The sequence below is a fragment of the Heterodontus francisci genome, unplaced genomic scaffold, assembly GCF_036365525.1.
Source record: "Heterodontus francisci isolate sHetFra1 unplaced genomic scaffold, sHetFra1.hap1 HAP1_SCAFFOLD_1473, whole genome shotgun sequence".
NCBI classification, from domain to species: Eukaryota; Metazoa; Chordata; class Chondrichthyes; order Heterodontiformes; family Heterodontidae; genus Heterodontus; species Heterodontus francisci.
Window position 1 is genome coordinate 5,311 of NW_027140885.1, and position 69,985 is coordinate 75,295.

At 51.3% G+C, this 69,985-nt stretch overlaps 4 protein-coding genes across 4 annotated transcripts; 2 read left to right on the forward strand and 2 right to left on the reverse strand.

Annotated features, from left to right (window-relative positions):
• Positions 1-18,934: 18,934 nt before the first annotated feature.
• On the forward strand, positions 18,935-23,724 carry LOC137361327 (adenylate cyclase type 6-like; the record flags this gene model as incomplete). Its single annotated transcript, XM_068026228.1, is given in 5 exon segments — positions 18,935-19,078; positions 19,331-19,594; positions 20,215-20,427; positions 20,993-21,118; positions 23,310-23,724. Coding segments are annotated over 5 exon segments (876 nt in total), but the record flags the coding sequence as incomplete, so codon positions are not given.
• A 7,513-nt stretch (positions 23,725-31,237) lies between these two features.
• On the reverse strand, positions 31,238-41,321 carry LOC137361325 (uncharacterized). The gene is made up of 6 exons (XM_068026225.1): positions 41,165-41,321; positions 40,906-41,070; positions 36,329-36,454; positions 36,069-36,194; positions 34,439-34,583; positions 31,238-31,445 (listed from the first exon to the last, which is right to left on the reverse strand). Exons 1-6 carry the CDS (start codon positions 41,319-41,321, stop codon positions 31,397-31,399), a joined length of 768 nt encoding a protein of 255 aa, XP_067882326.1. The 3' UTR covers positions 31,238-31,396.
• Positions 41,273-46,182, forward strand: cldn12 (claudin 12). Its single transcript, XM_068026229.1, has 2 exons — positions 41,273-41,373; positions 44,112-46,182. Exon 2 carries the CDS (start codon positions 44,141-44,143, stop codon positions 44,879-44,881), a length of 741 nt encoding a protein of 246 aa, XP_067882330.1. The 5' UTR covers positions 41,273-41,373; positions 44,112-44,140; the 3' UTR covers positions 44,882-46,182.
• A 286-nt stretch (positions 46,183-46,468) lies between these two features.
• Positions 46,469-58,820, reverse strand: LOC137361326 (cyclin-T1-like; the record flags this gene model as incomplete). Its single annotated transcript, XM_068026226.1, has 7 exons — positions 46,469-48,731; positions 49,802-49,902; positions 50,968-51,131; positions 51,891-51,936; positions 52,027-52,083; positions 54,235-54,312; positions 58,734-58,820. Coding segments are annotated over 7 exons (1,643 nt in total), but the record flags the coding sequence as incomplete, so codon positions are not given.
• Positions 58,821-69,985: the final 11,165 nt, after the last annotated feature.

Here is a 69,985-nt window from a genome sequence, read left to right on the forward strand (position 1 = left end):
TTATAACTAAGATTCTATATTGGGGGGTGTGTGTGTGTGTCTATTATAACTAAGATTCTATATTGGGGGGTGTGTGTGTGTCTATTATAACTAAGATTCTATATTGGGGGTGTGTGTGTGTGTCTATTATAACTAAGATTCTATATTGGGGGGTGTGTGTGTGTCTATTATAACTAAGATTCTATATTTGGGGTGTGTGTGTGTGTCTATTATAACTAAGATTCTATATTGGGGGGTGTGTGTGTGTGTCTATTATAACTAAGATTCTATATTGGGGGTGTGTGTGTGTGTCTATTATAACTAAGATTCTATATTGGGGGTGTGTGTGTGTGTCTATTATAACTAAGATTCTATATTGGGGGTGTGTGTGTGTGTCTATTATAACTAAGATTCTATATTGGGGGTGTGTGTGTGTGTCTATTATAACTAAGATTCTATATTGGGGGGTGTGTGTGTGTCTATTATAACTAAGATTCTATATTGGGGGTGTGTGTGTGTGTCTATTATAACTAAGATTCTATATTGGGGGGTGTGTGTGTGTGTCTATTATAACTAAGATTCTATATTGGGGGGTGTGTGTGTGTCTATTATAACTAAGATTCTATATTGGGGGGTGTGTGTGTGTCTATTATAACTAAGATTCTATATTGGGGGTGTGTGTGTGTGTCTATTATAACTAAGATTCTATATTGGGGGTGTGTGTGTGTGTCTATTATAACTAAGATTCTATATTGGGGGTGTGTGTGTGTGTCTATTATAACTAAGATTCTATATTGGGGGTGTGTGTGTGTGTCTATTATAACTAAGATTCTATATTGGGGGGTGTGTGTGTGTCTATTATAACTAAGATTCTATATTGGGGGGTGTGTGTGTGTGTCTATTATAACTAAGATTCTATATTTGGGGGTGTGTGTGTGTCTATTATAACTAAGATTCTATATTGGGGGTGTGTGTGTGTGTCTATTATAACTAAGATTCTATATTTGGGGGTGTGTGTGTGTGTCTATTATAACTAAGATTCTATATTGGGGGTGTGTGTGTGTGTCTATTATAACTAAGATTCTATATTGGGGGTGTGTGTGTGTGTCTATTATAACTAAGATTCTATATTGGGGGTGTGTGTGTGTGTCTATTATAACTAAGATTCTATATTTGGGGGTGTGTGTGTGTGTCTATTATAACTAAGATTCTATATTGGGGGTGTGTGTGTGTGTCTATTATAACTAAGATTCTATATTGGGGGTGTGTGTGTGTGTCTATTATAACTAAGATTCTATATTTGGGGGGTGTGTGTGTGTCTATTATAACTAAGATTCTATATTGGGGGTGTGTGTGTGTGTCTATTATAACTAAGATTCTATATTTGGGGGTGTGTGTGTGTGTCTATTATAACTAAGATTCTATATTGGGGGGTGTGTGTGTGTGTCTATTATAACTAAGATTCTATATTGGGGGTGTGTGTGTGTGTCTATTATAACTAAGATTCTATATTGGGGGTGTGTGTGTGTGTCTATTATAACTAAGATTCTATATTGGGGGGTGTGTGTGTGTCTATTATAACTAAGATTCTATATTGGGGGTGTGTGTGTGTGTCTATTATAACTAAGATTCTATATTGGGGGGTGTGTGTGTGTCTATTATAACTAAGATTCTATATTGGGGGTGTGTGTGTGTCTATTATAACTAAGATTCTATATTGGGGGGTGTGTGTGTGTGTCTATTATAACTAAGATTCTATATTGGGGGTGTGTGTGTGTGTCTATTATAACTAAGATTCTATATTTGGGGGGTGTGTGTGTGTCTATTATAACTAAGATTCTATATTGGGGGTGTGTGTGTGTGTCTATTATAACTAAGATTCTATATTGGGGGGTGTGTGTGTGTCTATTATAACTAAGATTCTATATTGGGGGTGTGTGTGTGTGTCTATTATAACTAAGATTCTATATTGGGGGTGTGTGTGTGTGTCTATTATAACTAAGATTCTATATTGGGGGGTGTGTGTGTGTGTCTATTATAACTAAGATTCTATATTGGGGGTGTGTGTGTGTGTCTATTATAACTAAGATTCTATATTTGGGGGTGTGTGTGTGTGTCTATTATAACTAAGATTCTATATTGGGGGTGTGTGTGTGTGTCTATTATAACTAAGATTCTATATTGGGGGTGTGTGTGTGTGTCTATTATAACTAAGATTCTATATTTGGGGGTGTGTGTGTGTGTCTATTATAACTAAGATTCTATATTTGGGGGTGTGTGTGTGTGTCTATTATAACTAAGATTCTATATTGGGGGGTGTGTGTGTGTGTCTATTATAACTAAGATTCTATATTGGGGGTGTGTGTGTGTGTCTATTATAACTAAGATTCTATATTTGGGGGGTGTGTGTGTGTGTCTATTATAACTAAGATTCTATATTGGGGGTGTGTGTGTGTGTCTATTATAACTAAGATTCTATATTTGGGGGTGTGTGTGTGTGTCTATTATAACTAAGATTCTATATTGGGGGGTGTGTGTGTGTCTATTATAACTAAGATTCTATATTGGGGGTGTGTGTGTGTGTCTATTATAACTAAGATTCTATATTGGGGGTGTGTGTGTGTGTCTATTATAACTAAGATTCTATATTGGGGGTGTGTGTGTGTGTCTATTATAACTAAGATTCTATATTGGGGGGTGTGTGTGTGTCTATTATAACTAAGATTCTATATTGGGGGGTGTGTGTGTGTGTCTATTATAACTAAGATTCTATATTGGGGGGTGTGTGTGTGTGTCTATTATAACTAAGATTCTATATTTGGGGGTGTGTGTGTGTGTCTATTATAACTAAGATTCTATATTGGGGGTGTGTGTGTGTGTCTATTATAACTAAGATTCTATATTGGGGGGTGTGTGTGTGTGTCTATTATAACTAAGATTCTATATTGGGGGTGTGTGTGTGTCTATTATAACTAAGATTCTATATTGGGGGGTGTGTGTGTGTGTCTATTATAACTAAGATTCTATATTTGGGGGTGTGTGTGTGTGTCTATTATAACTAAGATTCTATATTGGGGGGTGTGTGTGTGTGTCTATTATAACTAAGATTCTATATTGGGGGGTGTGTGTGTGTGTCTATTATAACTAAGATTCTATATTGGGGGGTGTGTGTGTGTGTCTATTATAACTAAGATTCTATATTTGGGGGTGTGTGTGTGTGTCTATTATAACTAAGATTCTATATTGGGGGGTGTGTGTGTGTGTCTATTATAACTAAGATTCTATATTGGGGGGTGTGTGTGTGTGTCTATTATAACTAAGATTCTATATTGGGGGGTGTGTGTGTGTGTCTATTATAACTAAGATTCTATATTTGGGGGTGTGTGTGTGTGTCTATTATAACTAAGATTCTATATTGGGGGGTGTGTGTGTGTGTCTATTATAACTAAGATTCTATATTGGGGGTGTGTGTGTGTGTCTATTATAACTAAGATTCTATATTGGGGGGTGTGTGTGTGTCTATTATAACTAAGATTCTATATTGGGGGGTGTGTGTGTGTGTCTATTATAACTAAGATTCTATATTTGGGGGGTGTGTGTGTGTCTATTATAACTAAGATTCTATATTGGGGGGTGTGTGTGTGTGTCTATTATAACTAAGATTCTATATTGGGGGGTGTGTGTGTGTGTCTATTATAACTAAGATTCTATATTTGGGGGTGTGTGTGTGTGTCTATTATAACTAAGATTCTATATTGGGGGTGTGTGTGTGTGTCTATTATAACTAAGATTCTATATTTGGGGGTGTGTGTGTGTGTCTATTATAACTAAGATTCTATATTGGGGGGTGTGTGTGTGTGTCTATTATAACTAAGATTCTATATTGGGGGGTGTGTGTGTGTCTATTATAACTAAGATTCTATATTGGGGGTGTGTGTGTGTGTCTATTATAACTAAGATTCTATATTTGGGGGTGTGTGTGTGTCTATTATAACTAAGATTCTATATTGGGGGTGTGTGTGTGTGTCTATTATAACTAAGATTCTATATTTGGGGGTGTGTGTGTGTGTCTATTATAACTAAGATTCTATATTGGGGGTGTGTGTGTGTGTCTATTATAACTAAGATTCTATATTTGGGGGGTGTGTGTGTGTCTATTATAACTAAGATTCTATATTGGGGGTGTGTGTGTGTGTCTATTATAACTAAGATTCTATATTGGGGGTGTGTGTGTGTGTCTATTATAACTAAGATTCTATATTGGGGGTGTGTGTGTGTGTCTATTATAACTAAGATTCTATATTGGGGGTGTGTGTGTGTGTCTATTATAACTAAGATTCTATATTGGGGGGTGTGTGTGTGTGTCTATTATAACTAAGATTCTATATTTGGGGGGTGTGTGTGTGTCTATTATAACTAAGATTCTATATTGGGGGGTGTGTGTGTGTGTCTATTATAACTAAGATTCTATATTGGGGGGTGTGTGTGTGTGTCTATTATAACTAAGATTCTATATTTGGGGGTGTGTGTGTGTGTCTATTATAACTAAGATTCTATATTGGGGGGTGTGTGTGTGTGTCTATTATAACTAAGATTCTATATTGGGGGTGTGTGTGTGTGTCTATTATAACTAAGATTCTATATTGGGGGGTGTGTGTGTGTGTCTATTATAACTAAGATTCTATATTGGGGGTGTGTGTGTGTGTCTATTATAACTAAGATTCTATATTTGGGGGTGTGTGTGTGTGTCTATTATAACTAAGATTCTATATTGGGGGGTGTGTGTGTGTGTCTATTATAACTAAGATTCTATATTGGGGGGTGTGTGTGTGTGTCTATTATAACTAAGATTCTATATTGGGGGGTGTGTGTGTGTGTCTATTATAACTAAGATTCTATATTGGGGGGTGTGTGTGTGTCTATTATAACTAAGATTCTATATTGGGGGGTGTGTGTGTGTGTCTATTATAACTAAGATTCTATATTGGGGGGTGTGTGTGTGTGTCTATTATAACTAAGATTCTATATTGGGGGGTGTGTGTGTGTCTATTATAACTAAGATTCTATATTGGGGGGTGTGTGTGTGTGTCTATTATAACTAAGATTCTATATTTGGGGGTGTGTGTGTGTCTATTATAACTAAGATTCTATATTGGGGGGTGTGTGTGTGTGTCTATTATAACTAAGATTCTATATTGGGGGGTGTGTGTGTGTCTATTATAACTAAGATTCTATATTGGGGGTGTGTGTGTGTGTCTATTATAACTAAGATTCTATATTGGGGGTGTGTGTGTGTGTCTATTATAACTAAGATTCTATATTGGGGGGTGTGTGTGTGTGTCTATTATAACTAAGATTCTATATTGGGGGTGTGTGTGTGTGTCTATTATAACTAAGATTCTATATTGGGGGTGTGTGTGTGTGTCTATTATAACTAAGATTCTATATTGGGGGTGTGTGTGTGTGTCTATTATAACTAAGATTCTATATTGGGGGTGTGTGTGTGTGTCTATTATAACTAAGATTCTATATTGGGGGGTGTGTGTGTGTGTCTATTATAACTAAGATTCTATATTGGGGGGTGTGTGTGTGTGTCTATTATAACTAAGATTCTATATTGGGGGTGTGTGTGTGTGTCTATTATAACTAAGATTCTATATTGGGGGGTGTGTGTGTGTGTCTATTATAACTAAGATTCTATATTGGGGGTGTGTGTGTGTGTCTATTATAACTAAGATTCTATATTGGGGGGTGTGTGTGTGTGTCTATTATAACTAAGATTCTATATTGGGGGGTGTGTGTGTGTGTCTATTATAACTAAGATTCTATATTGGGGGGTGTGTGTGTGTCTATTATAACTAAGATTCTATATTGGGGGTGTGTGTGTGTGTCTATTATAACTAAGATTCTATATTGGGGGGTGTGTGTGTGTGTCTATTATAACTAAGATTCTATATTGGGGGTGTGTGTGTGTGTCTATTATAACTAAGATTCTATATTGGGGGGTGTGTGTGTGTCTATTATAACTAAGATTCTATATTGGGGGGTGTGTGTGTGTGTCTATTATAACTAAGATTCTATATTGGGGGTGTGTGTGTGTGTCTATTATAACTAAGATTCTATATTGGGGGTGTGTGTGTGTGTCTATTATAACTAAGATTCTATATTGGGGGGTGTGTGTGTGTCTATTATAACTAAGATTCTATATTGGGGGTGTGTGTGTGTGTCTATTATAACTAAGATTCTATATTGGGGGGTGTGTGTGTGTGTCTATTATAACTAAGATTCTATATTGGGGGGTGTGTGTGTGTGTCTATTATAACTAAGATTCTATATTGGGGGGTGTGTGTGTGTCTATTATAACTAAGATTCTATATTGGGGGTGTGTGTGTGTGTCTATTATAACTAAGATTCTATATTGGGGGGTGTGTGTGTGTCTATTATAACTAAGATTCTATATTGGGGGTGTGTGTGTGTGTCTATTATAACTAAGATTCTATATTTGGGGGTGTGTGTGTGTGTCTATTATAACTAAGATTCTATATTGGGGGGTGTGTGTGTGTGTCTATTATAACTAAGATTCTATATTGGGGGTGTGTGTGTGTGTCTATTATAACTAAGATTCTATATTTGGGGGGTGTGTGTGTGTGTCTATTATAACTAAGATTCTATATTGGGGGGTGTGTGTGTGTGTCTATTATAACTAAGATTCTATATTGGGGGGTGTGTGTGTGTGTCTATTATAACTAAGATTCTATATTGGGGGTGTGTGTGTGTGTCTATTATAACTAAGATTCTATATTTGGGGGGTGTGTGTGTGTGTCTATTATAACTAAGATTCTATATTGGGGGTGTGTGTGTGTGTCTATTATAACTAAGATTCTATATTGGGGGGTGTGTGTGTGTCTATTATAACTAAGATTCTATATTTGGGGGGTGTGTGTGTGTCTATTATAACTAAGATTCTATATTGGGGGTGTGTGTGTGTGTCTATTATAACTAAGATTCTATATTTGGGGTGTGTGTGTGTGTCTATTATAACTAAGATTCTATATTGGGGGTGTGTGTGTGTGTCTATTATAACTAAGATTCTATATTTGGGGGTGTGTGTGTGTGTCTATTATAACTAAGATTCTATATTGGGGGTGTGTGTGTGTGTCTATTATAACTAAGATTCTATATTGGGGGGTGTGTGTGTGTGTCTATTATAACTAAGATTCTATATTGGGGGGTGTGTGTGTGTCTATTATAACTAAGATTCTATATTGGGGTGTGTGTGTGTGTCTATTATAACTAAGATTCTATATTGGGGGTGTGTGTGTGTGTCTATTATAACTAAGATTCTATATTGGGGGTGTGTGTGTGTGTCTATTATAACTAAGATTCTATATTGGGGGGTGTGTGTGTGTGTCTATTATAACTAAGATTCTATATTGGGGGTGTGTGTGTGTCTATTATAACTAAGATTCTATATTGGGGGTGTGTGTGTGTGTCTATTATAACTAAGATTCTATATTGGGGGGTGTGTGTGTGTCTATTATAACTAAGATTCTATATTGGGGGGTGTGTGTGTGTGTCTATTATAACTAAGATTCTATATTTGGGGGTGTGTGTGTGTGTCTATTATAACTAAGATTCTATATTGGGGGTGTGTGTGTGTGTCTATTATAACTAAGATTCTATATTTGGGGGGTGTGTGTGTGTGTCTATTATAACTAAGATTCTATATTGGGGGTGTGTGTGTGTGTCTATTATAACTAAGATTCTATATTGGGGGTGTGTGTGTGTGTCTATTATAACTAAGATTCTATATTGGGGGTGTGTGTGTGTGTCTATTATAACTAAGATTCTATATTGGGGGTGTGTGTGTGTGTCTATTATAACTAAGATTCTATATTGGGGGTGTGTGTGTGTGTCTATTATAACTAAGATTCTATATTGGGGGGTGTGTGTGTGTCTATTATAACTAAGATTCTATATTTGGGGGGTGTGTGTGTGTCTATTATAACTAAGATTCTATATTGGGGGTGTGTGTGTGTGTCTATTATAACTAAGATTCTATATTTGGGGGGTGTGTGTGTGTCTATTATAACTAAGATTCTATATTGGGGGTGTGTGTGTGTGTCTATTATAACTAAGATTCTATATTGGGGGTGTGTGTGTGTGTCTATTATAACTAAGATTCTATATTGGGGGTGTGTGTGTGTGTCTATTATAACTAAGATTCTATATTGGGGGGTGTGTGTGTGTGTCTATTATAACTAAGATTCTATATTGGGGGGTGTGTGTGTGTGTCTATTATAACTAAGATTCTATATTGGGGGTGTGTGTGTGTGTCTATTATAACTAAGATTCTATATTGGGGGTGTGTGTGTGTGTCTATTATAACTAAGATTCTATATTGGGGGTGTGTGTGTGTGTCTATTATAACTAAGATTCTATATTGGGGGTGTGTGTGTGTGTCTATTATAACTAAGATTCTATATTGGGGGTGTGTGTGTGTGTCTATTATAACTAAGATTCTATATTGGGGGGTGTGTGTGTGTCTATTATAACTAAGATTCTATATTTGGGGGGTGTGTGTGTGTCTATTATAACTAAGATTCTATATTGGGGGGTGTGTGTGTGTGTCTATTATAACTAAGATTCTATATTTGGGGGGTGTGTGTGTGTCTATTATAACTAAGATTCTATATTGGGGGTGTGTGTGTGTGTCTATTATAACTAAGATTCTATATTGGGGGTGTGTGTGTGTGTCTATTATAACTAAGATTCTATATTGGGGGTGTGTGTGTGTGTCTATTATAACTAAGATTCTATATTGGGGGTGTGTGTGTGTCTATTATAACTAAGATTCTATATTGGGGGTGTGTGTGTGTGTCTATTATAACTAAGATTCTATATTTGGGGGTGTGTGTGTGTCTATTATAACTAAGATTCTATATTGGGGGGTGTGTGTGTGTCTATTATAACTAAGATTCTATATTGGGGGTGTGTGTGTGTGTCTATTATAACTAAGATTCTATATTGGGGGGTGTGTGTGTGTGTCTATTATAACTAAGATTCTATATTGGGGGGTGTGTGTGTGTCTATTATAACTAAGATTCTATATTGGGGGGTGTGTGTGTGTGTCTATTATAACTAAGATTCTATATTGGGGGTGTGTGTGTGTGTCTATTATAACTAAGATTCTATATTGGGGGGTGTGTGTGTGTGTCTATTATAACTAAGATTCTATATTGGGGGTGTGTGTGTGTGTCTATTATAACTAAGATTCTATATTTGGGGGTGTGTGTTGTGTCTATTATAACTAAGATTCTATATTGGGGGGTGTGTGTGTGTGTCTATTATAACTAAGATTCTATATTGGGGGTGTGTGTGTGTGTCTATTATAACTAAGATTCTATATTGGGGGGTGTGTGTGTGTCTATTATAACTAAGATTCTATATTGGGGGGTGTGTGTGTGTGTCTATTATAACTAAGATTCTATATTGGGGGGTGTGTGTGTGTCTATTATAACTAAGATTCTATATTGGGGGTGTGTGTGTGTGTCTATTATAACTAAGATTCTATATTGGGGTGTGTGTGTCTATTATAACTAAGATTCTATATTGGGGGTGTGTGTGTGTCTATTATAACTAAGATTCTATATTGGGGGTGTGTGTGTGTGTCTATTATAACTAAGATTCTATATTGGGGGTGTGTGTGTGTGTCTATTATAACTAAGATTCTATATTGGGGGTGTGTGTGTGTCTATTATAACTAAGATTCTATATTGGGGGTGTGTGTGTGTGTCTATTATAACTAAGATTCTATATTGGGGTGTGTGTGTGTGTCTATTATAACTAAGATTCTATATTGGGGGGTGTGTGTGTGTGTCTATTATAACTAAGATTCTATATTGGGGGGTGTGTGTGTGTCTATTATAACTAAGATTCTATATTTGGGGGTGTGTGTGTGTGTCTATTATAACTAAGATTCTATATTGGGGGGTGTGTGTGTGTCTATTATAACTAAGATTCTATATTTGGGGTGTGTGTGTGTGTCTATTATAACTAAGATTCTATATTGGGGGTGTGTGTGTGTGTCTATTATAACTAAGATTCTATATTGGGGGTGTGTGTGTGTCTATTATAACTAAGATTCTATATTGGGGGGTGTGTGTGTGTGTCTATTATAACTAAGATTCTATATTTGGGGGTGTGTGTGTGTCTATTATAACTAAGATTCTATATTGGGGGGTGTGTGTGTGTGTCTATTATAACTAAGATTCTATATTGGGGGTGTGTGTGTGTCTATTATAACTAAGATTCTATATTGGGGGGTGTGTGTGTGTCTATTATAACTAAGATTCTATATTTGGGGGTGTGTGTGTGTCTATTATAACTAAGATTCTATATTGGGGGGTGTGTGTGTGTCTATTATAACTAAGATTCTATATTGGGGGTGTGTGTGTGTGTCTATTATAACTAAGATTCTATATTGTCTATTATAACTAAGATTCTATATTTGGGGGGTGTGTGTGTGTGTCTATTATAACTAAGATTCTATATTGGGGGTGTGTGTGTGTGTCTATTATAACTAAGATTCTATATTTGGGGGGTGTGTGTGTGTGTCTATTATAACTAAGATTCTATATTTGGGGGTGTGTGTGTGTGTCTATTATAACTAAGATTCTATATTGGGGGGTGTGTGTGTGTGTCTATTATAACTAAGATTCTATATTGGGGTGTGTGTGTGTCTATTATAACTAAGATTCTATATTGGGTGTGTGTGTGTGTCTATTATAACTAAGATTCTATATTGGGGGTGTGTGTGTGTCTATTATAACTGAGATTCTATATTGGGGGTGTGTGTGTGTCTATTATAACTGAGATTCTATATTGAGAGTGTGTGTGTCGTATTATAACTGAAGATTCTATTTGGGGGTGTGTGTGTCTATTATAACTGAGATTCTATATTGAGAGTGTGTGTGTCTATTATAACTGAGATTCTATATTTGGGGTGTGTGTCTATTATAACTGAGATTCTATATTGAGAGTGTGTGTGTCTATTATAACTAAGATTCTATATTGGGGGGTGTGTGTGTGTGTATTATAACTAAGATTCTATATTGAGAGTGTGTGTGTGTTATTATAACTGAGATTCTATATTGGGGGTGTGTGTCTATTATAACTGAGATTCTATATTGAGAGTGTGTGTGTCTATTATAACTAAGATTCTATATTGGGGGGTGTGTGTGTGTGTGCTATTATAACTAAGATTCTATATTGAGAGTGTGTGTGTGCTATTATAACTGAGATTCTATATTGGGGTGTGTGTCTATTATAACTGAGATTCTATATTGGAGTGTGTGTGTGTCTATTATAACTAAGATTCTATATTGGGGGGTGTGTGTGTGCTATTATAACTGAGATTCTATATTGAGAGTGTGTGTGTCTATTATAACTAAGATTCTATATTGAGAGTGTGTGTGTGTATTATAACTGAGATTCTATATTGGGGGTGTGTGTCTATTATAACTGAGATTCTATATTGAGAGTGTGTGTGTCTATTATAACTAAGATTCTATATTGGGGGGTGTGTGTGTGTGCTATTATAACTAAGATTCTATATTGAGAGTGTGTGTGTGTCTATTATAACTAAGATTCTATATTGGGGTGGTGTGTGTCTATTATAACTGAGATTCTATATTGAGAGTGTGTGTGTCTATTATAACTAAGATTCTATATTGGGGGTGTGTGTCTATTATAACTGAGATTCTATATGAGAGTGTGTGTGTCTATTATAACTAAGATTCATATTGGGGGTGTGTGTGTGTATTATAACTAAGATTCTATATTGAGGGTGTGTGTGTGTCTATTATAACTGAGATTCTATATTGAGAGTGTGTGTGTCTATTATAACTGAGATTCTATATTGAGAGTGTGTGTGTGCTATTATAACTGAGATTCTATATTGGGGGTGTGTGTCTATTATAACTGAGATTCTATATTGAGAGTGTGTGTGTCTATTAGACTGAGATTCTATATTGAGAGTGTGTGTGTCTATTATAACTGAGATTCTATATTGGGGGTGTGTGTGTGTATTATAACTAAGATTCTATATTGGGGGTGTGTGTGTGGTCTATTATAACTGAGATTCTATATTGAGAGTGTGTGTGTCTATTATAACAGAGATTCTATATTGAGAGTGTGTGTGTCTATTATAACTAGAGATTCTATATTGGGGTGTGTGTCTATTATAACTGAGATTCTATATTGAGAGTGTGTGTGTCTATTATAACTAAGATTCTATATTGGGGGTGTGTGTGTGTATTATAACTAAGATTCTATATTGGGGGTGTGTGTGTGTCTATTATAACTGAGATTCTATATTGAGAGTGTGTGTGTCTATTATAACTGAGATTCTATATTGAGAGTGTGTGTGTGTATTATAACTGAGATTCTATATTGGGGGTGTGTGTCTATTATAACTGAGATTCTATATTGAGAGTGTGTGTGTCTATTATAACTGAGATTCTATATTGGGGGTGTGTGTCTATTATAACTGAGATTCTATATTGAGAGTGTGTGTGTCTATTATAACTAAGATTCTATATTGAGGAGTGTGTGTGTCTATTATAACTGAGATTCTATATTGGGGGTGTGTGTCTATTATAACTGAGATTCTATATTGAGAGTGTGTGTGCTATTATAACTAAGATTCTATATTGGGGGTGTGTGTGTGTCTATTATAACTGAGATTCTATATTGAGAGTGTGTGTGTCTATTATAACTGAGATTCTATATTGAGAGTGTGTGTGTCTATTATAACTGAGATTCTATATTGGGGGTGTGTGTCTATTATAACTGAGATTCTATATTGAGAGTGTGTGTGTCTATTATAACTAAGATTCTATATTGGGGGTGTGTGTGTGTATTATAACTAAGATTCTATATTGGGGGTGTGTGTGTGTCTATTATAACTGAGATTCTATATTGAGAGTGTGTGTGTCTATTATAACTGAGATTCTATATTGAGAGTGTGTGTGTGTATTATAACTGAGATTCTATATTGGGGGTGTGTGTCTATTATAACTGAGATTCTATATTGAGAGTGTGTGTGTCTATTATAACTAAGATTCTATATTGGGGGTGTGTGTGTGTCTATTATAACTGAGATTCTATATTGAGAGTGTGTGTGTCTATTATAACTGAGATTCTATATTGAGAGTGTGTGTGTCTATTATAACTGAGATTCTATATTGGGGGTGTGTGTCTATTATAACTGAGATTCTATATTGAGAGTGTGTGTGTCTATTATAACTAAGATTCTATATTGGGGGTGTGTGTGTGTATTATAACTAAGATTCTATATTGGGGTGTGTGTGTGTCTATTATAACTGAGATTCTATATTGAGAGTGTGTGTGTCTATTATAACTGAGATTCTATATTGAGAGTGTGTGTGTGTTATTATAACTGAGATTCTATATTGGGGGTGTGTGTCTATTATAACTGAGATTCTATATTGAGAGTGTGTGTGTCTATTATAACTGAGATTCTATATTGAGAGTGTGTGTGTCTATTATAACTGAGATTCTATATTGGGGGTGTGTGTCTATTATAACTGAGATTCTATATTGAGAGTGTGTGTGTCTATTATAACTGAGATTCTATATTGAGAGTGTGTGTGTCTATTATAACTGAGATTCTATATTGGGGGTGTGTGTCTATTATAACTGAGATTCTATATGAGAGTGTGTGTGTCTATTATAACTGAGATTCTATATTGGGGGTGTGTGTCTATTATAACTGAGATTCTATATTGAGAGTGTGTGTGTCTATTATAACTGAGATTCTATATTGGGGGTGTGTGTCTATTATAACTGAGATTCTATATTGAGAGTGTGTGTGTGTCTATTATAACTGAGATTCTATATTGAGAGTGTGTGTGTCTATTATAACTGAGATTCTATATTGGGGGTGTGTGTCTATTATAACTGAGATTCTATATTGAGAGTGTGTGTGTCTATTATAACTGAGATTCTATATTGGGGGTGTGTGTCTATTATAACTGAGATTCTATATTGAGAGTGTGTGTGTCTATTATAACTGAGATTCTATATTGAGAGTGTGTGTGTCTATTATAACTGAGATTCTATATTGGGGGTGTGTGTCTATTATAACTGAGATTCTATATTGAGAGTGTGTGTGTCTATTATAACTGAGATTCTATATTGGGGTGTGTGTCTATTATAACTGAGATTCTATATTGAGAGTGTGTGTGTGTCTATTATAACTAAGATTCTATATTGGGGGGTGTGTGTGTGTCTATTATAACTAAGATTCTATATTGGGGGTGTGTGTGTGTGTATTATAACTGAGATTCTATATTGGGGGGTGTGTGTGTGTATTATAACTGAGATTCTATATTGGGGGTGTGTGTGTGTATTATAACTGAGATTCTATATTGGGGTGTGTGTGTGTATTATAACTGAGATTCTATATTGGGGGTGTGTGTGTGTATTATAACTGAGATTCTATATTGGGGTGTGTGTCTATTATAACTGAGATTCTATATTGGGGGTGTGTGTGTGTATTATAACTGAGATTCTATATTGGGGGTGTGTGTGTGTCTATTATAACTAAGATTCTATATTGGGGGGTGTGTGTGTGTCTATTATAACTAAGATTCTATATTGGGGGTGTGTGTGTGTGTATTATAACTGAGATTCTATATTGGGGGTGTGTGTCTATTATAACTGAGATTCTATATTGAGAGTGTGTGTCCATTATAAACTGAGATTCTATATTGGGGTGTGTGTGTGTATTATAACTGAGATTCTATATTGGGGGTGTGTGTGTGTATTATAACTGAGATTCTATATTGGGGGTGTGTGTGTGTATTATAACTGAGATTCTATATTGGGGGTGTGTGTCTATTATAACTGAGATTCTATATTGGGGTGTGTGTGTGTATTATAACTGAGATTCTATATTGGGGGTGTGTGTCTATTATAACTGAGATTCTATATTGGGGGTGTGTGTGTGTATTATAACTGAGATTCTATATTGGGGGTGTGTGTGTGTATTATAACTGAGATTCTATATTGGGGGTGTGTGTGTGTATTATAACTGAGATTCTATATTGGGGGTGTGTGTGTGTATTATAACTGAGATTCTATATTGAGAGTGTGTGTGTCTATTATAACTAAGATTCTATATTGAGAGTGTGTGTGTCTATTATAACTAAGATTCTATATTGAGAGTGTGTGTGTCTATTATAACTAAGATTCTATATTGGGGGTGTGTGTGTGTCTATTATAACTAAGATTCTATATTGGGGGTGTGTGTGTGTCTCATTATAACTAAGATTCTATATTGGGGGGGGGTGTGTGTGTGTCTATTATAACTAAGATTCTATATTGGGGGGTGTGTGTGTGTGTCTATTATAACTAAGATTCTATATTGGGGTGTGTGTGTGTCTATTATAACTAAGATTCTATATTGGGGGGGTGTGTGTGTGTCTATTATAACTAAGATTCTATATTGGGGGGGTGTGTGTGTGTGTATTATAACTGAGATTCTATATTGGGGGTGTGTGTCTATTATAACTGAGATTCTATATTGAGAGTGTGTGTCCATTATAACTGAGATTCTATATTGGGGGTGTGTGTGTGTATTATAACTGAGATTCTATATTGGGGGTGTGTGTGTGTATTATAACTGAGATTCTATATTGGGGTGATGTGTGTGTATTATAACTGAGATTCTATATTGGGGGTGTGTGTCTATTATAACTGAGATTCTATATTGGGGGTGTGTGTGTGTATTATAACTGAGATTCTATATTGGGGGTGTGTGTCTATTATAACTGAGATTCTATATTGGGGGTGTGTGTGTGTATTATAACTGAGATTCTATATTGGGGGTTTGTGTGGTGTGTATTATAACTGAGATTCTATATTGGGGTGTGTGTGTGTATTATAACTGAGATTCTATATTGGGGGTGTGTGTGTGTATTATAACTGAGATTCTATATTGAGAGTGTGTGTGTCTATTATAACTAAGATTCTATATTGAGAGTGTGTGTGTCTATTATAACTAAGATTCTATATTGAGAGTGTGTGTGTCTATTATAACTAAGATTCTATATTGGGGGGTGTGTGTCTATTATAACTGAGATTCTATATTGAGAGTGTGTGTGTCTATTATAACTGAGATTCTATATTGGGGGTGTGTGTGTGTATTATAACTGAGATTCTATATTGAGGGTGTGTGTGTGCTATTATAACTGAGATTCTATATTGAGAGTGTGTGTGTCTATTATAACTAAGATTCTATATTGAGAGTGTGTGTGTCTATTATAACTAAGATTCTATATTGAGAGTGTGTGTGTCTATTATAACTAAGATTCTATATTGGGGTGTGTGTCTATTATAACTGAGATTCTATATTGAGAGTGTGTGTGTCTATTATAACTAAGATTCTATATTGGGGGTGTGTGTGTGTGTATTATAACTGAGATTCTATATTGGGGGTGTGTGTCTATTATAACTGAGATTCTATATTGAGAGTGTGTGTGTCTATTATACTAAGATTCTATATTGGGGGGTGTGTGTGTGTGTGTCTATTATAACTAAGATTCTATATTGAGAGTGTGTGTGTGTATTATAACTGAGATTCTATATTGGGGGTGTGTGTGTCTATTATAACTGAGATTCTATATTGGGGTGTGTGTGTCGTATTATAACTGAGATTCATATTGGGGGTGTGTGTGTATTATAACTGAGATTCTATATTGGGGGTGTGTGTGTGTATTATAACTGAGATTCTATATTGGGGGTGTCGTGTGTGTATTATAACTGAGATTCTATATTGAGAGTGTGTGTGTGTATTATAACTGAGATTCTATATTTGGGGGTGTATGTGTCTATTATAACTGAGATTCTATATTGGGGGTGTGTGTGTGTATTATAACTGAGATTCTATATTGGGGGTGTGTGTGTGTATTATAACTGAGATTCTATATTGGGGGTGTGTGTGTGTATTATAACTGAGATTCTATATTGAGAGTGTGTGTGTGTATTATAACTGAGATTCTATATTGGGGGTGTGTGTGTGTATTATAACTGAGATTCTATATTGGGGGTGTGTGTGTGTATTATAACTGAGATTCTATATTGAGAGTGTGTGTGTGTATTATAACTGAGATTCTATATTGAGAGTGTGTGTGTGTATTATAACTGAGATTCTATATTGAGAGTGTGTGTGTGTATTATAACTGAGATTCTATATTGGGGGTGTGTGTGTGTATTATAACTGAGATTCTATATTGAGAGTGTGTGTGTGTATTATAACTGAGATTCTATATTGGGGGTGTGTGTCTATTATAACTGAGATTCTATATTGGGTGTGTGTGTCTATTATAACTGAGATTCTATATTGGGGGTGTGTGTGTGTATTATAACTGAGATTCTATATTGGGGGTGTGTGTGTGTATTATAACTGAGATTCTATATTGGGGGTGTGTGTGTGTATTATAACTGAGATTCTATATTGAGAGTGTGTGTGTGTATTATAACTGAGATTCTATATTGGGGGTGTGTGTGTGTATTATAACTGAGATTCTATATTGGGTGTGTGTGTCTATTATAACTGAGATTCTATATTGGGGGTGTGTGTGTCTATTATAACTGAGATTCTATATTGAGAGAGTGTGTGTGTATTATAACTGAGATTCTATATTGGGGGTGTGTGTGTGTATTATAACTAAGATTCTATATTGGGGGTGTGTGTGTGTATTATAACTGAGATTCTATATTGGGGGTGTGTGTGTGTATTATAACTGAGATTCTATATTGAGAGTGTGTGTGTGTATTATAACTGAGATTCTATATTGGGTGTGTGTGTCTATTATAACTGAGATTCTATATTGGGGGTGTGTGTGTCTATTATAACTGAGATTCTATATTGAGAGAGTGTGTGTGTATTATAACTGAGATTCTATATTGGGGGGGTGTGTGTGTATTATAACTAAGATTCTATATTGAGAGAGTGTGTGTGTATTATAACTGAGATTCTATATTGGGGGTGTGTGTGTGTATTATAACTAAGATTCTATATTGAGAGTGTGTGTGTGTATTATAACTGAGATTCTATATTGAGGGTGTGTGTGTCTATTATAACTAAGATTCTATATTGGGGGTGTGTGTGTGTATTATAACTGAGATTCTATATTGGGGGGTGTGTGTGTGTATTATAACTAAGATTCTATATTGAGAGAGTGTGTGTGTATTATAACTGAGATTCTATATTGAGGGTGTGTGTGTGTATTATAACTAAGATTCTATATTGAGAGTGTGTGTGTGTATTATAACTGAGATTCTATATTGAGAGTGTGTGTGTGTATTATAACTGAGATTCTATATTGGGGGTGTGTGTGTGTATTATAACTGAGATTCTATATTGAGTGTGTGTGTGTCTATTATAACTAAGATTCTATATTGGGTGTGTGTGTGTGTATTATAACTGAGATTCTATATTGGGGGTGTGTGTGTGTATTATAACTGAGATTCTATATTGGGGGTGTGTGTGTGTATTATAACTGAGATTCTATATTGGGGGTGTGTGTGTGTATTATAACTGAGATTCTATATTGAGGGTGTGTGTGTGTGTTATAACTGAGATTCTATATTGAGTGTGTGTGTGTGTATTATAACTGAGATTCTATATTGAGTGTGTGTGTGTATTATAACTAAGATTCTATATTGGGGTGTGTGTGTCTATTATAACTAAGATTCTATATTGGGTGTGTGTGTCTATTATAACTAAGATTCTATATTGGGTGTGTGTGTCTATTATAACTGAGATTCTATATTGAGGGTGTGTGTGTGTATTATAACTGATGGTCTATGCTGAGGGTGGGTGTCTCACAGAGTGTGTGTATTATATCTCTGATCCGCGATCTCCCTCTCGGACAGCTCGGAGATTCGCACCAAGGTCCCGCTGAAGTACGTGACTCCCGTTATCCTGCTGGTCTTCATTCTGGCTCTGTATCTGCACGCACAGCAAGTGGAGTCCACGGCTCGACTGGACTTTCTCTGGAAACTGCAGGTGGGGGAAATCTCTCTTTATATTCCCCCGGGAGAGTGGGTTTGGTGGGGGTGGGGGGAGCGGAGGCTGGGGATGGTGAAGAGGGGAGGATCACTTCCTACATGAGTGGAATTGTTGTGAGTGACCATACCCGGCTGATGTTTTAATCTGATCGCTGGCTGCTAAAGGGTTAGATTACGAGGGCAGCCTTTTGCACACCAGGCTTGTTCCACTTGGCTGGTAGAGTCCTATCGCTCTCTTTCATCCGTCCAGGCCACAGAGGAGAAGGAGGAGATGGAGGAACTCCAGGCTTACAATCGGCGGCTGCTTCACAACATCCTGCCCAAGGACGTGGCGGCCCACTTCCTCGCTCGCGAGCGTCGCAACGACGAGCTGTATTACCAGTCGTGCGAGTGCGTGGCAGTCATGTTCGCCTCCATCAGCAACTTCTCCGAGTTTTACGTGGAACTGGAGGCAAACAATGAGGGCGTGGAGTGTCTCCGACTGCTGAATGAAATCATCGCCGACTTCGACGAGGTGAGTAGATGGGTTCTGGGTACGTGGGCGCGGGAGTGAACGTCTGTGTGCATGTCTGTCTGTGTGGGAGGGGTTTGAAGGGAGAAAGGGGAGATGTCGGAGGGGTTTGGAGGGAGAGAGGGGAGATGTCGGAGGGGTTTGGAGGGAGAGGGGAGATGTCGGAGGGGTTTGGAGGGAGAGGGGAGATGTCGGAGGGGTTTGGAGGGAGAGGGGGAGATGTCGGAGGGGTTTGGAGGGAGAGAGGGGAGATGTCGGAGGGGTTTGGAGGGAGAGAGGGGGAGATGTGGGAGGGGTTTGGAGGGAGAGAGGGGAGATGTCGGAGGGGTTTGGAGGGAGAGAGGGGAGATGTCGGAGGGGTTTGGAGGGAGAGAGGGGGAGATGTCGGAGGGGTTTGGAGGGAGAGAGGGGAGATGTCGGAGGGGTTTGGAGGGAGAGAGGGGGAGATGTCGGAGGGGTTTGGAGGGAGAGAGGGGGAGATGTCGGAGGGGTTTGGAGGGAGAGAGGGGGAGATGTCGGAGGGGTTTGGAGGGAGAGAGGGGAGATGTCGGAGGGGTTTGGAGGGAGAGGGGGGATGTCTCTCGAGGCGGAGGGCGTTTAATTTGGTTGTCCTTTGCTGACAGATTATCAGCGAGGAGCAGTTCAGGCAGCTGGAGAAGATTAAAACTATCGGCAGTACCTACATGGCAGCCTCCGGTCTCAATGACTCCACGTATGACAAGGTTGGAAAGTCACACATCATGGCACTGGCAGACTATTCCACCCGGCTGATGGAGCAGATGAAATATATTAACGAGCACTCCTTCAACAACTTCCAAATGAAAATCGGTGAGTGAGTGCGTCAGGATCTTTGCACACGCTCAGACCCTCTCGCATGCACTCGCGCTCAAACTCTCTCTCTCTCACACTCACTCACTCACTCTCACACACACCTTCTCACTCGCGCACTGTCGGAGGGTCAGCACCGAGGGAGCGCCGCGCCGTCGGAGGGCTCGTCTGTCGCACGAGACGTTAAACTGAGGCCCCCGTCTGCTCCCTCAGTTGGATGTAAGAGACCCCACGGCCACAACTTTGATGACGAGCAGGCGGGAGCTCTCCCCGGTGTCCTGGGGCCGATATTTATCCCTCAACCAACATCACTGAAAAACAGATTTTCCACTCATTTATCAGATTGCGGTTTTGTGGGACCTTGCTGTGCGCAAGTTGGCTGCCACGTTTCGTACAGTACAACAGTGACCACACTTCAGAAAATGTCCTCCCATCGGCTGTGAGGTGCTTTGGGGCCTCCTGAGCTGGTGAAACCGCTGGAGGAACGCGAGTCCTTTCAGTTTTATCGTACATCCGAGCTCTGTAATCCTCGCTGAGGCACTCTCTCTGACTCATTCTCTCTTCTTCCCTCAGGATCTGAACATTGGGCCAGTGGTGGCCGGTGTAATCGGAGCTCGGAAACCTCAATATGATATCTGGGGGAACACTGTGAACGTGGCCAGTCGCATGGACAGTACAGGCATTCCCAACAAGATTCAGGTCAGAGCTTGCTGTCAATGTGTGTCGGAGAACAATACGCAGGCTGAGTGTGCATTACACACGGGGATACACAGGCTGGGTGTGCATTACACACGGGGATACGCAGGCTGGGTGTGCATTACACATGGGGATACGCAGGCTGGGTGTGCATTACACACGGGGATATGCAGGCTGGGTGTGCATTACACACGGGGATACGCAGGCTGGGTGTGCATTACACACGGGGATACGCAGGCCGGGTGTGCATTACACACGGGGATACACAGGCTGGTTGCGCATTACACACACAAATATGCAGGCTGGGTGTGTTTTACACATGGGAATACACAGGCTGGGTGTGCATTACACACGAGCATAAGCAGGCTGGGTGTGCATCATACACAAATATGCAGGCTGGGTGTGCGTGTTACGCACAAATATGCAGGCTGGGTGTGCGTGTTACACACAAATATGCAGGCTGGGTGTGTGTGTTACACACAAATATGCAGGCTGGGTGTGTGTGTTACACACAAATATGCAGGCTGGGTGTGTGTGTTACACACAAATGTGCAGGCTGGGTGTGTGTGTTACACACAAATATGCAGGCTGGGTGTGCGTGTTACACACAAATATGCAGGCTGGGTGTGCGTGTTACACACAAATGTGCAGGCTGGGTGTGTGTGTTACACACACAGATATGCAGGCTGGGTGTGTGTGTTACACACGGGAATCCACAGGCTGGGAGTGTGGTACACACAGCATTACACAGGAATACACAGTCTGGATGTGTGTTGCACACGAGGACATGCAGGCTGGGTGACAGGAACACATTACTGCACTGCCCATTGTACCAGGCACCTGGTGTTTGCTGTATCAAAACTCACTCCTATCTATTCTAATCCTGTTGGAACTGCCAGACAATTGAAGTTCAGTCTATCTAGATTGCATTCTACCCTCCTGGCAGTCCCATGATACGATGATAATGCAGTTATTGACTGATTAGAGTGATCGATCCCTTATTGATTCGTCAACAGCAAAGCGAGACGCGAGGCGAGGGAACCACCTCCCTACCTGCCCCTGATGATGCAGAATCCAAAGTTCCTCCCAAAACACTTAAGTGTCTTCCCGGATTGCTGACGCAGTGCGTCCAAAAGCGTCATTCTCTGAACGAAATCCCTCCAGTTTCAATGAATCAGTATTACCAGCTACTACCATCTCCCCGGGGAGCCCTGTTCCACCGACTGACCGCTCACTCGCTGAAATAATGAGAGTCAGGCCTCTTCAGGGGGTGATGTCAGGACGCACTTCTTCATACAAAGGGGAGTGGAAATCTGGAACTCTCTCTCCCAAAAAGCTGTCGCAGCCGGGAGTCAGTTGGAAATTTCTGAGATGGATAGATTTTTGTTGGGTAAAGGGTATTAAGGTTTACGAGACTAAGGTGGGTAAGATGGAGTTAAGATACAGATCAGCCTTGATCCGATTGAATAGCAGAACAGGCTCGTTGCGGCTGAATGGCTTCCTCCTGCTCTGTGTCAGCACTGACCCTCCGACAGTGCGGTGCTCCCTCAGCGCTGACCCTCTGACAGTGCGGTGCTCCCTCAGCGCTGACCCTCCGACAGTGCGGCGCTCCCTCAGCGCTGACCCTCCGACAGTGAGGCGCTCCCTCAGCGCTGACCCTCCGACAGCACGGCGCTTCCTCAGCGCTGACCCTCCGACAGCGCGGCGCTCCCTCAGCGCTGACCCTCCGACAGCACGGCGCTCCCTCAGCACTGACCCTGCGACAGCGCGGCGCTCCGTCAGCGCTGACCCTCAGACAGTGCGGCGCTCCCTCAGCGCTGACCCTCCAACAGCATGGCACTCCCTCAGTGCTGACCCTCCGACAGCGCGGCTCTCCCTCAGCACTGACCCTGCGACAGCGCGGCGCTCCCTCAGCGCTGACCCTGCGACAGCGCGGCGCTCCCTCAGCGCTGACCCTCCGACAGCGCGGCGCTCCCTCAGCACTGACCCTGCGACAGCGCGGCGCTCCCCTCAGCGCTGACCCTCCGACAGCGCGGCGCTCCCTCAGTAATGGCACTTGGGAGCGTCAGACCCAGATGCTAGTGCCCGGGGCGCTGGAGCGGAGCCTCGAACCCACCAGCGTCCCGAGAGGTGAAGGAGAGGTACGGCCGGTGCACCATCACTAATAATTGCCTCTCCGTCTCTCTCTTTCCAGGTGACGGGGGACATGCAGCAAGTCCTGGCTGCCAAGGGTTACTGCCTACAGTGCCGTGGGCTTGTCAAGGTAAAAGGCAAAGGGGAGATGATGACCTATTTCCTGACCCAGGGTCCGGCCAACAGTTAGCAGGGATTCGGAGGGAGAGCAGAACGGAGGCGGGGAGCATGAAGAAGCTGCCGGATCCATCTCGACAAGGCGATGCTTTTCCGAAAGATATTCAGGAGGTCCAAAGATATATATATATATATATATATATATATATATATATAAAAAAAGGTGCCTGAATCTTATGTACTGGAGTGGAAGCATCTTCTGTGAAGATTATTCCCATGTGGCAGTGGAAGAATTTCGCAGCACGGGAGATGATACTTTTTAAAATGATCTGAAAAGTGACTTATTTATTATTATTATTGGGGGGAGGGGGGGGGGGGGTTTTCCAGCATTTTATTTTTGGGCTCGGCAACTGATCTCTTGGGGACTTGACCAAAGAAGACGACGGGGAGTGGGGGGCGGAGGGGAAGAGATCGGGTGGTGGAGGGGGGTTGGGGAGAGGGGAGTGAGGAGGCTGGGGCAGATCCCCGCAAAGCGACCGGCACCTGGAGAGCTATGGCCGGACAGCGATGAGGAGACGAGTTCACGGGGACTTTCTGTACTTGCGACTGGCCGCGTTGGTCACTCCTCCGCTGACTTGCACAAACTCCGAGCCAACCCGTACCCAATTGCACCCTCTCTCCCTCCCTCCCCTTTGCTCTCTCTCCCTCCCTCCCTGCCTCCCCTTTGCTCTCTCCCTCCCCCCCCTCCCTCCTCCCTCCCTCTCTCTCCCTCCCTCTCCCTCCCTCCCTCCCTCTCCCTCCCTCCCTCCCTCTCCCTCCCTCCCTCCCTCCCTCCCTCTCCCTCCCTCCCTCCCTCCCTCTCCCTCCCTCCCTCCCTCTCTCTCTCTCCCTCCTCCCTCCCCTTTGCTCTCTCCCTCCCTCCCTCTCTCTCCCTCCCTCCCTCTCTCTCCCTCCCTCCCCTTTGCTCTCTCTCTCTCCCTCTCTCCCTCCCCTTTGCTCTCTCCCTCCCTCCCTCCCTCCCTTTTGCTCTCTCCCTCCCCCCCTCTCCTTTGCTCTCTCTCTCTCCCTCCCCTTTGCTCTCTCTCTCTCCCTCCCTCCTCCCCTTTGCTCGCTCTCCCTCCCTCCCCTTTGCTCTCTCTCTCCCTCCCCTTGCTCGCTCTCCCTCCCCTCCCTCCCTCCCCTTTGCTCTCTCCCTCCCCCCCTCCCTCCCTCTCTCTCCCTCCCCTTTGCTCTCTCTCCCTCCCTCCCTCCCTCCCCTTTGCTCTCTCCCTCCCTCCCTCCCTTTGCTCTCTCTCTCTCTCCCTCCTCCCTCTCTCTCCCTCCCTCCCCTTTGCTCTCTCTCCCTCCCTCTCTCTCCCTCCCTCCCCTTTGCTCTCTCCCTCCCTCCCTCTCTCTCCTCCCTTTGCTCTCTCTCCCTCCCTCTCCTCCCTCCCTCCTCCCCTTTGCTCTCTCCCTCCCTCCCTCTCTCTCCCTCCCCTTTGCTCTCTCTCTCTCCCTCCCTCCCCTTTGTTCTCTCTCTCCCCCCCCCTTTGCTCTCTCTCTCTGTCCACCCCCCCCCCCCCCCCGCCCCGCCCCAAACTCCCCGTCCTCAAGTGTTTGGCTCTTACCATTTTCATTTTACGTCGGCATTTGTAACCGGGTGGGGGGCCTTGGGGTCGAACTGTGCCAAAGGTTTTTTCCGATTGGACTACTGCCCTTGGGAGAAGTGGGCGTTTAGGGAGGGGCGATGATTCGAGAGGGCCAGGGTACGGGATCTCCAGAGGGGAAAGTTACCGGTGGGATTCCTTTTCCGGTATCAGGGAGCGGGTGGCTGCAAGAGTATTTTGGAAAGGCGGCAGGCTATAAGGGAAAAGGAATTTCGCCCTCGCTCGGCTGGGGTATTCTTCACGGCGTCAAAAGCATGCCGGGCAAGGACGCTGGAAAAGGAGAGTGGGGACTAATTGGATAGTTCCTTCAAAGAGCTGGCACAGGTACAGTGGGCCAAATGGCCTCACTTTTTCCCCTCTGTTCCCCTTCTCTCTCGCATTCTATCTATCTCTCCGTTCCCCCTCTCTTTCTCCTCCCTCTCCACGTGCACTCCATTTATCTCTCCCTCCTCTCTGTCTTTCACACTCTTTCTCTCACTGTCTTTGTCTCTCTCTCTCTTGCTGTCTCTCTCTCACTCTCACACTGTCTTTGTCTCTCACTTACTGCCTCTTGCGCACACTCTCTCTCTCTCTCACTCTCTCTGACACTGTCTTTGTCTCTCACATACTGTCTCTTGCGCACATACACTCTCTCTCTCTCACACTCTCTTGCGCGCACACACTCTCTCTCTCACACTGTCTTTGTCTCTCTCACATACTGTCTCTTGCGCACATACACTCTCTCTCTCTCACACTCTCTTGCGCACACACTCTCTCTCTCTCTCTCTCACTCTCTCTGACACTGTCTTTGTCTCTCACATACTGTCTCTTGCGCACATACACTCTCTCTCTCTCTCACACTCTCTTGCGCACATACACTCTCTCTCTCTCACACTCTCTTGCGCGCACACACTCTCTCTCTCACACTGTCTTTGTCTCTCTCACATACTGTCTCTTGCGCACATACACTCTCTCTCTCTCACACTATCTTTGTCTCTCACATACTGTCTCTTGCGCACATACACTCTCTCTCTCTCACACTCTCTTGCGCACATACACTCTCTCTCCTCTCACACTCTCTTGCGCGCACACACTCTCTCTCTCACACTGTCTTTGTCTCTCTCACATACTGTCTCTTGCGCACATACACTCTCTCTCTCTCACACTATCTTTGTCTCTCACATACTGTCTCTTGCGCACATACACTCTCTCTCTCTCACACTGTCTCTTGCGCGCACACACTCTCTCTCTCTCTCACATACTGTCTCTTGCGCACATACACTCTCTCTCTCTCACACTGTCTTTGTCTCTCACATACTGTCTCTTGAGCACATACACTCTCACACTGTCATTCTCTCTCACGCACACACTCTCTCTCTCTCTCTCACACTGTCTCTGTCTCTCACATACTGTCTCTTGCGCACATACACTCTCTCTCTCACACTGTCTTTGTCTCTCACATACTGTCTCTTGCGCACGCACACTCTCTCTCTCACACTGTCTTTGTCTCTCTCACATACTGTCTCTTGCGCACATACACTCTCTCTCTCTCATACTGTCTCTCAAGCACACACTCTCTCTCTCTCTCTCTCACACTGTCTTTGTCTCTCACATACTGTCTCTTGCGCACATACACTCTCTCTCTCACACTGTTTCTTGCGCGCACACACAGTCTCTCTCTCTCTCTCACACTCTCACACTCTCACACTGTCTTTGTCTCTCGCACATACACTCTCTCTCTCTCTCACACTGTCTCTTGCGCGCACATAGTCTCTCTCCTCTCACACTCTCACACTGTCTTTGTCTCTCTCACATACTGTCTCTTGCGCACACACAGTCTCTCTCTCTCACACTCTCACACTGTCTTTGTCTCTCTCACATACTGTCTCTTGCGCACATACACTCTCTCTCAACACTGTCTCTTGCGCACACACACTCTCTCTCTCTCACACTCTTTTGAAACATATAAGATTCTGAGGGGTCTTGGCAGGGTGAATGTGGAAAGGATGTTTCCCCTTGTGGGAGAATCTCAAATCAGGGGTCACTGTTTTAAAAATAGGGGGTCACCCATTTAACTCGGAGATGAGGAGAAATTTTTTCTCTCAGAGGGTCGTGAGGTCTTTGGAATTCTCTTCCTCAAAAGGCAGTGGAAGGAGAGTCTTTGAATATTTCTAGGCAGAGGTAGATAGATTCTTAATGAGCAAGGGGTGGAAGGTTATCGGGGTGGAGGCAGCAATGTGGAGTCAAGGTTACAATCAGATCAGCCATGATCTCCTCCTAACTTGTATGTTCGTACACACTCTCTCACAGACCCCTCTCTCTCTCTCTCTCTCTCTCTCCCACTCCCTCTCTCTCACAGTCCATTGTCCCTGTCTCTATCTCTCTCACATCCCTCTCTCTCCATATTTCTGTCGTGCTCTCTCACTCCCTCTCGCATACGATCCCTGTCTCTATCAATCTCACTCCCTCTCTCACAGTCCATGTCTCTCCCTCACTCTATCTCACTCCCTGTCTCTATCTCTCTCTCTCACATAATCCCTGTCTCTCTCTCTCTCACACGTTCCCTGTCTCTATCAATCTCACTCCCTCTCTCTCAGTCCATGTCTCTATCTCTCGCTCCCTCTCACACAGTCCCTGTCTCTATTTCTCTAACTATCCCTGCCTCTATCTCTCCCTCCCTCCCTCTCTCTCTCAGTCCCTGTCTCTATCTCTAACACTCACACTGTCCCTGTCTCTATCTCTCTCACTCCCTCTCACAATCCCTGTCTCTACCTCTCTCTCACCAGTCCGTCTATCTCTCTCACTCCCTCTCACAGTCCCTGTCTCTATCTCTCTCACTCCCTCTCTCTCACAATCTCTGTCTCTATCTCTCACTCCCTGCCTCTATCTCTCATTCCCCCCCTCTCTCACAGTCCCTGTCTCTATCTCTCACTTTCTCTCTCTCAGTCCCTGTCTCTATCTCTCACTTTCTCTCTCTCAGTCCCTGTCTCTATTTCTCTAACTATCCCTGCCTCTATCTCTCACAGCCCCTGCCTCTATCTCAAACACTCACACTGTCCCTGTCTCCATCTCTCTCACTCCCTCTTTCTATCTCTCTCACTCCCTTTCTCTCAGTCCCTGTCTCTAGCTCTCACTCTCTCTCTCACAGTCCCTGTCTCTATTTCTCTAACTATCCCTGCCTCTATCTCTCGCTCCCCCTCTCTCTCACAGTCCTGCCTCTATCTCTAACACTCACACTGTCCCTGTCTCTATCTCTCACTCCCTCTTTCTATCTCTCTCACTCCTTTCTCTCACAGTCCCTGTCTGTCTCTCACTCCCCCTCTCGCTATCTCTCTCACTCCCTCCCTCTCTCTGACAATCCCTGTCTCACTCCCCCTCTCTCCCGCCCGGTCTTGCGCTCCCTCTCAATTCACCAGCCCTTCCTAACATGGGACACTGAGATGTTTACACGAGGAACGATCGGGAACTCTGGCCCCCAGGAGATGGATTTACCTGCAGGTGCAAGGAAGAGAGGAGAGAGAGAGAGAGAAAAAGTTTGAATCTTGCTCGTTCCGTGAGGTATTTGAGCGTCAATGCCAAACACTAACTCGATACCTGACGTGTCTGCAGAGACTATTGCTTGTATTTAATTTAATCTTTTAAAACCAGAATCTACTCACTATTACCATGCCAAGACATGTTTTATTATTTTAATTTGATTTTGTTTGTTGATGGCGTCTACAATGCAACTCCAGGACCATCGCTGTATCCCTCACTCCGGAGTTTTAAAAAAAAATGTATTGTATGGAGTATAATTTCCTGTATGAGCCACGCATAGAGGGCCAAAGGCAAGTTAGTAGTAGAGAATGGGGATTATATTCAGATTCTATCACGGACATTCAAAAATAAAAAAGCAGACTGTCTTTCTAAATTTATATCTGTTTTATTTTTCGGGAGAAACTTCTTTACCCAGAGAATGTGGGACTTGCTGTCACAGGGAGTGGATTGAGGCGAACTGCGTAGATGCATTTAAAGGGGGGCGGGAGGGGAAGCTGGATGAATACACGAGGGAGAAAGGAATAGAAGGATAGGGTGATTGGGGGAGATGAGGTAAGGGGCGGGAGGAGGCTCGTGTGGAGCAGAAACACCGGCACGGAGTAGATGGGCCGAATGGTCTGTTTCTGTGCTGTGAGTTTGATGCCATGGCTCCCGTCTCACTGGTGTTGTTTGTGGGGGGGGGGGGGGGAAACACTGGAAGAGGACGTGGGAGGGGAGCAAGGATTTTACAGCTCTCACTGCAGCTGTGTGGGAATTTCCAGGGGCAGAGTGGTCAGTTCAGATTCAGACCACACCGAGTCGGGTGAAAGCCGCCCGCGCCCCCCCCCCCCCCCCCACCCCTCCTCCTCCAGCAGCAGATCGGGAAGCTCGTAACGCAAAATGAAGGCTGATGAAACCGTCCCCAGGCCGCAGGAGAGAGAGCAGGAAAGCCGCTGTTCCTGTCTGATGGGCAGACAAGGCCCAAAGCCTCAGGGCACGGTTGAGGAAAGGGCAGACAGCGAGCGCTGACGCTGACCTTGGGGCGACTGTTTTATCAGGGCCGTCGCCTCCGACACATAAACAAGGAGGGACACCGTTGGCTTGGTAACCACTTGGCAGTGGGACTGGCAACACACTCAACGCCAACAAATACGCCGTTGCTTCGCAGTTACAGGAGCGGGGGGAGGCCATTCAGCCCCTCTACCTGATGGGGATAGTGTAGAGGGAGCTTTACTCTGTATCTAACCCCCCGTGCTGTACCTGTCCTGGGAGTGTTTGATGGGGGACAGTGTAGAGGGAGCTTTACTCTGTATCTAACCCCCCCCGTGCTGTACCTGTCCTGGGAGTGTTTGATGGGGGACAGTATGGAGGGAGCTTTACTCTGTATCTAACCCCCCGTGCTGTACCTGTCCTGGGAGTGTTTGATGGGGGACAGTATAGAGGGAGCTTTACTCTGTATCTAACCCGCCGTACTGTACCTGTCCTGGGAGCGTTTGATGGGGACAGTGTAGAGGGAGCTTTACTCTGTATCTAACCCCCCGTGCTGTACCTGTCCTGGGAGTGTTTGATGGGGGACAGTATGGAGGGAGCTTTACTCTGTATCTAACCCCCCGTGCTGTACCTGTCCTGGGAGTGTTTGATGGGGGACAGTATGGAGGGAGCTTTACTCTGTATCTAACCCCCCGTGCTGTACCTGTCCTGGGAGTGTTTGATGGGGGACAGTGTAGAGGGAGCTTTACTCTGTATCTAACCAGTCTCTGAAATAGTGAGTTCTGTTACCTGACGACTAACACTCGTTACTCGATGAGTGTAAAATTCACCAACAAAAACATGTCCTCATTGACTGCCCTGCCCCAATATTGTTGGTGTTGTTGTGAGAGAGCTCCTTCTAGTGTCAATGTTGTGTAGCTGTGATATACTGGCAATGCAACTCACACCCGGTACGTTAGTATGTAGTTAACCAACATGTGCCAACTTGCTGCCATGAATCCATGGTGCTCGGGTTTATGTCAACCTCTCTCTCTGCTGCTGTTGAGCGAGATACTGCCTGGATTCTGGGACATGACCCGTTATAGGAAGGACAGGGAAGTTACAAGGAAACAGGTGCAGGAGTCATCCATCTTTGAAAGATCTTTCCAATTAGTTCCCATTCTCCCCCACCCCCCACATCCCTGAAAATTTTCCCCCCTTCCAGTATTTATCCAATTCCCCCCCTTTTGAAAGTTACTATTGAATCTGCTTCCACCGCCCTTTCAGGCAGCGCGTTCCAGATCACAGCAACTCACCGTGTTTAAAAAAAAATTCTCCTCCTCTCCCCCCCCCCACCCCTGGTTCTTTTACCGATTATCTTAAATCTGTGTCTCTCTGGTTACCGACCCTCCCCGCCACCGGAAACAGTTTCTCCCTCTCTCTCTACTCTATCCGAAGGCCTCCATTAAATCTCCCCCTTGACCTTCTCTGCTCCGAGGAAGAACAATCCCAGCTTCTCCCAGTCTCTCCGCATTAACCGAAGCCCCTCGTCCCCCCGGGATCATCCTGGTCCATCTTCTCCCGTCCGAGGCCTCGACACCCTCCCTCAAGTGCGGGGCCCAGAAATGGGACACAGCTGGTGCCTGTAAATGGTTAAACGGAACTGTGATTCGCAGGCGCCATTTTGTGAAACACAAACCTTTTATTGGAAGTGCTTTCGCACAATTTAATATTTACAATCGGTGTCTTGACAACGGCCGTTGAAGTGATGTTTTTTTCTCACTCACCCGCATCCCAGAAGGTTAACAACCAGCGACGGCATTCTGGAATAGTCAGGAGGGGGGGAAGGAGCATCTGGGACCCTTCTGTCTGGAAACGATATCCCTCCACTAGAAAGTTGGGGCGGGGCGTGTGCACTGGATCAGTATAACCAGAACATGGGGTTTGTCAGTGCCATACTGTTCACGTACCTGTGCAGATAAAACACATGGATGGGCCACCCTGTTTGGTTAAGGGAAATCAGGAAGTTCGAACCCGAGCTCCCTGGTTATTCTGGTAATTACAACGTCCTTGTACAGTTCCGCTCTCCATATCACACACACTCGGAGCACTGGGTACAGTTCCGCTCTCCATATCACACACACTCGGAGCACTGGGTACAGTTCCGCTCTCCATATCACACACACTCGGAGCACTGCGTACAGTTCTGCTCTCCATATCTCACACACTCGGAGCACTGGGTACAGTTCCGCTCTCCATATCACACACACTCGGAGCACTGGGTACAGTTCTGCTCTCCATATCTCACACACTCGGAGCACTGCGTACAGTTCCGCTCTCCATATCACACACAATCGGAGCACTGTGTACAGTTCCGCTCTCCATATCAGACGCACAGAGCACTGGGTACAGTTCCGCTCTCCATATCACACACGCTCGGAGCACTGTGTACAGTTCCGCTCTCCATATCAGATGCACAGAGCACTGGGTACAGTTCCGCTCTCCATATCACACACACTCGGAGCACTGGGTACAGTTCCGCTCTCCATTTCACACACGCTCGGAGCACTGTGTACAGTTCCGCTCTCCATATCACACACACTCGGAGCACTGTGTACAGTTCCGCTCTCCATATCACACACGCTCGGAGCACTGTGTACAGTTCCGCTCTCCATATCAGACGCACAGAGCACTGGGTACAGTTCCGCTCTCCAAATCACACACACTCGGAGCACTGGGTACAGTTCCGCTCTCCACATCAGACGCACAGAGCACTGGGTACAGTTCCGCTCTCCACATCAGACGCACAGAGCACTGGGTACAGTTCCGCTCTCCATATCACACACACTCGGAGCACTGCGTACAGTTCCGCTCTCCATATCACACACACTCAGAGCACTGCGTACAGTTCCGCTCTCCACATCAGACGCACAGAGCACTGCGTACAGTTCCGCTCTCCACATCAGACGCACAGAGCACTGTGTACAGTTCCGCTCTCCATATCACACACACTCGGAGCACTGCGTACAGTTCCGCTCTCCATATCACACACACTCGGAGCACTGGGTACAGTTCCGCTCTCCAAATCAGACGCACAGAGCACTGGGTACAGTTCCGCTCTCCACATCAGACGCACAGAGCACTGGGTACAGTTCCGCTCTCCATATCACACACACTCGGAGCACTGTGTACAGTTCCGCTCTCCATATCTCACACACTCGGAGCACTGCGTACAGTTCCGCTCTCCATATCTCACACACTCAGAGCACTGTGTACAGTTCCGCTCTCCATATCACACACACTCGGAGCACTGTGTACAGTTCCGCTCTCCATATCACACACGCTCGGAGCACTGCGTACAGTTCCGCTCTCCATATCTCACACACTCAGAGCACTGTGTACAGTTCCGCTCTCCATATCACACACACTCGGAGCACTGTGTACAGTTCCGCTCTCCATATCTCACACACTCGGAGCACTGCGTACAGTTCCGCTCTCCATACCTCACACACTCGGAGCACTGCTTACAATTCTGCTCTCCATATCACACACACTCGGAGCACTGTGTACAGTTCTGCTCTCCATATCACACACGCTCGGAGCACTGTGTACAGTTCCGCTCTCCATATCAGATGCACAGAGCACTGGGTACAGTTCCGCTCTCCATATCACACACACTCGGAGCACTGTGTACAGTTCCGCTCTCCATATCACACACACTCGGAGCACTGTGTACAGTTCCGCTCTCCATATCACACACGCTCGGAGCACTGTGTACAGTTCCGCTCTCCATATCACACACACTCGGAGCACTGGGTACAGTTCCGCTCTCCATATCACACACACTCGGAGCACTGTGTACAGTTCCGCTCTCCATATCTCACACACTCGGAGCACTGCGTACGGTTCCGCTCTCCATATCTCACACACTCAGAGCACTGTGTACAGTTCCGCTCTCCATATCACACACACTCGGAGCACTGTGTACAGTTCCGCTCTCCATATCACACACACTCGGAGCACTGTGTACAGTTCCGCTCTCCATATCACACACACTCGGAGCACTGTGTACAGTTCCGCTCTCCATATCACACACACTCGGAGCACTGGGTACAGTTCCGCTCTCCATATCACACACACTCGGAGCACTGCGTACAGTTCCGCTCTCCATATCTCACACACTCTGAGCACTGGGTACAGTTCCGCTCTCCATATCTCACACACTCGGAGCACTGCGTACAGTTCCGCTCTCCATATCTCACACACTCGGAGCACTGCGTACAATTCTGCTCTCCATATCTCACACACTCGGAGCACTGCGTACAGTTCCGCTCTCCATATCTCACACACTCGGAGCACTGCGTACAATTCTGCTCTCCATATCACACACACTCGGAGCACTGTGTACAGTTCCGCTCTCCATATCAGACGCACAGAGCACTGGGTACAGTTCTGCTCTCCATATCTCACACACTCGGAGCACTGCGTACAGTTCCGCTCTCCATATCTCACACACTCGGAGCACTGCGTACAGTTCTGCTCTCCATATCTCACACACTCGGAGCACTGCGTACAGTTCCGCTCTCCATATCACACACACTCGGAGCACTGCGTGCAGTTCCGCTCTCCATATCACACACGCTCGGAGCACTGGGTACAGTTCTGCTCTCCATATCTCACACACTCGGAGCACTGCGTGCAGTTCCGCTCTCCATATCACACACGCTTGGAGCACTGTGTACAGTTCCGCTCTCCATATCACACACACTCGGAGCACTGCGTACAGTTCTGCTCTCCATATCACACACGCTTGGAGCACTGTGTACAGTTCCGCTCTCCATATCACACACGCTCGGAGCACTGCGTACAGTTCTGGTCAGTGTAAATTCGATGTTCCTTCTCCTGCCTCACACATTAATCCCACGTCAGGACAGTGGAAAGGCTCAGTAATACGTTTGCTTACCGTGTCATCTCGCTGTGAGCTAGTGGATAACGAACAACCCGAGTCCAGGGTTCTGTGTTCTCCAGTGTCTGCTTGGGGTCCCGGGGGAGCCACCACCCGTACTGCTGGCTGATGGTTACTGGCTCCCGATACAGCATGTTGGGAGCTGCAAGCAGATAGATATGAATCCATAGAGGGAAATGAGGGAGTCTGGGGGAGGGAGAGAGAGAGAGGGAGGGAGGGGGGGTCCAGGCATTACTACACCCTGGTTCATTCACTCCTGAGACCACGGTTACAGAGCAGCGTCTTAAAAACCAAGCTCTTCACCAATGCAGAGTGCGGCGCTCCCTCAGTACTGACCCTCCGACAGTGTGGGGCTCCCTCAGTACTGACCCTCCGACAGTGCGGCGCTCCCTTGGTACTGACACTCCGACAGTGCGGCGCCCCCTCAGTACTGACACTCCGACAGTGCGGCGCCCCCTCAGTACTGACCCTCCGACTGTGCGGCGCTCCCTTGGTACTGACCCTCCGACTGTGCGGCGCTCCCTCGGTACGGACACTCCGACAGTGCGGCGCCCCCTCAGTACTGACCCTCCGACAGCGCGGCGCTCCCTCAGTACTGACCCTCCGACTGTGCGGCGCTCCCTTGGTACTGACCCTCCGACTGTGCGGCGCTCCCTCGGTACGGACACTCCGACAGTGCGGCGCTCCCTCAGTACTGATCCTCCGACTGTGCGGCGCTCCCTCGGCACTGACCCTCCGACAGGGCGGCACTCCCTCAGTACTGACCCTCCGACAGTGCGGCACTCTCTCAGTACTGACCCTCCGACTGTGCGGCGCTCCCTTGGTACTGACCCTCCGACTGTGCGGCGCTCCCTCGGTACTGACACTCCGACTGTGCGGCGCCCCCTCAGTACTGACCCTCCGACAGCGCGGCGCTCCCTCAGTACTGATCCTCCGACTGTGCGGCGCTCCCTCGGCACTGACCCTCCGACAGGGCGGCACTCCCTCAGTACTGACCCTCCGACAGTGCGGCACTCTCTCAGTCCTGACCCTCCGACTGTGCGGCGCTCCCTCGGTACTGACCCTCCGACAGTGCTGCGCCCCCTCAGTACTGACCCACCGACTGTGCGGCGCTCCCTTGGTACTGACCCACCGACTGTGCGGCGCTCCCTTGGTACTGACCCTCCGACAGGGCGGCTCTCCCTCAGTACTGACCCTCCGACAGTGCGGCACTCTCTCAGTACTGACCCTCTGACAGTGCGGCGCTCCCTCAGCACTGACCCTCCGACAGTGCGGCACTCCCTCAGTACTGACCCTCCGACAGCGCGGCGCTCCCTCAGCACTGACTCTCCGACAGTGCGGCACTCCCTCAGTACTGACCCTCCGACAGCGCGGCGCTCCCTCGGCACTGACCCTCCGACAGCGCGGCGCTCCCTCAGTACTGACCCTCCGACAGGCCGGCACTCCCTCAGTACTGACCCTCCGACAGCGCGGCGCTCCCTCGGCACTGACCCTCCGACAGGCCGGCACTCCCTCAGTACTGACCCTCCGACAGTGCGGCACCCCCTCCTTTAACATTCAGGTGGGGTCATATTGGCGTGGAGCTGGTTGGCTGGAGTGCACTCAGTGCTGGCCGAGCTTGACTCACCCTTCGGGAGCTGCCCTAGCCTCTTCATGTGTGTGTACTGCTCAACGCTTTTATTGTGGTAGGGCATGGTCTCCAGTGGTGTGTTGATATCACATATGGGAGGTAGTCTGCCAAAATAGCTTTCCTCTGCAATACAAAGAGATGGTGGAGAAATATAATGGACGAGCAAGCGGCAACGGAAATCGAGAGGAGACTATTGGAGCCCCAAGGCGTAACAGTAATTACTTGAAAAGGGAGGAAAGGGGAATGAGGTCTGTTACCTAAGCACTGCTCCCGCGTTCGTAAGTAGGGATTCACCACCTCGGACGGAAGACTGAGCATCGGTTTGCTGCGCACCTGACAGTCGTCTCTTGCCTCTTCTCCATCGCGACTCCCGACGGTTTCTGCTGTCGCCAAACCGAGAAAGGACGAGGAAGTTATCCAGCTGTTGAAAGGTAGCTGAATGCACAAAAGTACATTAATTGGCGCCCCCCCCCCGCCCCCGGCCACCTCCCCACAACCCACCATCATCCCGCCTGCCCAAGGGAGAAGCAACAGGGTGAGCCGAGGAGACTGTGTTTCCATCAGCTGTTCGAACCCCGCACACAGAGGGAGCGCCATGCTGTCGGAGGGTCAGTGCTGAGGGAGCGCCGCCCTGTCGGAGGGTCAGTGCTGAGGGAGTGCTGCCCTGTCAGAGAGTCAGTACAGAGAGAGCACTGCACTGTCGGAGGGTCAGTACTGAGGGAGCGCAGCACTGTCGGAGGGTCAGTACTGAAGGAGCCCCGCACTGTCGGAGGGTCAGTACTGAGGGAGCGCCGCACTGTCGGAGAGTCAGTACTGAGGGAGCGCCGCACTGTCGGAGGGTCAGTACTGAGGGAGCGCCGCACTGTCGGAGAGTCAGTACTGAGGGAGCGCCGCACTGTCGGAGGGTCAGTACTGAGGGAGCGCCGCACTGTCGGAGGGTCAGTACTGAGGGAGCGCCGCACTGTCGGAGGGTCAGTACTGAGGGAGCGCCGCACTGTCGGAGGGTCAGTACTGAGGGAGCGCCGCACTGTCGGAGGGTCAGTACTGAGGGAGCGCCGCACTGTCGGAGGGTCAGTACTGAGGGAGCGCCGCCGTGTCGGAGGGTCAGTGCTCAGGGAGTGCTGCACTGTCAGAAGGTCAGTACTGAGGGAGTGCTGCACTGTCGGAGGGTCAGTACTGAGAGAGCACTGCACTGTCGGAGGGTAGGTACTGAGGGAGTGCTGCGGTACTGAGGGAGTGCTGCACTGTCGGAGGGTCAGTGCTCAGTCAGCGCCGATTTGTCGGAGGGTCAGCGTCGAGGGAGCGCCGCACTGTTGGAGAGTCAGTACAGAGAGAGCACTGCACTGTCGGAGGGTCAGTACTGAGGGAGTGCCGCGGTACTGAGGGAGTGCTGCACTGTCGGAGGGTCACTGCTGAGGGAGCCCCGCACTGTCGGAGGGTCAGCACTGAGGGAGCCCCGCACTGTCGGAGGGTCAGCACTGAGGGAGCCCCGCACTGTCGGAGGGTCAGTGCTGAGGGAGCGCCGCACTGTCGGAGGGTCAGCACTGAGGGAGCCCCGCACTGTCGGAGGGTCAGTGCTGAGGGAGCGCCGCACTGTTGGAGGGTCAGGACTGAGGGAGCCCCGCACTGTCGGAGTGTCAGTACTGAGGGAGCCCCGCACTGTCGGAGGGTCAGTACTGAGGGAGTGCTTCACTGTCGGAGGGTCAGTACTGAGGGAGCGCCGCACTGTCGGAGAGTCAGTACTGAGGGAGTGCCGCACTGTCGGAGATTCAGTACTGAGGGAGTGCCGCACTGTCGGAGAGTGAGTACTGAGGGAGCGCCGCACTGTCGGAGAGTCAGTACTGAGGGAGTGCCGCACTGTCGGAGGGTCAGTACTGAGGGAGCACTGCACTGTCCAACACCATCCGAGCCAGGTTAAAGTGGCCTCCTGCGCCCTCAGTGGGTTCTTGATGTGTGTAAAATGCAGTCAGTGTGACAGGAGTCACAGGAACACCTGCCAGTGTTTGGGGACTCTCCCCATTCCCCCCCCCCTCCTCCCTCCTCCCCCTCCCTCCCTCCCCATTCCCCCCCCTCCTCCCTCCTCCCCCTCCCTCCCTCCCCATCCCCCTCCCTCTCACCCCCTCCCCCCTCCCACCCCCTCCCCATCATCCCCCTCCTTCCCATCATCCCCCTCCTTCCCCATCATCCCCCTCCTTCCCCATCATCCCCCTCCCTCCCCAACATCCCCCTCCCTCCCCCTCTCCCCATCATCCCCCTCCCTCCCCCTCTCCCCATCATCCCCCTCCCTCTCTCCCCATCATCCCCCTCCCTCTCTCCCCATCATCCCCCCATCATCCACCTCCCTCTCTCCCCATCATCCCCCTCCCTCTCTCCCCATCATCCCCCTCCCTCTCTCCCCATCATCCCCCCCCCTCTCTCCCCATCATCCCCCTCCCTCTCTCCCATCATCCCCCTCCCTCTCTCCCCATCATCCCCTCCCTCTCTCCCCATCATCCCCCTCCCTCTCTCCCCATCATTCCCCCATCATCCCCTTCCCTCTCTCCCCATCATCCCCCTCCCTCTCTCCCCATCATCCCCCTCCCTCTCTCCCCATCATCCCCCTCCCTCTCTCCCCATCATCCCCCTCCCACTCTCCCCATCATCCCCCTCCCTCTCTCCCCATCAACCCCCCATCATCCCCCTCCCTCTCTCCCCATCATCCCCCTCCCTCTTTCCCCATCATCTCCCCATTATCCCCCTCCCTCTCTCCCCATCATCCCCCCATTATCCCCCTCCCTCTCTCCCCATTCTCCCATCATCCCCCTCCCTCTCTCCCCATCATCCCCCTCCCTCCCTCTCTCCCCATCATCCCCCCATCATCCCCCCCCTCTCCCCCCATCATGCCCCTCCCTCACCCCCCATCATCCCCCTCCCTCTCTCCCCATCATCCCCCATTATCCCCCTCCCTCTCTCCCCATTCTCCCCCCATTATCCCCCTCCCTCTCTCTCCATTCTCCCATCATCCCCCCATCATCCCCCTCCCTCTCCCCCCATCATCCCCCTCCCTCTCCCCCCATCATCCCCCTCCCTCTCCCCCCATCATCCCCCTCCCTCTCTCCCCATCATCACCCCACCCTCTCTCCCCATCATCCCCCTCCCTCTCTCCCCATCATCCCCCTCCCTCCCTCTCCCCCCATCAACCCCCTCCCTCCCTCTCCCCCCATCATCCCCCTCCCTCTCCCCCCCATCATCCCCCTCCCTCTCCCCCCCATCATCCCTCTCCCTCTCTCCCCATCATCGCCCCATCATCCCCCTCCCTCCCTCTCCCCCCATCATCCCCCCATTATCCCCCTCCCTCTCTCCCCATTCTCCCATCATCCCCCTCCCTCCCTCCCTCTCCCCCATCATCCCCCTCCCTCTCCCCCCATCATCCCCCTCCCTCTGTCCCCATCATCCCCCTCCCTCTCTCCCCATCATCCCCCTCCCTCCCTCTCCCCCCATCATCCCCCTCCCTCTCCCCGCCATCATCCCTCTCCCTCTCTCCCCATCATCCCCCCATCATCGCCCTCCCTCTCCCCCCATCATCCCCCTCCCTCTCTCCCCATCATCCCCCCATTATCCCCCTCCCTCTCTCCCCATTCTCCCATCATCCCCCTCCCTCTCCCCCCATCATCCCCCTCCCTCTCCCCGCCATCATCCCTCTCCCTCTCTCCCCATCATCCCCCCATCATCCCCCTCCCTCTCCCCGCCATCATCCCTCTCCCTCTCTCCCCATCATCCCCCCATCATCCCCCTCCCTCTCCCCCCATCATCCCCCTCCCTCTCTCCCCATCATCCCGCCATCATCCTCCTCCCTCTCCCTCTCCCCCCATCATCCCCCTCCCTCTCCCCCCATCATCCCCCTCCCCCTCTCCCCATCATCCCCCTCCCCCTCTCCCCATCATCCCCCTCCCTCCCTCTCCCCATCATCCCCCTCCCTCCCTCTCCCCCCATCATCCCCCTCCCCCTCTCCCCATCATCCCCCTCCCCCTCTCCCCATCATCCCCCTCCCTCCCTCTCCCCATCATCCCCCTCCCTCCCTCTCTCCCCATCATCCCCCCATCATCCTCCTCCCTCTCCCTCTCCCCCCATCATCCCCCTCCCTCTCCCCCCATCATCCCCCTCCCTCTCCCCCCATCATCCCCCCCCATCATCCCCCTCCCTCTCCCCCCATCATCCCCCCCCCCATCATCCCCCCCCCCATCATCCCCCCATTCTCCCCCTCCCTCTCTCCCCATTCTCCCATCATCCCCCTCCCCCCCTCTCCCCCCATAATCCCCCCCTCCCCCTCCCCCTCATCCCCCTCCCTCCCTCCCTCCCTCATCCCCCTCCCCCCCCCCATCATCCCCCTCCCCCCCCCCATCATCCCCCCCCCATCATCCCCCCATTCTCCCCCTCCCTCTCTCCCCATTCTCCCATCATCCCCCTCCCCCCCTCTCCCCCCATAATCCCCCCCTCCCCCCTCATCATCCCCCTCCCCCCTCATCCCCCTCCCCCCCTCCCTCCCTCCCTCTCCCCCCCTCCCTCCCTCCCTCATCCCCCCCTCCCTCCCTCATCCCCCCCTCCCTCCCTCATCCCCCCCTCCCTCCCTCCCTCATCCCTGCTCGCCTGCGGCTGGCTGCAGGAGCCTGGCTTGGAGGGGAAGCTGGTAACCCAGCTGGGTCAGGCCGAACTGAGCCATCACTCACACTCAGCCCCTGAACCCCGCCCCCACACTGACCCTGCCCTGGGGGGGGCGGGGCGCGTACAGCATCCACCCCCCTCCCCATAGCAACGCGGCCGTCGGGCGCACATCGCCTTAGCAACCGGGGCCAACCTTCTGTGCCATCACGCCTGACCGACGCGCCGCTCCACCAATCAGAAACCGGATGGTTTAGTGGGCGGGACGCGGGTTGCCGTGGACCAGGAGAGGGCGGGTCCTCATCTGAGTGACGGCGGCGGCAGCCAATCTGCTGCGCGCGTGGGCGGTTCCCCCCCCGCACTGCTTGAACAATAGGACTGACAGCGACGATCGACCAATCGAGATGAGGGAGGAGGGGGGGTGGGGCCGCTTCCTTACTGACAGACCACGGTACCCAATAGAATTGAGGCTTTGGGGGAGTGGGGGGACGCCAGCCAATCAGCAGCGAAGGGAGGCGGGAATGACTCTGACGGACGGGGCGCTCGGCCAATAGGCGCCCGCGGTCTGGAGGTCGGGGGCCCAGCGGGCGGCGGTTGGAGAAAGCCCTGCATTTGCGGCCTAGGAGGCGAAGGCTGGAGTTTGAAGCTGAGGAGAAAAGGAAAGGTGAGCTTTGAAAACCCGTCACCACCGCCACCGCAATCACCGAGGGGAGCGGGAAGCGCTTTTAATCTAAATTTCACTGGAATGTTCTGCCCATCAGGCCCCGCCCCCACCTTCTCCCCCCTCCCCGCCATTCTCCCCCTCCCCGCCCCCGCCCCCGCCCCATTCTCCCCTCTCCCCGCCCCCGCCCCATTCTCCCCTCTCCCCGCCTCCGCCCCATTCTCCCCTCTCCCCGCCCCATTCTCCCCTCTCCCCGCCCCATTCTCCCCTCTCCCCGCCTCCGCCCCATTCTCCCCCTCCCCGCCCCATTCTCCCGCCTCCGCCCCATTCTCCCCTCTCCCCGCCCCATTCTCCCCTCTCCCCGCCTCCGCCCCATTCTCCCCTCTCCCCGCCCCATTCTCCCCTCTCCCCGCCTCCGCCCCATTCTCCCCCTCCCTGCCCCATTCTCCCGCCTCCGCCCCATTCTCCCCTCTCCCCGCCCCATTCTCCCCTCTCCCCACCTCCGCCCCATTCTCCCCTCTCCCCGCCCCATTCTCCCCTCTCCCCACCTCCGCCCCATTCTCCCCCTCCCCGCCCCATTCTCCCGCCTCCGCCCCTTTCTCCCCTTTCCCCGCCTCCTTCTCCCCCCTCCCCGCCTCCACATCCCCCACCTCGCCCCTCCACATCCCCCACCTCGCCCCCCACATCCCCCCTCCCCGCCTCTTCCTGCCCCCCCCCCCCCTTGTGAGCCGTGCTGTTTCCCATGGTGAGTCTGTGTAAACCCGGGGGATTGGGATCAAAAGAACAGTACAGCACAGGAACAGGCCATTCGGCCCTCCAAGCCTGCGCCGATCTTGATGCCTGCCCGAACTAAAACCTTCTGCACTTCCGGGGTCCGTATCCCTCTATTCCCATCCTATTCATGTATTTGTCAAGATGTCTCTTAAACGTCGCTATCGTATCTGCTTCCACCACCTCCCCCGGCAGCAAGTTCCAGGCACTCACCACCCTCTGTGTAAAGAACTTGCCTCGCACATCCGCTCTAAACTTTGCCCCTCGCACCTTAAACCTATGTCCCCTAGTAACTGACTCTTCCACCCTGGGGAAAAAGTGTATGTATGTGTGTGTGTCCTTCCTGTGCTGCCTGTCACGGTGTGTGTGTGTGTCCTTCCTGTGCTCCCTGTCACTGTGTGTGTGTGTGTGTCCTTCCTGTGCTGCCTGTCACGGTGTGTGTGTGTGTCCTTCCTGTGCTCCCTGTCACTGTGTGTGTGTGTGTCCTTCCTGTGCTGCCTGTCACGGTGTGTGTGTGTGTCCTTCCTGTGCTCCCTGTCACGGTGTGTGTGTGTCCTTCCTGTACTCCCTGTCACAGTGTGTGTGTGTCCTTCCTGTGCTGCCTGTCACGGTGTGTGTGTGTGTCCTTCCTGTGCTGCCTGTCACGGTGTGTGTGTGTGTCCTTCCTGTGCTCCCTGTCACGGTGTGTGTGTGTCCTTCCTGTACTCCCTGTCACAGTGTGTGTGTCCTTCCTGTGCTGCCTGTCACGGTGTGTGTGTGTGTCCTTCCTGTGCTGCCTGTCACGGTGTGTGTGTGTGTCCTTCCTGTACTCCCTGTCACAGTGTGTGTGTCCTTCCTGTGCTCCCTGTCACGGTGTGTGTGTGTGTGTCCTTCCTGTACTCCCTGTCACGGTGTGTGTGTGTGTCCTTCCTGTACTCCCTGTTACTGTGTGTCCTTCCTGTGCTCCCTGTCACGGTGTGTGTGTGTGTGTGTGTGTGTCCTTCCTGTGCTCCCTGTCACGGTGTGTGTGTGTGTCCTTCCTGTACTCCCTGTCACAGTGTGTGTGTCCTTCCTGTGCTCCCTGTCACGGTGTGTGTGTGTGTGTCCTTCCTGTACTCCCTGTCACGGTGTGTGTGTGTGTCCTTCCTGTACTCCCTGTTACTGTGTGTCCTTCCTGTGCTCCCTGTCACGGTGTGTGTGTGTCCTTCCTGTGCTCCCTGTCACGGTGTGTGTGTGTCCTTCCTGTGCTCCCTGTCACAGTGTGTGTGTGTGTCCTTCCTGTGCTGCCTGTCACGGTGTGTGTGTGTGTGTGTCCTTCCTGTACTCCCTGTCACAGTGTGTGTGTCCTTCCTGTGCTCCCTGTCACGGTGTGTGTGTGTGTCCTTCCTGTACTCCCTGTCACGGTGTGTGTGTGTGTCCTTCCTGTGCTCCCTGTCACGGTGTGTGTGTGTGTGTGTGTCCTTCCTGTGCTCCCTGTCACGGTGTGTGTGTGTGTGTCCTTCCTGTGCTCCCTGTCACGGTGTGTGTGTGTGTGTCCTTCCTGTGCTGGCTGTCACGGTGTGTGTGTGTGTCCTTCCTGTGCTCCCTGTCACGGTGTGTGTGTCCTTCCTGTGCTGCCTGTCACGGTGTGTGTGTGTGTCCTTCCTGTCACGGTGTGTATGTGTGTCCTTCCTGTGCTCCCTGTCACGGTGTGTATGTGTGTCCTTCCTGTGCTGCCTGTCACGGTGTGTGTGTCCTTCCTGTGCTGCCTGTCACGGTGTGTGTGTGTGTCCTTCCTGTGCTCCCTGTCACGGTGTGTATGTGTGTCCTTCCTGTGCTCCCTGTCACGGTGTGTGTCCTTCCTGTGCTGCCTGTCACGGTGTGTGTGTGTGTGTCCTTTCTGTGCTCCCTGTCACGGTGTGTGTGTGTGTCCTTCCTGTGCTTCCTGTCGCGGTGTGTATGTGTGTCCTTCCTTTGCTCCCTGTCACGGTGTGTGTCCTTCCCCCTTCCAGGTGCCGGCGTGTGGTGGTGTCGCCTGACGATGGCCTGCCACGACCTGCACGCAGCCACGGTCCTGGCGCTGCTGTGCGGGCTGGCATCCGTCGGGGGACTGTTCGGCGCCACGCTGCTGCCGCAGTGGCGTCTCCAGCGGCTGTACTCCACCAACAAGAACGACAGGAACGTCAGCGTGTCGGACGGGCTGTGGACGCGGTGCGTGCGCTTCGAGGGCAGGCGCGACTGTGCTTTCACCGACGCCGGATGGTATAAGACCCTGGACCAGCTGGACCTGCGGGTGCTGCAGTTTGCCCTGCCTTTCGCCATGGTGGTAGCCTGCTTGGCCACACTGCTCTGCTCGATGGGCATGTGCAACACAGCCTGCAGCTCCAAGATCCCCAACGTCAATCTGGTGAAGTGCCTGGTCAACAGCGCCGGCTGCCACCTGGTGTCTGGCACTCTGTACCTCCTGTCGGCGGCCCTGACCTTCACCCCTTCTCTCTGGGTCATCTTCCACACGGCCCAGCTCAACCGGCAGTACGGGGCAGCCTGGAGTGTGGGCACCGCCGCCTACCTGGCCCTGGGCAGCGCCGCCGGCCTCCTGCTCACCGCCGTCCTCCTCTTCCTGTGGTATTGCGCCTGCAAGGCTCTGCCCTCACCGTTCTGGCAGCCACTCAGCTCTTACCCGGATAGCGTCCAGACCTACGCTTCAGGCCCGTACTCCCGGCGCTCCAGGCTGTCCACGCTGGAAATCGATATTCCCGTCGTCGCACATCAAGGTCGCTGACCGAGTGGCTGGGGAGTGAGGGGAGAAACAATCTTACGGTGGATGGGATGGGATGAGATGAGGAGAGGGTGACATCTCCTGTTGGGCTCTGTGTCCAGCTAGTGCTTCCCTGGCACTGAGGGGGTCCATTTCTATTTGTATTATATACAGATTTGTGTGTGTCAGGCATGGAGCAGAAACTTCATAAAGGGGTTGTAATTCTGTGCATTCATCCAACAGGTGGTGGTGGGTGGGGGGATATTTAATGTACGAAGTTCAGTATAAGGATGGCCCTCCGTGCTGTGGAGGAGATTCCGAACCTGCATGTCTGGCTGGCGACCCGTGGGGGGGGGTGGGGTGGGGGGAGTCCGTATTAATTGCGTGTCTTGTGTGTGAGAGAGAGTGAGAGCTGCGGAAGTGATGATGATTGTCTGGTGTTTCAGCTTCCACCAGCATTGTTTTTCAAGGGCTGATGGTCAGAATGTGCCATTTGTTAACACTGGATCAGCAGAGCATTGGTTTTCAAACTGGGCTCGGAGATTGCCGCCACCGGCCATTCAAGTGTGGGAGTGAGGACAGAGTGGATTCCTCCAGAATGTGGGGGGGGGGGGGGGGGGGCGTCTCTGTGAACATGTCTGTACCCCTCACCCCAACAACCTGCGTGGGTTTCCTCCCACATGCCAAAGACTTGCTGGTTGATGGGTAAATTGGCCATTAGCAATTGCCCCTAGTATAGGTAGGTGGTAGGGAAATATAGGGACAGGTGGGGATGTGGTAGGAATATGGAATTAGTGTAGGATTAGTATAAATGGGTGGTTGATGGTCGGCACAGACTCGGTGGGCCGAAGGGCCTGTTTCAGTGCTGTATCTCTAAACTAAACTAAACCACAGGTTTTTAGCAGCATTTGCTGGGGATTTATTTGTGTTTTTGCAGGGCGGGGCGGGGAGGAAACGGGGTCCCCGCGGGCGTGTGGGCCAGTGGGGGGTCTTGGACTCGCACATCCAAGTGTTAGTGTAAGAGCCTCTGGGATTGTGCCGTTTTGCACAAGGATGGCCGGGAGCACATTATTATTTTGGACAGGGTCTCCGGGAAGTGTGTAATTATCGATCAAGGGTAAAACCACTCAAGAGAAGTTTGAAAAAAACCACAGCTTTTAGATGCTGACGCTCATCTTTTGTTAACAATTTTGTAGGCTTTTTTTTTAAAAAAAACAAAACAAAACCTGTGACTTATTAAATGGCGGAGCTTCACGGGTCTGTGACCGCTGTCAGTAAATTGTGCACCTAAAACTTCTGTGCAATAAAAAGATTTTCTTCCAGGACACTGCTTTTCCTGTCTGTTCCTGTGCCCCGGGACTCCAGCTGCTCATTTATCACCTCGCTCCTTGTGGGATCTTGCTGGGTGCAATTGGCTGCTGCGTTTCCTACGTGACAACAGTGTCTGCCCTTCAAAAATACTTTTAACCAGCCGTGGAGCGCTTTGCGAATGACCTGAGGTCGTGGAAGGATTAAACACCAGCTCTTTCTGTCTAACGGGTATTATTCTCCCCGGGAATAAAATTCACCACAGTTCGTCAGAGATAAGATATAGCTTTTTTTTTTAATATACTAAAGTACAGCGAAATGTAAACCTTGATTAACATTATCACAATATAATCCCCGCCCCTGCCCCACTGTTAAACCTGAGTTCATTTTTATAGTTTATCATACAAAAATGTATGTACAACTCCACAGTACATGTTGCTGCCTCTTCAAACTGTGGCCTCTTATATCGGAACACCATGGGTCACAAAGGGAAAAGGAACATGGGGAGGAGGGGAAGAGTTGAGCGAGAGGGAGAGGAGTAACACGGACGATCATTAAACCTGATTTAAACTCAACTGACTCACATCAGGGACCGACCCGCCACCCCTCGAGGGGCGTTCCACTGTCAGCTTTGCCGCCCATCCTTTATAAACACTCCTCAACCTCTCCCAGAAAAGTGCTCACTATTGTGGACGTGAAGTAACACTTGCACTTTCCACGAGGGATAATTTCCGTAAGAAATTCACATTGTTTGGAAGAGGAAAAAAAAACAAGCAATCTTAAATACTGTAACCACAAATATAGAATATATAATATTCCCTTTCTGTATATACAAAGTGTGGCTCTGGAAACAGCATTTGTTGGCCCCCCATATTCATCCTGTGTGCAGCAGACACTCGCCTTGGACCCGCCCCTCATCCAGACCCGTAAGCAGTTGCAGTCAAAGACATTAACCCCGCCCCCACCCCCTCCACCAAAAGTCGCAGATGCTGGGTCGAGGGGGGAGGGGGTCAATTTGAAATTTAACCACAGATCAATAAGATTGCTGTTGGGTGAGGGCATCGAGGGATGTGGGGCGAGGAGGGGTTAAACAGCCGTGGGCTAACCGAGTGGCCACTGTTCCTGTTACACAGGAACAGGGGGTGGGGGGAGAGGCCGTTCAGCCGCCCCCCCCCCCCCCTTCCCGAGCCTGTCCCCACCTTACAATCAGATAAGGGGTGTGAAACGCCTTCCCTCCGTTTGCCGAAGGGCAGGTTTGATTAAGACAGATCTCCCCCTCCCCATCGAAGCCCCTCACCACTGCCCTCGAAGCAGCAGTCAGTAATTCTTATTAAAAGAGGGGTGAACACTTTTTTTTAATATAGAAACACACAGACACACAGACAGACAAGCAAACGCCCAATCTGATTAGGGTCAGTGATTAACGCCGCCCCCCCACCTCACCCCACCCCCGCTTTCACTTGGGGAGCGGCGGTAGAGGGGGAGGGGGCTCTGCGGGCAGTGGGGGCGGTGGCGGGGCTCGGGAGCCCTCGGGGGCGGGCTGCAGGAACTCGAAGCGGGGCTGCATGCCCTGCGCGCTGAGCAGTGACTCCAGCATGTCGAAGGTGTCCCGGTAGTGGCTGTTGTCGGGGGCTGGGCCGGCGCCGGTCCCAGGCGGGGGGCCCGCTCCATGGCCGTTGGGCTCCCTGTCTGATTGCCCGGGACCTGGAGCCACGGACGGGGGGAAGGGCAGGTCGAGGACACTGGGGTTGAAGCGCCCGGAGGAGGAGGAGGTGGTGGGGGGCTTGGCCGCTTTGCTGGGCCTCGGCTGATCTGGGCGCTGTCTGCGGGACTCGTCCCTCCTGCCCGCTGGCGGGTGGCGGCTGTGCTGATGGTGGTGGTGGTGGTGGTGGTGATGGTGGTGGTGCCGGTGGCGGTGGTGATTGGAAGGCTGGTCCCTCCGCTTCTCCCGGGGGCCCAGCTGTCGGCCCCGGGCCCCGGCCTCGTCATCTGCCTCGGCCTCCACCGCCGGCACCTTAATGCGCACCCGCAGCTGCTCATGGCCGGCGCCCGCAGCCACCGGGATGCGGATGCGGATGGGCAGCGGGTTGAGGTCCCTGGGCCGCCGCTCCCCCCGCTCCCGCTCCCTCTGCTGCTCCAGCAGTGCCTGGGCGGCTGAGGCATAGTCCTCCCGCACGCTGGCCTCCAGGCTCTCCAGCTTGCGCTTCTGAGCGGCCAGCTCCTCCGCGTGCTTGGCCCGGTACTCGTTCAGGCTCACCCGCATGGGGCCTCCCGCCGCCGCCGTCGCCGCCTGCGGGTACTTGCCGCCGTTCCTCTTGCCCGCGCCGTGCCCCGCTTCTCCGCTCTCCTCCCCCTCCAGCTCCAGCTCAGGCCAGGGCCTGGGGGAGCCGGGCTGGAGCGAGGAGCCTCCTCCTCCTCCTCCTCCCCCTACGCTCGACGCCACGATGCTCATCAGCTCGGAGAAGGCGCTGTCGGCCGCCGTCGGGATCAGGTTTGGCACCGGCTGTCCGTCCTCCGACCCCGGACCCTCCTCCTCGACCCTCGGCCTCTTGGCTGCCTGGCAGGCCTGAAACAAGAAGGCAAGCGTGCATCAGCGGCGGGACCCCCCCCCCCCCCACCACCACCCAACCACCACCACCACCGCACCTGACTCATACAATCTCTCTCCGCATCCGCTGGGGAGGCGACCATTCAAAAGATCTATCCAATTGGTCCCCATCTCCACCCCCCCCGAGCGCCTCAATTAAATCTCCCCCTTAACCTGCTCTGCGCTCAGGGTAACAAACCCAGCCTTTCCGCATTAACTGAAGTCCCTCATCCCCCGGGAATCTACCCTCTCTGCTCTAAGGAGGATGTGGAGGGTCCCGGAGAGGGTGCGGAGGAGATTTACCGGAATGGTTCCAGGGGATTGGGGGGGGGGGGGGTGGGGGGTGATTTTTAGCCATAAGGTTCGGTTGGTGAAGCTGGGGTTGTTCTCCCTGGAGCGAAGGAGATTGAGGGGTGAGATGTGATAGAGGTGTACAAGATGATGACAGGTTTAGATAAGGCAGACAAGGAAAAGCTGTTCCCATTAGCTGATGGTACAAGGACTGGGGGCGGGGGAGACACAGATTGAAGGTTTTGGGTGAGAGATGCAGGGGAGTGGGGGGGATGTGAGGAAGAACTTCTTTACACAGCAAACAGTAATGAGCTGGAACTCGCTGCGCACGAAGATGGTGGAAGCGGAGACGATGAATGATTTCAAAAGGAAATTGGATGGGAGCTCGAGGGAAATAAACTTGTGCGGCTATGTGGATAGAGCGGAGGGTGGGGGGTGCTGAATTCCATACTGCCAGCCCCATGGGTTTCAAATTGCAGGATCCCTGAACACTGGTCGAGAACCTTAGAACACAGGAGGAGGCCATTCAGCCCATCGTTCATCTGTGCCGGTTCTTTTGCAAGAACTATCCAATTAGTTCCCACTCCGCCCCCCGATTCTGAAAGCCTCTATTAAATCTCCCTCTTAACCTTCTCTGCCTTAAGGAGAACAGTCCGCCCATCGTGCTAGTACCACTGCATAATTATTCTACGTAAATGACCTTAAATACAGTTCACTATCTTATAAATTGTCACGAGTGGGCGCGAGGAGGGATCTACCTTGTCAGTGTACAGCTTCAGCGGACCTACCCTCCAGTTTTTGATCCGTTTTAGCCTGTTCGGTGTCTTCTCGAGGATCTGCAGGAACTCGTGCGTCAGTTCTACAAGGGAGAAAAAAACCCCCCCAAGGGGCATAATTAAAGGGACAGCACAAACAGAGCACACTTGGCTACCAGACATGGCCCGGACCGGAGACCAATCCCACTGCAAGTTTGCAATCAGCAGCTAGAAAGCTTTCACGGGTACGTACCAGCGGCTGTTCCCATTCCGGAATCCGGGCATTTGCAGAGTAGGACCCAAGAGAGACACATCCTCAAGCAACAGCATTCCCTCCCATCACTCCCCCTCCCCACTTAACATTCTTCCTCTCCTGAAGGTACTGAACCATAGTCTGGTGTATCTAATCCTGTGCTGTACCTGTCCTGGGAGTGTTTGATGGGGGACAGTGTAGAGGGAGCTTTACTCTGTATCTAACCCCCCGTGCTGGACCTGTCCTGGGAGTGTTTGATGGGGGACAGTGTAGAGGGAGCTTTACTCTGTATCTAACCCCCCCCCCCCCGTGCTGGACCTGTCCTGGGAGTGTTTGATGGGGGACAGTGGAGAGGGAGCTTTACTCTGTATCTAACCCCCCCCCGTGCTGTACCTGTCCTGGGAGTGTTTGATGGGGGACAGTGTAGAGGGAGCTTTACTCTGTATCTAACCCTGTTTTTTTTTTTCTTTTTTTTTTCTTTTCTTTTTCTAACCCCCGTGCTGTACCTGTCCTGGGAGTGTTTGATGAGGACAGTGTAAAGGGAACTTTACTCTGTATCTAACCCCCGTGCTGTACCTGTCCTGGGAGTGTTTGATGGGGGACAGTGTACAGGGAGCTTTACTCTGTATCTAACCCAGTGCTGAACCTGTCCTGGGCGTGTTTGGCGACAGTATAAAGGGAGTTTTACTCTGTATCTAACCCCGTGCTGTACCTGCCCTGGGAACATTAACGCTCTGTGAGCCCCGTGCAGTTCTGACGTCATTCTACTGACACAGGTCAGCAGGACGAGGTTTGGCACTCCCACAATGAATGTTGCCCCTCCCCGCCCTGGGGCGGTCACAGAGAAGTAAATTCATCGCGGCGGAGGGGCTGAACTTCCTGAGCAGGTCCCGGCCTCTCCAGAGCACAAACTCACCGTCCAGCAGCTCCAGCGTGACAGTCGGGTCGACATACTCCCACCAGTTCTTGCCATCAGTGGACACGGGAATCTCCCAGTTTGACCACTTGCAGGCCAGGTGGATGCAGACACAGGCGACCACAGGGGGCTGGTACTGCAGGCAGAAGGTGGTGAGGTGGAGACTGCCAGGAGACGACGGGCACCGGGCGGGTGACAGACAAGGGGAAGAGAAAGGAGAGCGTTAAAACACAGCGCACACCAGTCACAACTGGAACCCTGCAGCTGAACAAACCCACGCCATTTATCCCAAAGCGCGGCTCAAATTCCAATCGCTACTTATCCCAATTAAGTTCGCCACCAGTGACAGGGGTGTGGGTGGCGGGTGAGCCGCAGTAAGCGCTGGGGACGGTCCTGCTCTCCCGCCCATATTTGGACTCTCTGCCGCCAATCACCTCGCTCTTCTTGGGGAGCGGAGAGCGAGGTTTCTGAGCACTGAGGGAAGGGTCTCAGGGCCAGGCCGGGGGTTGGTTGATGCATCCAGTGGTGGGCTCAATTGGGAGCATTTCCTGCTTCCCAGAAAGATTCCGATAATCTTCTCTAAAATAGGAATCACCGCCCCCACCACCCAACGCAAACACATGCAAGCAGACACACACGTGCAGAGACACACACAAGAACTTACACAGACAGCCAAACACACAAATCCCTGTCTTTGTGGTCTGTCCATTTTACGCACAGACTCTGAAGGTGCTTCCAGGCACCTGAGAGTGCAGGGGTCAGAGGGGAGAGCCATGACGCGTCTAAACAATGAGCAGCCGCGATACAGCCCCAAGCTGTGCCCGATGCTGGAGCTCGAGGGAGGTGTATGGGTTTGGGGGTGGGGGGGTGCGGTGGGGAACCCTGTAAACTATAATCAATCTAACAATGCAGTGACTAACAACCTGTTGGTAGCCATAAAGTATGAAGTCTGTGCCAAATCCTTGCTCGCTAGAGGGGAAGAGAAAGACAGGAAGGTCAGTACCAGACGACAGTGAATAGCAGGCAGTTTGATTTTGCAGTTAAAAAATGCTAACTCACAAAACAGGAACTGGCAGGGGAAGAGACCCCCTCCCCCACTCCGCTTGCAGCGTTCACCTGTGAAATACACCGCGTTAACCCATCGTAATTAATACAGTGAACAGAATATAATCCCCGAACCCTCACCCTAACCCCACTTCCACCCTGCCCACCCCCTTCCGCCCTCTCGCCCTGCCCCCTCCACCCCCTCGCCCCACCCGCTCCCTCATCCCACCCACCTTTCCGCACCCCTCACCCCGCCACACCTCCCACCCCCCCCTCACCCTGCCCCCCCTTCCAACCCCTTACCTGACCCCCCACCCCCTTCCGCCCCCTCAACCCACCCCCACCCTCCCACCTCGCTCCCCCTTCCCCCTCACCCCGTCCACCCATCCGGCTCTCACCCAGCCCACCCTTTCGCCCCCCCCCTCACCCTGCCCCCTTGCCACAGTAGAGCCCCAGCAGGGGACCATTCCAGCACATCTCCAGCAGGACACCATCCCAGCAGACGACACCACAGTAGAGCCCCAGCAGGGGACCATTCCAGCATACCTCCAGCAGGAAAACATCCCAGCAGGGGACCACCCAGCAGACCTCCAGCAGGGGAACCATCCCAGCAGACGACACCACAGTAGAGCTCCAGCAGGGGACCATTCCCAGCAGAGCTCCAGCAGGGAACCATCCCAGCAGATGACACCACAGCAGAGGACCATCCCAGCAGATGACACCACAGTAGAGCCCCAGCAGGGGACCATCCCAGCAGACGACACCACAGTAGAGCTTGAGCAGACGACCATCCCAGAGCTCCAGCAGGGGACCATTCCAACAGACGACACCACAATAGAGCCCCAGCAACTGACCATCCCAGCAGACCTCTAGCAGAGGACCATCCCAGAAGAGCTCCAGCAGGGGACCAGCCCAGCAGAGCTCCAGCAGGGGACCATCCCAGCAGAGCTCCAGCAGGGGACCATCCCAGCAGAGCTCCAGCAGGGGACCATAACAGCAGAGCTCCAGCAGGGGACCATAACAGCAGAGCTCCAGCAGGGGACCATCCCAGCAGAGAACAATCCCAGCAGGGGACCGCTCCAGCAGACAATCCCAGCAGTGCTCCAGCAGAGGACCATCCCAGCAGACACCGCAGTAGAGCTCCAGCAGGGGACAATCCCAGCAGACCTCCAGCAGGGGCAATCCCAGCACAGCTCCAGCAGGAGACCATCCCAGCAGATGACAACACAGCAGAGCTCCAGTAGACGACCATCCCAGCAGAGCTCCAGCAGGGGACCATGCCAGATGACACCACAGCAGAGCTCCAGCAGGGGACCATCCTAGCAGACAACACCACAGTAGAGCCCCAGCAGGGGACAATCCCAGCAGACCTCCAGCAGGGAACCATCCCAGCAGACTACACCACAGTAGAGCCCCAGCAGTGGACAAACCCAGCAGACCTCCAGCAGGGACCATCCCAGAGCTCCAGCAGGAGACCATCCCAGCAGACGACACCACAGTAAAGCCCCAGCACCAATGGACAGACAAATAAAACACAAAGATAGAAATCGAGGCACCTCCTGAAAGTTCAGTTTGCACTTGCCTCATCCTCTTACAGTAACCTATCCTCCTGACATCGCTACACCCATTCACTCGGCACTGTGAACTGGTCCCTGCAGGACAATACCAAAATCCAGGGCACAATGGAAACCAGCCCGCAGAGGACAGATTATTCAAACAGGAATCAATCACACAGCCGCTACAACATGGGGTTAGATACAGAGTAAAGTTCCCTCTAAATTACCCTGACTGCGTGTCCACCGCACTTTATACCCAGTGAAAAAAAAGGGGTTAGATACAGAGTAAAGCTCCCTCTACACTGTCCCCCATTAAACACTCCCAGGACAGGTACAGCACGGGGGGTTAGATACAGAGTAAAGCTCCCTCTACACTGTCCCCATCAAACACTCCCAGGACAGGTACAGTACGGGGGGGGTTAGATACAGAGTAAAGCTCCCTCTACACTGTCCCCCATTAAACACTCCCAGGACAGGTACAGCACGGGGGGTTAGATACAGAGTAAAGCTCCCTCTACACTGTCCCCATCAAACACTCCCAGGACAGGTACAGCACGGGGGGTTAGATACAGAGTAAAGCTCCCGTGACACCATCCACATCACTGCAACATATTATCTACGTAATCATTACATTACTACTTATCTTGCTGTTGCGTTTGTTACTTGCCTTTGTCTTCCTTACCTCTGACTAACTGGGTACATTTCACCACATGCGTGTGTGGGTGATCTATGGTGATGTCGAACCCTGGAAGAGACAGGAACATCCACAGTGCGCAGTCAGCGTTTTGAGAGGAGGACAGGCAGTCAACATTAAGCTGTGAACACTGTCCGACGTCCGAGAGAGAGGCTTGTGCTACTTAGTCTGACCATCAATTCAAAGTAGCCCCATGTTTGGGCTGGCTGGAGTCCTGCAGAAATATTGGCATGTCCGAAACCTACTGCAGACAGGAACAGGAGGAGCCCGTTCAGCCCCTCCTCGAGCCTGTTACCCAGGAACAGGAGGAGCCCGTTCAGCCCCTCCTCGAGCCTGTTACCCAGGAACAGGAGGAGGCCGTTCTGCCCCTCCTCGAGCCCGTTACACAGGAACAGGAGGAGCCCGTTCAGCCCCTCCTCGAGCCTGTTACCCAGGAACAGGAGGAGGCCGTTCTGCCCCTCCTCGAGCCCGTTACACAGGAACAGGAGGAGGCCATTCAGCCCCTCCTCGAGCCTGTGACACAGGAACAGGCGGAGGCCATGCTACCCGCTGAAGCCTGTTCTCCTATTCAATTAGATCGTGGTTGATCTGTATCTTAACTCCATCTCCCCTCCTTAATTCCGTATCCCTTAATGGCCCTCACCCAACAAAAATCTATCCATCTCAGTGTTGAAATTCCCAACTGACCCCCGGCCATGACGGCGTTTTTGGGGGTGGGGAAAGAGTGTTCCAGATTTCCACTCCCCCTCTGTGTGAAGATGCGATTCCTGACATCACCCCTGAACGGCCCTGGCTCTAATTTTAAGGTTCTGCGCCCCCCCTGTTCCGGACTCCCCCCCCCCCCCCCCTCACACCAGAGGAAACAGTTTCTCAATATCGACCCTGTCGAACCCTTTAATCATCTTAAATATCTCGATCGGATCACCCCCCCCCCGCCTTAATCCTCTACACTTGAGGGAATACAAGCCCAGTCGGTGCGACCCGGCCTCGTAATTTAACCCTTTTAACCCCGGGGTCGTTCTGGTGAACCTGCGCTGCACGCCCTCCGAGGCTGATATACCCTTCCTGAGGCACGGGGGGGGGGGGGGGGGGCCCCAGAACGGAGTGCGGTCACTCCAGATGGGGGTCGGACCAGAGCTTTATACTACTGTAACATAACTTCCGCCCCTTTGTAGCCCAGCACCCTGGCGTTAGAGACAAACATTTCTAATAACCTTGTCTATTAATTTTTGTAAGGTCGAATAAAACAAGGGCTTGGGTGAGACCACACCTGGAGCATTGCGTACATTTTGGTCTCCTTACCTAATCACAGAACTGTCACAGCACAGAAGGAGACCATTCGGCCCAACACGTCTGCACCGGTTCTCCGAAGGAGTAATTCACTAGCCCTGGATCCATTCAAGAGTGGGAAGTTTTTCCCTAGCCAGTATCTCCTCTCAGCCTTCTCTTCAAGGAACAGAGGAGTAGGAGTAGGCCATTCAGCCCATCGAGCCTGCCCCGCCATTCAATTCAATTATGTCTGATCACCCACTTCAATGTCTTTTTTTCCCACACTATCCTCATACCCCCTTATGTCATTGGTATTTAGAAATCTGTCAATCTCTGCTTTAAACATACTCAATGACTGAGCTTCCACAGCCCTCTGGGGTAGAGAATTCCAAAGATTCACAACCCTCTGAGTAAAGAAATTTCTCCTCATCTCTATCCTAAGTGGCTTCCCCCTTATTTTGAATTTGTGCCCCCTGGTTCTAGACTCCCCAAGCAGGGGAAACATCTCACCTGAATCTACCCTGTCTATCCCTTTCAGTATTTTGTAGGTTTCAATTTAATCGTCTCTCATTCTTCGAAGCTCTAGAGAATACAGGCCCAGTTTTCTCAATCTCTTCATAGGACAGTCCCACCATCCCGGGAACAAGTCTGGTGAACCTTCGTTGCACTTCCTCTATGGGAATAATATCCTCCCTAAGGCAAGGGGACCAAAACTGCACACAGTACTCCAGGTGCGGTCTAACCAAGGTTCTATACAATTGAAGCAAGACTTCACTACTCCTGTACACAAATCCTCTTGCGATAAAGGCTAACATACCATTAACATTTTTAATTGCTTGCTGCATCTGCATGTTAGCTTTCAGTGACTTAGTGACAATGACACCCAGGTCCCTTTGTACATCAACACCTTCTAATCTAATCTCCTACCATTTAAGAAATACTCTGCACATCTATTCCTCCTACTAAAGTGGATAACCTCACATTTTTCCACATGATATTCCATCTGCCACGTTCTTGTCCACTCACTAAGTCTGTCCAAATCCCCTTGAAGCCACTTTGCATCTTCCTCACAACACACATTCCCACCTAGTTTTGTGTCATCCGCAAACTTGGAAATACAACATTTGGTGCCCACATCCAAATCATTGATATATATTGTGAAAAGCTGGGGCCCAAGCACTGATCCCTGCGGTACCCCACCTAGTCACAGCCTGCCAACACAAGAATGACCCATTTATTCCTACTCTCTGCCTGTAAACCAATCCTTAATCCATGCCAGTATATTACCTCCTATCCCATGTGCTTTAATTTTACTAGCCAACTTCCTGTGGAGGATTTTATCAAAAGCCTTCTGGAAATCCAAGTATACCACGTCCACCGACTCCCCTTTATCAATTATGTTAGTAACATCCTCAAAAAACTCCAACAGGTTCGTTAGGAAAACAGTCCAACTTCTGCAATCTAGTTTCTCATGCCTGGAACTATTCTTGCGAATCTTTTCTGTACTCTCTCCAATGCCTATTTTCTATAGTGCCGCACCCAGAACTGGATGCACTCCAGCCGAGGCCGCACTAGTGTCTTATACAAGTTCAACATAACTTCCTTGCTCTGGACTCTATGCCCCTATTAATAAAGCCCAGGATACTGTATGCTTTATTAACTGCTCTCTCAACCTGTCCTGCCACCTTCAATGACTTATGCACATATACACTCTGCTCCTGCACCCCCTTTAGAATTGTACCCTTTATTTTATACTGTCTCTCCATGTTCTTCCTACCAAAATGAATCACTTCACATTTCTCTACATTGAACTTCATCTGCCACCTGTCTGCCCACTCCACCAACTTGTCTATGTCCTTTTGCAATTCCACACTATCCCTCCTCACAGTTCACAATGCTTCCAAGTTTCACATCATCTGCAAACTTTGAAATCGTGCCCTGTACACCAAGGTCCAAGTCATTCCAAAATATCAGGAAAAGCAATGGCCCCAACACTGATCCCTGGGGAACTCCACTACAAACCTTTCTCCAGCCCGGAAAAAAACATCCATTAACCACTACTCTTTATTTCCTGTCACTCAGCCAATTTCGTATCCATGTTGCTACCGGCCCTTTTATTCCATGAGCTACAAGTTTGCTCACAAGTCTGTTGTGTGGCGCTGTATCAAACACCTTTTGAAAGTCCATGTACACCGCATCAACAGCATTGCCCTCAAAAACCCTCTCTGTTAACTCCTCAAAATAACTCCAGCAAATTAGTTAAACATGGCTTCCCCTGAACGAATCCGTGCTGGCTTTCTTATTAACTCACACTTGTCCACGTGACTATTAATTTGGTCCCGAATTATTGTTCCTAAGGATGTACTTGCCTTAGAGGCGGGTGCAACGAAGGTTCACTAGACTGATATAAAAACAAGAAACGCTGGAAATACTCAGCAGGTCTAGCAGCACCTGTGGAGAGAGAAGCAGAGTTAACGTTTCAGGTCAGCGACCCTTCTTCACTAGACCGATTCCTGGGATGAGAGAGGGCTGTCCTATGAGGAGAGATTGAGTAGAACGGGCCTGCATTCTCTGGAGTTTAGACGAATGAGAGGCGATCTCATCGAAACGTATAAAATTCTGAGGGTTTGACAGGGTACATGTTGAGAAGCTGTTTACCCCCCCAGCCCAGGCTGGAGAGTCTAGAACTGGGGGGGGGTGGGTGGGTGCCACAGTCTCAGGATAGGGGTCGGACAGCCGAAGCTCGTAAAGAGGCGCGACCTTCAGGAGAAGTGGAAGGGGTGGGTGAGGGGTGCGGGTGAGACACTGCAAGCAGGAAGGCGAAGATCCACCCATCATGAGCAGCGCCTGCTCAATGCGGGGATGCAGTTCAGCGTGGGTGTCGGCTTGCCACTGCCTCGGGAGCTACCTCCGGGTTCAACGCGGCGTCTCTCACACCCGCAGGGTGGCACTTGGCCAAGGGCGGTCCCTGTCGCGACGTGGGAAAGGCAGCAGCAAACGGCAGCTTGAAGGGAACAGGAGCTGTTTAACGGGGAGGGACCCAGAGACTGCCCCCGAAGGGAAAACCGCTATTGTGTAAATTAGACGCACACAGTCGTTGCCGGTGGACCTCCCCTCGTCAACCCCCGGCTGTGGGGATAAGGTGCAGTTTAGACTCCCCACTGCTCCCCGCCCCACGTCCCCCCGCCTGCCTCAGGACTTACCCAGGGTCTGCAGTATAACGCTCTCTAGAATAACCAAATCCTGTGCTTGCTGCAGGTAAGCCTGGAGTTGAGAGGACAGGGAGGTTACTCACTCAGAATCAGTACGGAGCCTGCTCAATTTCACAAGAACATTCATTAGGCAGTCAATAACACTTCACCCGCCGTCCCGCCACCACCCCCTGCCCTCAACCACCCCCCACCCACACACACGCAGACAGAGGCGGGCGCGCACAGACAGGTACGCACAAGGACAGGCACACAACACCCCAACCCTGCACCCCCCCATGCACACGGACGCACACAAACAAGATACATCGAGTCATGGAGCTGTGACAAAGCTTCAGTGAAGACCAGGGCTGTGTCGCCCTGTCGAGCCCTCTCTCTCTCCCCGTGTCTCTCTCCCCGTGTCTCTCTCTCTCCCAGTGTCTCTCTCTCCACCCCCCCCGGGTCTCTCTCTCTCTCTCTCTCCTCTCCCCCGCCTTGTCTCTCTCTCTCTCTCTCCTCCCCCCGCCTTGCCTGTCTCTCTCTCTCTCTCCTCCCCCCGCCTTGCCTGTCTCTCTCTCTCTCTCTCTCTCTCCCCTCCCCCCGCCTTGTCTCTCTCTGTCTCTCTCCTCCCCCCGCCTTGTCTCTCTCTGTCTCTCTCCTCCCCCCGCCTTGTCTCTCTCTCTGTCTCCTCCCCCCCGCCTTGTCTCTCTCTCTCTCTCTCTCTCTCTCTCCTCCCCCCGCCTTGTCTCTCTCTCTCTCTCTCTCCCCCCCGCCTTGTCTCTCTCTCTCTCTCTCCTCCCCCCGCCTTGTCTCTCTCTCTCTCTCTCTCCTCCCCCCGCCTTGTCTCTCTCTCTCTCTCTCCTCCCCCGCCTTGTCTCTCTCTCTCTCTCCTCCCCCCGCCTTGTCTCTCTCTCTCTCTCCTCCCCCCGCCTTGTCTCTCTCTCTCTCTCTTTCCCCCCGCCTTGTCTCTCTCTCTCTCTCCTCCCCCCCGCCTTGTCTGTCTCTCTCTCTCCTCCCCCCGCCTTGTCTCTTCTCTCTCTCCCCTCCCCGCCTTGTCTCTCTCTCTCTCTCTCCCCCCCTCCCCGCCTTGTCTCTCTCTCTCTCTCCCCCCCTCCCCGCCTTGTCTCTCTCTCACTCTCTCTCCCCCTCCCCGTGTCTCTGTCTGTCCCCCACCCCCGTGTCTCTCTCTCTCTCTGTCCCCCACCCCCGTGTCCCTCTCTCTCTCTGTCCCCCACCCCCGTGTCTCTCTCTCTCTCTCTCCCCCGCCTTGTCTCTCTCTCTCTCTCTCCTCCCCCCGCCTTGTCTCTCTCTCTCTCTCCTCCCCCCGCCTTGTCTCTCTCTCTCTCTCCTCCCCCGCCTTGTCTCTCTCTCTCTCTCTTCCCCCCGCCTTGTCTGTCTCTCTCTCTCCTCCCCCCGCCTTGTCTCTCTCTCTCTCCCCCTCCCCGCCTTGTCTCTCTCTCTCTCTCCCCCCTCCCCGCCTTGTCTCTCTCTCTCTCTCCCCCCCTCCCCGCCTTGTCTCTCTCTCACTCTCTCTCCCCCTCCCCCGTGTCTCTGTCTGTCCCCCACCCCCGTGTCTCTCTCTCTCTCTGTCCCCCACACCCCGTGTCCCTCTCTCTCTCTGTCCCCCACCCCGTTCTCTCTCTCTCTCTCCACCCCCCGCCGTGTCTCTCTCTCTCCCTCCACCCCCCGCCGTGTCTCTCTCTCTCCCTCCCCGTGTCTCTCTCTCTCCCTCCCCGTGTCTCTCTCTCTCCCTCCCCGTGTCTCTCTCTCTCCCTCCCCGTGTCTCTCTCTCTCCCTCCCCGTGTCTCTCTCTCACCCCCCCGCCCCGTGTCTCTCTCTCTCTCCTCCCCCCGCCTTGTCTCTTGCTCTCTCTCCCTCCCCCGTAATTCTCTCTCTCCAATGTCTCTCCGCCCCCCCGTGTCTCTCTCTCCTCCCCCCGCCGTGAATCTGTCTCCCTCCCCCCGTCTCTCTCTCTCTCTCTCCCTCCCACCCGTGTCTCTCTCTCTCCCTCCTCCCCCCCCACCCACCCGTGTCTCTCTCTCTCCCCCCCCCCCACCCCCCGTGTCTCTCTCTCTCGCGCTCCCCCGTGAGTCTCTCTCTCTCTCGCTCCCCCCCCCGTGTTTCTCTCTCTCTCCCCCCCGTGTCTCTCTCTCTCTCGCTCCCCCCCCGTGTCTCTCTCTCGCTCCCCCCCGTGTCTCTCTCTCGCTCGCTCCCCCCCCCCCCCGTGTCTCTCTCCCTCTCTCGCTCCCCCCCCGTGTCTCTCTCCCCCCGTGTCTCTCTCTCTCTCTCTCTCTCCCTACCCCCCCGTGTCTCTCTCTCCCCCCGTCTCTCTCTCTCCCACCCCCCCCCGTGTCTCTCTCTCCCCCCCCCCGTGTCTCTCCCTCTCTCTCCCCCGCCCGTCTCTCTCTCTCTCTCTCTCTCTCTCTCTCCCCCCCGTCTCTCTCTCTCTCCCCCCCCCCGTCTCTCTCTCTCTCTCTCCCCCCCCCTGTCTCTCTCTCTCCCCTCTCTCTCCCCCCCCAACTCTCCCTCTCCCTGCGTCTCTCTCTCTCTCTCTCCGCCCCCTCCCTCTCCCTCTCTCTCTCTCTCTCTCCCCCCCTCTCTCTCTCTCTCTCTCTCCCCCCTCTCTCTCTCTCTCTCCCCCCCTCTCTCTCTCTCTCTCCCCCCTCTCTCTCTCTCTCCCCCCCGTCTCTCTCTCTCTCTCTCTCTCCCCCCCCCGTCTCTCTCTCTCTCTCCCCCCCCCGTCTCTCTCTCTCTCTCTCCCCCCCGTCTCTCTCTCTCTCTCTCCCCCCGTCTCTCTCTCTCTCTCTCCCTCCCTCCCCCGTGTCTCTCTCTCTCTCTCCCTCCCTCCCCCGTGTCTCTCTCTCTCTCTCTCCCTCCCTCCCCGTGTCTCTCTCTCTCTCTCTCCCTCCCTCCCCCGTGTCTCTCTCTCTCTCTCTCCCTCCCTCCCCCGTGTCTCTCTCTCTCTCTCCCTCCCTCCCCCGTGTCTCTCTCTCTCTCTCCCTCCTCCCCCGTGTCTCTCTCTCTCTCTCCCTCCCTCCCCCGTGTCTCTCTCTCTCTCTCCCTCCCTCCCCCGTGTCTCTCTCTCTCTCTCCCTCCCTCCCCCGTGTGTCTCTCTCTCTCCCTCCCTCCCCCGTGTGTCTCTCTCTCTCTCTCCCTCCCCCGTGTGTCTCTCTCTCTCTCCCTCCCTCCCCCGTGTGTGTCTCTCTCTCTCTCTCCCCCCCGTGTGTGTTGCTCTCTCTCTCTCCCCGTGTCGCTCTCTCTCTCCCCCCCGTGTGTGTCGCTCTCTCTCTCCCCCCCCGTGTGTGTCGCTCTCTCTCTCTCCCCCCGTCTGTGTCGCTCTCTCTCTCCCCCCCGTCTGTGTCGCTCTCTCTCTCCCCCCGTGTGTGTCGCTCTCTCTCTCTCCCCGTGTCGCTCTCTCTCTCTCCCCGTGTCGCTCTCTCTCTCTCCCCGTGTCGCTCTCTCTCTCTCCCCGTGTCGCTCTCTCTCTCTCTCCCGTGTCGCTCTCTCTCTCTCCCCGTGTCGCTCTCTCCCTCTCCCCGTGTCGCTCTCTCCCTCTCCCCGTGTCGCTCTCTCCCTCTCCCCGTGTCGCTCTCTCCCTCTCCCGTGTCGCTCTCTCCCTCTCCCCGTGTCGCTCTCTCTCTCTCTCCCCCCCCCGTGTGTGTCTCTCTCTCTCTCTCTCTCCCCCCCCCGTGTGTCTCTCTCTCTCTCTCTCCCCCAGTGTCTCTCTCTCTCTCTCTCCCCCAGTGTGTCTCTCTCTCTCTCTCTCCCCCAGTGTGTCTCTCTCTCTCTCTCTCCCCCAGTGTGTCTCTCTCTCTCTCCCCCAGTGTGTGTCTCTCTCTCTCTCTCCCCCAGTGTGTGTCTCTCTCTCTCTCTCTCCCCCAGTGTGTCTCTCTCTCTCTCTCTCGTGTGTCTCTCTCTCTCTCTCCCCCAGTGTGTGTGTGTCTCTCTCTCTCCCCCAGTGTGTGTGTGTCTCTCTCTCTCCCCAGTGTGTGTCTCTCTCTCTCCCCCAGTGTGTCTCTCTCTCTCTCCCCCAGTGTGTCTCTCTCTCTTTCCCCCAGTGTGTCTCTCTCTCTCTCTCTCTCTCTCCCCAGTGTGTGTCTCTCTCTCTCTCCCCAGTGTGTCTCTCTCTCTCTCTCTCCCCAGTGTGCCTCTCTCTCTCTCTCCCCCAGTGTGCCTCTCTCTCTCTCTCTCTCTCTCCCCCAGTGTGTCTCTCTCCCTCTCCCCAGTGTGTCTCTCTCTCTCTCTCTCTCCCCAGTGTGTGTGTCTCTCTCTCTCACAGTGTGTCTCTCTCTCTCTCTCCCCCAGTGTGTGTGTCTCTCTCTCTCTCTCTCTCTCCCCCAGTGTGTCTCTCTCTCTCTCCCCCAGTGTGTCTCTCTCTCTCTCTCTCCCCCAGTGTGTCTCTCTCTCTCTCCCCAGTGTGCCTCTCTCTCTCTCTCCCCCAGTGTGCCTCTCTCTCTCTCTCTCTCTCTCTCTCTCTCTCTCCCCAGTGTGTCTCTCTCTCTCTCCCCAGTGTGTCTCTCTCTCTCTCTCCCCAGTGTGTGTCTCTCTCTCTCTCTCACAGTGTGTCTCTCTCTCTCTCCCCCAGTGTGTGTCTCTCTCTCTCCCCAGTGTGTGTCTCTCTCTCTCTCTCCCCAGTGTGTGTGTCTCTCTCTCTCTCTCCCCCAGTGTGTGTGTCTCTCTCTCTCTCTCCCCCAGTGTGTGTCTCTCTCTCTCTCTCCCCCAGTGTGTGTGTGTGTCTCTCTCTCTCTCTCTCTCCCCCAGTGTGTGTCTCTCTCTCTCTCCCCAGTGTGTGTCTCTCTCTCTCTCTCTCTCCCCCAGTGTGTGTGTCTCTCTCTCTCTCTCCCCCAGGTGTGTGTGTCTCTCTCTCTCTCTCCCCAGTGTGTGTGTGTCTCTCTCTCTCTCTCCCCCAGTGTGTGTCTCTCTCTCTCTCTCTCCCCCAGTGTGTGTCTCTCTCTCTCTCCCCCAGTGTGTGTCTCTCTCTCTCTCCCCCAGTGTGTCTCTCTCTCTCTCTCCCCCAGTGTGTCTCTCTCTCTCTCTCCCCCAGTGTGTCTCTCTCTCTCTCTCCCCCAGTGTGTCTCTCTCTCTCTCTCTCCCCAGTGTGTGTCTCTCTCTCTCTCCCCCAGTGTGTGTCTCTCTCTCTCTCCCCCAGTGTGTCTCTCTCTCTCTCTCCCCCAGTGTGTGTCTCTCTCTCTCTCCCCAGTGTGTCTCTCTCTCTCCCCCCCAGTGTCTCTCTCTCTCTCTCTCCCCCCCAGTGTCTCTCTCTCTCTCTCTCCCCCAGTGTCTCTCTCTCTCTCCCCCCCCAGTGTCTCTCTCTCTCTCCCCCCCCCCGTGTGTGTGTCTCTCTCTCTCCCTCACCCCCCCGTGTGTGTCTCTCTCTCTCTCTCCCTCCCCCCCCCGTGTGTGTCTCTCTCTCCCCCCAGTGTCTCTCTCTCTCCCCCCAGTGTGTGTCTCTCTCTCTCTCTCTGTCTCCCTCCCCCCCCCCGTGTGTGTCTCTCTCTCCCCCCCAGTGTCTCTCTCTCCCCCCCAGTGTCACTCTCTCCCCCCAGTGTCTCTCTCTCTCCCCCCAGTGTCTCTCTCTCTCTCCCCCCAGTGTCTCTCTCTCTCTCCCCCCAGTGTCTCTCTCTCTCTCCCCCCAGTGTCTCTCTCTCTCTCCCCCCAGTGTCTCTCTCTCTCTCTCTCTCCCCAGTGTCTCTCTCTCTCTCTCTCCCCAGTGTCTCTCTCTCTCTCTCCCCCAGTGTCTCTCTCTCTCTCTCTCCCCCCAGTGTCTCTCTCTCTCTCTCTCCCCCCAGTGTCTCGCTCTCTCTCTCCCCCCAGTGTCTCTCTCTCTCTCTCCCCCCAGTGTCTCTCTCTCTCTCCCCCAGTGTGTCTCTCTCTCTCTCTCTCCCAGTGTGTCTCTCTCTCTCTCTCCCCCAGTGTGTGTCTCTCTCTCTCTCCCCCAGTGTGTGTGTCTCTCTCTCTCCCCAGTGTGTCTCTCTCTCTCTCTCCCCCAGTGTGTCTCTCTCTCTCTCTCTCTCTCCCCCAGTGTGTGTCTCTCTCTCTCTCCCCCAGTGTGTCTCTCTCTCTCTCTCTCTCTCCCCCAGTGTGTGTCTCTCTCTCTCTCCCCCAGTGTGTCTCTCTCTCTCTCCCCCAGTGTGTGTGTCTCTCTCTCTCTCTCCCCCAGTGTGTGTGTCTCTCTCTCTCTCTCCCCCAGTGTGTGTGTCTCTCTCTCTCTCTCCCCCAGTGTGTGTGTCTCTCTCTCTCTCTCCCCCAGTGTGTCTCTCTCTCTCTCTCTCCCCCAGTGTGTCTCTCTCTCTCTCTCCCCCAGTGTGTGTCTCTCTCTCTCTCTCCCCCCAGTGTCTCTCTCTCTCTCTCTCTCTCTCTCTCTCCCCCAGTGTCTCTCTCTCTCTCTCTCCCCCCCAGTGTCTCTCTCTCTCTCTCTCTCTCCCCCCCCCCCGTGTGTGTGTCTCTCTCTCTCCCTCCCCCCCCGTGTGTGTGTCTCTCTCTCCCCCCCAGTGTCTCTCTCTCTCCCCCAGTGTGTGTCTCTCTCTCTCTCTCTGTCTCCCTCCCCCCACCGTGTGTGTGTCTCTCTCTCTCCCTCCCTCCCCCCCCCGTGTGTGTCTCTCTCTCCCCCCCCCAGTGTCTCTCTCTCCCCCACCCAGTGTCACTCTCTCCCCCCCCCAGTGTCACTCTCTCTCCCCCCAGTGTCTCTCTCTCTCTCCGCCCAGTGTCTCTCTCTCTCTCCGCCCAGTGTCTCTCTCTCTCTCCGCCCAGTGTCTCTCTCTCTCTCCGCCCAGGTGTCTCTCTCTCTCTCCGCCCAGTGTCTCTCTCTCTCTCTCCCCCCAGTGTCTCTCTCTCTCTCCCCCCAGTGTCTCTCTCTCTCTCTCTCCCCCCAGTGTCTCTCTCTCTCTCTCTCTCCCCCCAGTGTCTCTCTCTCTCTCTCCCCCCAGTGTCTCTCTCTCTCTCTCCCCCCAGTGTCTCTCTCTCTCTCTCTCCCCCCAGTGTCTCTCTCTCTCATCTCTCTCCCCCCAGTGTCTCTCTCTCTCTCTCTCCCCCCAGTGTCTCTCTCTCTCTCCTCCCAGTGTCGCTCTCTCTCTCTCCCCGTGTCGCTCTCTCTCTCTCCCCGTGTCGCTCTCTCTCTCTCCCCGTGTCGCTCTCTCTCTCTCCCCGTGTCGCTCTCTCTCTCTCCCCGTGTCGCTCTCTCTCTCTCCCCGTGTCGCTCTCTCTCTCTCTCCCCGTGTCGCTCTCTCTCTCTCTCCCCGTGTCGCCTCTCTCTCTCTCTCCCCGTGTCGCTCTCTCTCTCTCTCCCGTGTCGCTCTCTCTCTCTCTCCCCGTGTCGCTCTCTCTCTCTCTCCCCGTGTCGCTCTCTCTCTCTCTCCCCGTGTCGCTCTCTCTCTCTCTCCCCGTGTCGCTCTCTCTCTCTCTCTCCCCGTGTCGCTCTCTCTCTCTCTCCCCGTGTCGCTCTCTCTCTCTCTCCCCGTGTCGCTCTCTCTCTCTCTCCCCGTGTCGCTCTCTCTCTCTCTCCCCGTGTCGCTCTCTCTCTCTCTCTCCCCGTGTCGCTCTCTCTCTCTCTCCCCGTGTCGCTCTCTCTCTCTCTCCCCGTGTCGCTCTCTCTCTCTCTCCCCGTGTCGCTCTCTCTCTCTCTCCCCGTGTCGCTCTCTCTCTCTCTCCCCGTGTCGCTCTCTCTCTCTCTCCCCGTGTCGCTCTCTCTCTCTCTCCCCGTGTCGCTCTCTCTCTCTCCCCGTGTCGCTCTCTCTCTCTCCCCGTGTCGCTCTCTCTCTCTCTCCCCGTGTCGCTCTCTCTCTCTCTCCCCGTGTCGCTCTCTCTCTCTCTCCCCGTGTCGCTCTCTCTCTCTCTCCCGTGTCGCTCTCTCTCTCTCCCCGTGTCGCTCTCTCTCTCTCTCCCCGTGTCGCTCTCTCTCTCTCCCCGTGTCGCTCTCTCTCTCTCTCTCCCCGTGTCGCTCTCTCTCTCTCTCCCCGTGTCGCTCTCTCTCTCTCCCCGTGTCGCTCTCTCTCTCTCTCCCCGTGTCGCTCTCTCTCTCTCCCCGTGTCGCTCTCTCTCTCTCCCCGTGTCGCTCTCTCTCTCTCTCCCCGTGTCGCTCTCTCTCTCTCCCCGTGTCGCTCTCTCTCTCTCCCCGTGTCGCTCTCTCTCTCTCTCCCCCCCCCCCGTGTGTGTCTCTCTCTCTCTCTCTCCCCCCCCCCCGTGTGTCTCTCTCTCTCTCTCTCCCCCCCCCCGTGTGTCTCTCTCTCTCTCTCTCTCCCCAGTGTCTCTCTCTCTCTCTCCCCCAGTGTGTCTCTCTCTCTCTCCCCCAGTGTGTGTGTCTCTCTCTCTCTCTCTCCCCCAGTGTGTGTGTCTCTCTCTCTCTCTCTCCCCCAGTGTGTGTGTCTCTCTCTCTCTCTCTCCCCCAGTGTGTGTCTCTCTCTCTCTCTCTCTCCCCCAGTGTGTGTGTCTCTCTCTCTCTCTCTCCCCAGTGTGTCTCTCTCTCTCTCTCTCTCCCAGTGTGTCTCTCTCTCTCTCTCCCCCAGTGTGTCTCTCTCTCTCTCTCCCCCAGTGTGTGTCTCTCTCTCTCTCTCTCCCCCAGTGTGTCTCTCTCTCTTTCTCTCCCCAGTGTGTGTCTCTCTCTCTCTCTCTCTCCCCCAGTGGTGTGTCTCTCTCTCTCTCTCTCTCCCCCAGTGTGTGTCTCTCTCTCTCTCCCCCAGTGTGTGTCTCTCTCTCTCTCCCCCAGTGTGTGTCTCTCTCTCTCTCCTCCCCAGTGTGTGTCTCTCTCTCTCTCCCCCAGTGTGCCTCTCTCTCTCTCTCTCTCTCTCTCTCCCCCAGTGTGTCTCTCTCTCTCTCCCCAGTGTGTCTCTCTCTCTCTCCCCCAGTGTGTGTCTCTCTCTCTCCCCCAGTGTGTCTCTCTCTCTCCTCTCTCCCCCAGTGTGTCTCTCTCTCTCTCTCTCCAGTGTGTGTCTCTCTCTCTCTCTCTCCCAGTGTGTGTGTCTCTCTCTCTCTCCCCCAGGTGTGTGTCTCTCTCTCTCTCCCCCAGTGTGTCTCTCTCTCTCTCTCCCCAGTGTGTGTCTCTCTCTCTCTCCCTCCCAGTGTCTCTCTCTCTCTCTCTCTCCCCCCAGTGTCTCTCTCTCTCTCTCCCCCAGTGTCTCTCTCTCTCTCTCCCCCCCCGTGTGTGTGTCTCTCTCTCTCCCTCCCCCCCCCCCCCGTGTGTGTGTCTCTCTCTCCCCCCAGTGTCTCTCTCTCTCCCCCAGTGTTCTCTCTCTCTCTCTCTCTCTGTCTCCCTCCCCCCCCCGTGTGTGTCTCTCTCTCTCTCCCTCCTCCCCCACCGTGTGTGTCTCTCTCTCCCCCCCCCAGTGTCTCTCTCTCTCCCCAGTGTCTCTCTCTCTCTCTCCCCCAGTGTGTCTCTCTCTCTCTCTCCCCCCCCAGTGTCTCTCTCTCTCTCTCTCTCTCTCTCTCTCTCTCCCCCCAGTGTCTCTCTCTCTCTCTCCCCCCAGTGTCTCTCTCTCTCTCTCCCCCCCCCCGTGTGTGTGTCTCTCTCTCTCCTCCCCCCCCCGTGTGTGTCTCTCTCTCCCCCCAGTGTCTCTCTCTCTCCCCCCAGTGTGTCTCTCTCTCTCTCTGTCTCCCTCCCCCCCCCCCGTGTGTGTGTGTCTCTCTCCCTCCCTCCCCCCCCCCCGTGTGTGTCTCTCTCTCCCCCCCCAGTGTCTCTCTCTCTCTCCCCCCAGTTCTCTCTCTCTCTCCCCCCAGTGTCTCTCTCTCTCTCCCCCCAGTGTCTCTCTCTCTCTCCCCCCAGTGTCTCTCTCTCTCTCTCTCCCCCCAGTGTCTCTCTCTCTCTCTCCCCCAGTGTCTCTCTCTCTCTCTCCCCCCAGTGTCTCTCTCTCTCTCCCCCCAGTGTCTCTCTCTCTCTCTCTCCCCCCAGTGTCTCTCTCTCTCTCTCTCCCCCCAGTGTCTCTCTCTCTCTCTCTCCCCCCAGTGTCTCTCTCTCTCTCTCTCCCCCCAGTGTCTCTCTCTCTCTCTCCCCCCAGTGTCTCTCTCTCTCTCTCTCCCCCCAGTGTCTCTCTCTCTCTCTCTCCCCCCAGTGTCTCTCTCTCTCTCTCTCCCCCCAGTGTCTCTCTCTCTCCCCAGTTCTCTCTCCTCCCCCAGTGTCTCTCTCTCTCTCTCCCCCCAGTGTCTCTCTCTCTCTCTCCCCCAGTGTCTCTCTCTCTCTCTCCCCCCAGTGTCTCTCTCTCTCTCTCCCCCCAGTGTCTCTCTCTCTCCCCCAGTGTCTCTCTCTCTCCCCCCAGTGTCTCTCTCTCTCCCCCCAGTGTCTCTCTCTCTCCCCCCAGTCTCTCTCTCTCTCTCTCTCCCCCAGTGTCTCTCTCTCTCTCTCTCTCCCCCCAGTGTGTCTCTCTCTCTCTCTCTCTCTCTCTCTCTCTCTCCCCCCAGTGTCTCTCTCTCTCTCTCTCTCTCTCTCCCCCCAGTGTCTCTCTCTCTCTCTCTCTCTCCCCCCAGTGTCTCTCTCTCTCTCTCTCCCCCAGTGTCTCTCTCTCTCTCTCTCCCCCAGTGTCTCTCTCTCTCTCTCCCCCAGTGTCTCTCTCTCTCCCCCCAGTGTCTCTCTCTCTCTCTCTCTCTCTCCCCCAGTGTCTCTCTCTCTCTCTCTCTCTCCCCCCCAGTGTCTGTCTCTCTCTCTCTCTCTCTCTCTCTCTCTCTCCCCCCAGTGTCTCTGTCTCTCTCTCCCCCAGTGTCTCTCTCTCTCTCTCTCTCCCCCCAGTGTCTCTCTCTCTCTCTCTCCCCCCAGTGTCTCTCTCTCTCTCTCTCCCCCAGTGTCTCTCTCTCTCTCTCTCTCCCCCCAGTGTCTCTCTCTCTCTCTCTCTCCCCCCAGTGTCTCTCTCTCTCTCTCTCCCCCCAGTGTCTCTCTCTCTCTCTCTCTCCCCCAGTGTCTCTCTCTCTCTCTCTCCCCCAGTGTCTCTCTCTCTCTCTCCCCCAGTGTCTCTCTCTCTCTCTCTCCCCCAGTGTCTCTCTCTCTCTCTCTCCCCCAGTGTCTCTCTCTCTCTCTCTCCCCCCAGTGTCTCTCTCTCTCTCTCTCCCCCAGTGTCTCTCTCTCTCTCTCTCCCCCAGTGTCTCTCTCTCTCCCCCAGTGTCTCTCTCTCTCTCTCTCCCCCCAGTGTCTCTCTCTCTCTCTCTCCCCCCAGTGTCTCTCTCTCTCTCTCCCCCAGTGTCTCTATCTCTCTCTCTCTCTCCCCCAGTGTCTCTCTCTCTCTCTCTCTCCCCCAGTGTCTCTCTCTCTCTCTCCCCCCAGTGTCTCTCTCTCTCTCCCCCCAGTGTCT

Excerpts from the sequence above, each read along its gene's own strand:
- LOC137361325 (XM_068026225.1), bottom strand. The coding sequence starts at position 41,321 with ATGCAGGGCTTTCTCCAACCGCCGCCCGCTGGGCCCCCGACCTCCAGA. Across the intron at positions 36,195-36,328 it reads AACGCGGGAGCAGTGCTTAG|AGGAAAGCTATTTTGGCAGA; the intron begins GTAACAGACCTC and ends TTTGTATTGCAG. Across the intron at positions 31,446-34,438 it reads GCTCACAGCGAGATGACACG|GTACGTGAACAGTATGGCAC; the intron begins GTAAGCAAACGT and ends TTATCTGCACAG.
- cldn12 (XM_068026229.1), top strand. The coding sequence starts at position 44,141 with ATGGCCTGCCACGACCTGCACGCAGCCACGGTCCTGGCGCTGCTGTGC.